A 72,089-nucleotide genomic window follows, 5' to 3' on the forward strand; every position below is an offset into this window, starting at 1 on the left:
CCACTGGGGATAAACTGGCCGGCAGCTCCTTTGTAGGGGACATGAAAGACGATGGTGTCATCAGCAATAGATTCCCATCAACTTCCCCGTCGTCGTCTTCACTAAACTGGTATTCCAGCAAGTCTCTCTCCAACGCTCCTAAGTCCTCTCCACACGACTTCTCTCCCTTTCCCTCCATGTGATCATCGTCCTGGTCCATCAGCTTGTCGTCGTTAGCATCAGGTTTTGGCTTAGGTCCCGAAGGGCCCTGTCGCATATCCATGACCGAATCCGGCCGCGCCGGTACGGTCAGGTCCCCTGCGTTATAGAACAAGTCCTCGTCCACTAGAAATTCTACCGACGCCTCGCCATATGGCGCCAGATCATCCACCGTTATGTACGTGCCTCCTCTGCACTCTTTTGCCACTTCCAGGATTACTACCTTCACCTCTCCTGAGCACTTCAACCTTGACAGATCATCTGCAGGTGCATACACATCATTCCACACCTCAGCCGAGACCTCTGGTCTCCTGGAAGGTGGTGCCTTGATTTTCTTTCGGCTCCAGTCATCGGAGAATGTGAAGTCGAACGTGTGCATGGCCACAGCGTTCCAGCTGATGAAGCGCGGCTCCATCCCTCCACTCCATTTCAGCATTCTTTCTTCTGCATCACGAGCCGCACCGATGCGAGGGGCAATGGCAGGAGATGTGACTCCCAACAACATCCTCCTTATCGGTGGGTATCGAGGGCATTGGTCCGGCAGCGGCCTGGACCCGGAAAGCCACGCTTGCTGGTTCTCTTTCACGTGTGCGTAGGCCTCTGGCCAAAATGGGACCCTCATAGCCTCCCTTGAATCCTTCACCACTGGTCGCAGATTCCAAAGCTTCGGATTGAACTGGACATGGGAAAGGTCCTCGCGGCCCATTCGGCACTTAAAGTTGTTGTTGAAGTCCATCAACACTCAACCCGGCTCTGCTATTCTTCCAAATAGCCTATCGTCGCTGGCTAACCCTCTCAGCTCCTTCTGTTGCACCCAAATCAGCACGGAGCATTCCACTACCGAAACTAGGTTGACATACATCACCGAGTTCCTGTATGCCTTTTCTTGTACGTCGGGAAACGCAAATGACACCACGGGTCGATACACTACCGTGACGATCTCCCGTAGTCCATGAATCAGAGCCAGCGGATCGATCCGCATCATGTCAGCCAGATCTGTCAGCAAGGGCATGCCACAGTACTGTTTACATTCACCCGCATCCGTCGCCCCCTTATCCTCTCCTGTGATACTCCTGTTCTGTTGCACGAGATATTGGAGCAAGAGGATCCTTCAGTCCTTCATCTTCTTGAGCGAGGCGGTTTCCAACTGCGCGTTGAATTCACGACTCGTTCCTTGAAGTTGTTCTGGGTAGCGCAATAGCACGAGCAGATCGCCCAACTGATCATACGTCATTGCGATCAGTGTGAGGAGTCCGTCCAATCTCAGGTCTGCCAAAGCTTGGGTGAAGAGATTCGCAGGTCCCTTCACGAAATTCTCGGGACCAAATGTCGCATACAAGGCTAACATTAGGCCGATCAACAGTTTTCGAATATCCTTGACAAAGCTCGCGATCCGGTTTGGGATGCCCTCGGGTAGCATGTTGACAAGAAAGATGGCGTCAATCCCATTCCCATTCCAAACAAGATAGCGTCTGATTGCTCGTATTGTGCCCTCGTGGCCAAAATATCGGCTTGGAATTTGTCCAATGACATCGTGTTCACGTTCTGCATCAATTGCAACATCATGCCCCCGGCTAACTCCCTCTCGTTAAATAAGTTTTTCAGATACGCGTGTATGTCCTTGATTACCGCCGGTGCATGCTCGAACGCGTCTGCTCCCAATGTACACAATCTCTGTGACAAGTACAACCATGCGTTGGTGTGTGGCTTCGTACGCAAAGCCAACGCCATGAGATCCTCTTCTGCCGATGTCATATTTTTTCTAACCGTTCTCCCCTGATCATTCTCCGCGTAATCTATTTGTCTGAACCCGAGATCATCGGCCACCTGTTGTACCATCAAGTGATCTTCATCTACTCCTGGCCTCAATTTCAATAATCTGGCGAAGTTGGACAGCTCCAACCCCAGGACTACCAACCGAGTTCTGCTACAATCCTTGAATCCCTGTAAGGCATTAGAAACGTCAGCCCAAATGGCAGGAAGCTCGGATCGGGATTGGTAGTAGTTGTTGGGTCCACCGTTCTGTTTGGCGCGGGTATTATCACGCTGAATTGTCCCTCTGCTATCGTTGCGACCATCGTGTACACAAACTCAAGGGGTTCTGGCAATATGGCGTACCCCGGTGATAATACAAAGATGACCTTCACTACATTGTGAGTGAAGCGTCGTTGTACTGATGATTCTACATCAGTCATGGCTGAGAGCAATGTCCTTATCGCCTCTCCTATGACCTCATTGCTCGGGATCGACCCATCCGTCAGACAGGACAACAACCCTCTGCTCTGCAGGTGATCATTCGAGCCTGCAACCACTATCACCTGCGGCTGCATGCTGACTACCTTTCGCACAGTTGTCATCATGCCTGCTGAATGTCCCCAGTCCAACTTAGGCGCGGTCAAGAAAATCACATCGGGCCAAAAAGAGAGAACGGGGCGTGTAGAGGTAATTCGAACTGGCCACTTTCAGGTATTTGGCAGCCTTCAGATCCAAGGGATCATAGGCGGCAAATAGGCTGTCACCGATTGGTGCCTTCAGCCCCGCATATCTCTTGTCGTCTCCTTCCACCGAGGTAACTCGGGGATAGTCTCTCGAATATTCACCAGGCGCCTGACCAGGTGGTTTAGCGAACTGCCTGTACATCTTGTGATGCCTGTTGTTAGGCTTATTCTCTACCAGAAACTTGCCCTTCCGAGCAGGTGATGTCAGTTCTCTGGCTCTCCGACGGACGTCCGTAAGAGATCGGGTATTCATGGGTCCAAAGGTATTGTCATGAGGTAATCCATTAAGGTCCACGTACCTGAGCGTAGTCGCGGAGCTAAACTGTTCCTGTTCCGCTAACAGCCAATCCACGATATAATCGCGACACTGTGGGACCCTCTCCGCTGATCATCTTCCTTGCATCCTCCCGACACGTCAATTTATTCATGCTCAATCTCGCTGACTTGTCCGTCCTATATTGTCCCCAACCGCTGGATCTGGACGGCTCCAAAGCAGCACGCTGCCTGGTTTAACTCCATCCGCCGGCACGGCGCTCATCAATTGTCCTGTTGTCGAAGCAGGGTTTGCTGTAGCGGGCGGGTCATTCCTCCTAGACACGGTCTGGGAGCTAGTCCGGTTCTGATCAACCGATCTGCCAAGTCGGCTCTCCAACGGTTGAGCTCTGGGAGGAGGGACAGTCCCCAACCTCTCTCTCACATCTGAGCTTGGAGCGACAGGAGCAGCTGCACCCGTTTCCATTGCCAGGGGACCGAGGAGATTGGCGAGTGATTCTGACACGTTACCCCTCACTCTACCTCCTCCAGTCGAACTGGTCCGAGCCAGTGAGCTGGTTGTCCTCAATTCTTGCTCCATTTCCCTCAACTGCGTCTGGAACACGTCGTTTACCCAGTGCCTCCCTTGCTGGGTGTTGAAGTGTATTCCATCCCTGAAGGTTTTCCAGATTCATGAGTCGCAGCTTCCACCATCAGCATTCCAGTTTCTTTAATCCATTCAACCCAGAAATTGAGTACTATGACTTGCTCATAGTCGAAGTACGCTTCCCTGGCTTCTTCATTCACGAAGGGATTATACGCCATCCCCAGTATGCCCGACACATATTGGAACGACTTCAGTCTCCCTAGTGTTGCAAAGTCTTTTTGTCCCTTGACTGCTTCAATCAACTCCCGGCTCACTTTCAATTCTTTGTTGGAATATCTTCTCACTTCTTCCAACTTGCGATAGCTCTCCATGTCATTCGACTCCTTATTTGGTACAGTCAACGGCATATCCTGATATAGTTCCAGGAGTGCCCTAAGGAAGCTCCTTTCGCAATGAACTCCCTTTTGCCGAATGATCTTTATACATTCTCCCAAAACAGGAGTGGGGATACGATCCACCACGAACCTGACAAAGCAAAGGGCATCCTTACGCTTAGCCCATGCTATCGCAGAATCGTCTTTTGAAATCAACGCTCGCAGAGCTTCCATCAACTCCAGCTCCTGTTCCCGTGATTGCGAATCATTACTGGCTTCATGTTCCGCCTTCTTGTAATCAAGCAATGTTCCGAGTTGCACATTTGTCCGTCCATTCCACTATTGTGAGCTAGACAGGTGCCCTGTCTCAGCCAGTCACTCGATGGACTTCCTTCGGAAGGTGCCGTTGATGGGTTGTTCTTCTGCTTCGTTACTCTTATGGCCAGCAGATGGTGTATCATGGCCAGATCGTGCAAACTCGCGTCATCATCCAGGTCCAACGTAATATCTGCCGTCATATCCTAGATTAAACCGGCGTTTGGATGTGGACACTAAGAAGGTTTCATGAGTTCCCACATAGTAACTAAGCTGGTTTTCAAGGGACCGTCCCAAGAACCACAATCAGAACTCACTTGCCCCTTCAGCTCGGGAACCGAGGGTTGGACCACTCGTTCTTCCAAAACAATTCCCAGCTTGGGTTGTTCCACCATCAACATGCCAGTTTCCCTGACTCGCTCTACCCAGAAATAAAGTAATATGACTTGCTCATAGTCGAATTACGCTTCCCTGGCCTCCTCATTCATGTAAGGATTATATGCCATCCCCGGTATTTGAACGACTTCAACTTCCCTAATGTTGCATAGTCTTTTTGTCCCCTGACTGCTTCAATTAATTCCCGGCTCACTTTCAACTTTTTGTTGGAATACCTTCTCACTTCTTCCAACCTGCGGTGGCTCTCCATATCGTTCGACTCCTTGTCATCAATTGCAACATCATGCCCCCGGCTAACTCCCTCTCGTTAAATAAGTTTTTCAGATACGCGTGTATGTCCTTGATTACCGCCGGTGCATGCTCGAACGCGTCTGCTCCCAATGTACACAATCTCTGTGACAAGTACAACCATGCGTTGGTGTGTGGCTTCGTACGCAAAGCCAACGCCATGAGATCCTCTTCTGCCGATGTCATATTTTTTCTAACCGTTCTCCCCTGATCATTCTCCGCGTAATCTATTTGTCTGAACCCGAGATCATCGGCCACCTGTTGTACCATCAAGTGATCTTCATCTACTCCTGGCCTCAATTTCAATAATCTGGCGAAGTTGGACAGCTCCAACCCCAGGACTACCAACCGAGTTCTGCTACAATCCTTGAATCCCTGTAAGGCATTAGAAACGTCAGCCCAAATGGCAGGAAGCTCGGATCGGGATTGGTAGTAGTTGTTGGGTCCACCGTTCTGTTTGGCGCGGGTATTATCACGCTGAATTGTCCCTCTGCTATCGTTGCGACCATCGTGTACACAAACTCAAGGGGTTCTGGCAATATGGCGTACCCCGGTGATAATACAAAGATGACCTTCACTACATTGTGAGTGAAGCGTCGTTGTACTGATGATTCTACATCAGTCATGGCTGAGAGCAATGTCCTTATCGCCTCTCCTATGACCTCATTGCTCGGGATCGACCCATCCGTCAGACAGGACAACAACCCTCTGCTCTGCAGGTGATCATTCGAGCCTGCAACCACTATCACCTGCGGCTGCATGCTGACTACCTTTCGCACAGTTGTCATCATGCCTGCTGAATGTCCCCAGTCCAACTTAGGCGCGGTCAAGAAAATCACATCGGGCCAAAAAGAGAGAACGGGGCGTGTAGAGGTAATTCGAACTGGCCACTATCAGGTATTTGGCAGCCTTCAGATCCAAGGGATCATAGGCGGCAAATAGGCTGTCACCGATTGGTGCCTTCAGCCCCGCATATCTCTTGTCGTCTCCTTCCACCGAGGTAACTCGGGGATAGTCTCTCGAATATTCACCAGGCGCCTGACCAGGTGGTTTAGCGAACTGCCTGTACATCTTGTGATGCCTGTTGTTAGGCTTATTCTCTACCAGAAACTTGCCCTTCCGAGCAGGTGATGTCAGTTCTCTGGCTCTCCGACGGACGTCCGTAAGAGATCGGGTATTCATGGGTCCAAAGGTATTGTCATGAGGTAATCCATTAAGGTCCACGTACCTGAGCGTAGTCGCGGAGCTAAACTGTTCCTGTTCCGCTAACAGCCAATCCACGATATAATCGCGACACTGTGGGACCCTCTCCGCTGATCATCTTCCTTGCATCCTCCCGACACGTCAATTTATTCATGCTCAATCTCGCTGACTTGTCCGTCCTATATTGTCCCCGACCGCTGGATCTGGACGGCTCCAAAGCAGCACGCTGCCTGGTTTAACTCCATCCGCCGGCACGGCGCTCATCAATTGTCCTGTTGTCGAAGCAGGGTTTGCTGTAGCGGGCGGGTCATTCCTCCTAGACACGGTCTGGGAGCTAGTCCGGTTCTGATCAACCGATCTGCCAAGTCGGCTCTCCAACGGTTGAGCTCTGGGAGGAGGGACAGTCCCCAACCTCTCTCTCACATCTGAGCTTGGAGCGACAGGAGCAGCTGCACCCGTTTCCATTGCCAGGGGACCGAGGAGATTGGCGAGTGATTCTGACACGTTACCCCTCACTCTACCTCCTCCAGTCGAACTGGTCCGAGCCAGTGAGCTGGTTGTCCTCAATTCTTGCTCCATTTCCCTCAACTGCGTCTGGAACACGTCGTTTACCCAGTGCCTCCCTTGCTGGGTGTTGAAGTGTATTCCATCCCTGAAGGTTTTCCAGATTCATGAGTCGCAGCTTGCTGGGGTTGCTCCTTACCAGACTGCGAGTCATCTCGTTCCACCGGGTCACGTTACCATTCATAAAATCCGCAACCGGCCTGCCCACCTCCGGGTTCTGTGGTATCGTGCATAGAACCACGAGTCTGGGTCTGTACTTGTCCTTCAGCTAATTCAGAAGGCAGACCAGTAGGGGTTCGCACTTGCCCTCTGGGGTTACAGGGGCCCTCGAAACGTCATTGATCCCGAGCATTATCACCAGGGTGTCTAGGTGATCCTCTCCCTGGAACTCCATCATTTTGATGTTTTGAGCCACGGAAGCGCCTCCAAAAGACAGGACAGTAGTCTGCCCATTGACAAAGATCTCGTTTAGATCCCTCACTAAACTGTCCTCTATAATCAAATGACGACTCCCTGAGGGAATTGACTGGTTGCTTATGGCGTGGTTCCAGCCCATACCATTCAAACAAGCACGAGGATGCTCCGCGGCCACTTGCACGAACTGGTTGCGCACCGTTAGGTTCTTTCTAATATCAACCACGCGAGATTTCTGAATCGTCCCGCCATGCGTGGTCCCTGCTGGTACTACAGTTCGGGGTGTTATTTCCGAGCTGCTCGAAGAACAATCAAAGCGTTGGGAAGGGACGACCCTACCCAGCGTCCGGCTAGTGGTCCTATTGATCTCGTTCATAGCTGCTCTGGCTACCTGATTGAACGACTCCTGGAACTGAGGAGCGAGATAGGTGTCCGAGGAGTCCGGTATCGTAATTCTCGGGCTGGGAGAAGACTGTGATGTCTGCTGAGGAGCCTCGGATTCTCCCGGTGCGCACAGATCCTGTGCCCTCATCCTGGGACGTGTGTCCCTGGATGCCTCCGAGGATTTCATCGTTGCCAGAACCTCCGGTGACACTTGGCTCATCCTCGCCATATATAGTTCCTTCAGATATTTTATCTCCTCTTCCTGGTAAATTATTTGCAGGTCTTCAATTTTCTTCTTCCATTCGTCCCTTTCTCGAGATATTGCCCTGTACTCCTGCAGCTTGGCACACAGCTGGTTCTGATCACTTTCTTCCTTCTCCAAGGTCTCGATCGTCTCCGAGGTCTGAATCTCGATCTCGCTCACCTTCACTCTCTTCAGAGGAGGAGCAGCTGTTGAAGAGTCTACTGAGTGTGACGGGCCCGGCCCATCACGTAGTGTTTTAGCTCCGATAAGCGGCTGCGCAGGCTGAACAGGTAGGGGCATCTCACCTAGCCGGTGATCCCTCTGCTCGCCTAGTCCCGGCTCACGAGCCAAGTCGTTTCCGGACATTTCTCATCGGCGCCATCTCATCAATCGATTTCGACCTCTCTCGGCGGTCCCGGACTCACCGAAGGCCAGCATCAACACCACTTCCGTGGGGCGATTCCCTCGACCCTCTCGTCCCAACGCGTTGAGGAGCGCGACCACAAACATCGCCAATCCCGGGTCTTCTCGTGTAAAGTCACAATCAATCAGCCGCTGATAGATCTCGTCTAGAGTCGCTCCTAGACTCGCTGAGAGGAATTCCATTAATTCATTCGTGTCGCCCATTTCTATCGTGTTGATTTTCTTCGTCGATTTCCCTTCCGGTTTGTTGGGTTCAATAAACAAGAAATGATCAATCAAGGTCTGAAAAGCAAGTCATGACTTAAGACCATCATTTCATGCCGTCCCATTTTCAGGATAAGACATCATTCACATCTTTTTTTTCTTTAAAACGATCCATTGCAAATTTTCTTCGTTGCTGATTTAAAATTTAGCACCAAGGTGGATCATCCACCTTCAACCTTATCGAGGTAACACGAATGAGCGCTGTCACCTTCACTACCTGGAGTGTTCCAGGTCTTTCAGGACCCAAACATCACATACATAAAACATACCCTAACAATAAGATAACACATACACATCATATATCTGCATTATTACATAAAAAAAACATAATCCCTAGTAGCTAACCTAACTCAATCCTAATCTCTATAAAGTGAATTTAATAATGAGCGCTGTCACCTTGATGACCTGGAGTACTCTAGGTCTTTTATGACACGAAACATAAAACATATCATAACAATAACAAAACACATAAACACATAAACATCTATATTATCACATAAAAACATAATCCCTAATATTGTACCTAAAACTAACCTAATCTAAAACTTGACACTAATTCTTATCAAGTAACCTAATAAAAACCACTTATCACCGAATGCAAGTCCTAGCATATGCTCAGATAGTACTTTTTATGTAAGTAAACCTCTATTTCAGTTTCTGAAAATATCACGTGTACAAGGACGTACAACCCTCTCGGATATAGCTTTCCCATATTGGGATCATAGACTGGTATTGAGAGAGAGGTCACTCCTCTCTCAAGCAGAAAATCCCTAAGTCGAGTAAGATCAAAACCAAGCTCTCTGGGCAACAGGGGCAGCGCTATCATCCCTCCCACACCAGGCCTCTGTTTCCATAAAAACTCGATCTTCTTATACTCTCTTTTGAAGTCAGCCGCTAGCGCTGTTTTGGAGCTTACGTCCGCGGTGATCGCGTGAGTATAAAATCGCTGTCCGTCATGACGATATTGTTTGAATTATGGTTCGGTAGGTCAAAATAAGATTCAAAAAATTGTCCAAAAGGTGGTTTTTTAGCGTTCTCGCCCTCCGTCTCCAGTTCTCCGGTTTCTCTTGCCGATTTAAATTTTTTAATGATCAGGTTTTCGGTAGGGTGAGTCCTACCCCCACTCCTCGGACAAAAATATCCATTGACGTCCCCGTCGATCGCCCAAAGTCGAGCAGATCGAGGTTGAATTGCGGAACGCGTAGAGGGCAATCTGGAGCGACCCAGCTGGACTCGGTATTGTCATGGCTGACGTATTTGATGCCGTCTTTATCGACATCCTGAATCGTCAAGATTGTCTCTTTAGGATCCGCCGGCAGATCGTGGAGCCATTCGAGCACTCGCAATTTCGTTAATTCTTGCTCATGAGTCTGCTCCACTTCTGGCTCGGAGCGATCGTCGATCCAATCCTGACCCATGTCATTCACCAAGTCGATCTCTCTTGGCACCGCTACTTCATCCAGTCCCACCAGCGACTCGATCATATCACTTAAAACTATCCTGTCTATGACGAAATCCTCGCCATACGGGTTGTACTTCTTCTTGTTCCTTCCCTTCTTGCTCTGGCGTGTCCCCATGGTGAGAGGAAAGTCAGGTTGTATTCCTTTGTCAATTTCAGTCTGTTCTGGGCACTGCCAGTCCTCTTCGGCATAAGGTAGAGTTTCGTCGTTCACCTCCACCCGCTCGGTCAACTCTAGGTCCAGTGGTAGATCGCAATCATCCACCACCTCATTTCCGTCGTTTTTGTGGCGAGGACCTCTTTCATTCACCTCACAAGCAGGATCCACTATCAAATAGTCTCCCTCTTGCATGTCCGCTGGGATGCACCAATCCTCTGATGAGGCATTGTGCGGTTTGATGTTTTCGTAATGAGCTGCTCTTCCTGTGCTCAGTCGATAAAACCGACCTCCTTGGTGCACTTCTGTTATTTGAAATGGGCCACGCCATTTTTTAAATAATTTTTTGGTTCCTTTTGGTAGAACTACTTCCTGGAATACCCAGACGTAATCGCCCACTGAGTAGGCTCTTGCATCAGCAGTCCTCTTATCAAACCTCCTCTTTTGTCCAATTTGCGCCTGTTGCGTGTTCCTTCTGCATAAGTCATTGAGATCCTGCTGTCTTCTAATGACATCACGCACGTACGTTTGCGGTGCTGTTCTCTTCCCTTCATATTCAGGGTAGAAAAAAGTCAACGGAAGCGCTTATTCGTGACCCGTTAGCATCATATGCGGACTTATTCTCGTGGTGGAAGGCTCTGTGCTGTTGTAAGCACCCATCACTTGCGGCAAGTGTCCATCCCAGTAGCGTGAGCAATAAACTCTCAACATGGATACCAGCGTGCGATTTTGCCTCTCAACTAGGCCAGTCGCTTGCGGGTGATAAGTGGTCGAGTGGGCCTGTGCTACCTGCGACCTTTTCATTAACTCCTTCGTGAGATCACACACGAATGATTTGCCATTGTCCGATTGGAATGTGATGGGGCAGCCGTGCCTCGCTATCCACACATTTATCAAGTTATCGCATGTTTCTTCCGCTGATGCTGTCATGCAGGGTGCTGCCTCTGCCTATTTCGTAAAATGATCAATTGTAGCCCGTGGCTGTCATGCATATCTTCTGGTGATCAATTTGCACTACTTCGTTGAATCCCGATGATTCTATTGACTGCAGAGGGAATCTTAGTTTCCAGGGGTCTTTCGCCTGCTGACACGACAAGCATGCAGAGATCCACTTTTCACAAGCCTTCTTCAAACCAGGCCATTCGAATCGTTTCTGTATCCTGTTTTACACTTTGTCCACACCTTGCTGGCCCATCTGATCGTGTGAACGAAAGAGCAACTCGGTCTGGTACAAATGTGGTAACACTATCGAATTGTACTTGTAAAGGACCTTGTCCTCCTCTTTACGTTTACAGGCTATAATTCCGTTTTTATTCAGGTTCAACAAATCTTTTCTTTTCAGGTAGAACTGCTTCAAGATCTTATATCTGTCTTCTTCTAGACCTCCTTTGTCAGTTGCTCCATTCTCGATCCACCTTTTCAGATTGCTCGTCATTCTGTCATTTTGATGAGCCCTTAGGAGGTCCGACAGCCGGTATCTGGCTTTCAGATACGTCTTTATCACGTTTAATTGCCCGCTCATTACCTCCGGAGCATGAGCATCGTCCATCAACTTGACGCACCATATCTTCTTCAAAGGCGTTGCTTCCTGCACAGATGGCTCGAGATTGGTATGGACGACCGTACCATGTGGCAGTAATCTGGTTGGGCGTTTCGAAACTGCTATCAGCTCGAGCTCATCAGCGGCATTATCCACCACAGTGCTCTCCTCATCGGAGGTGTACCTGTCTCCGTCCGGATCCTGATGCATTTCTCTGTCCAGCCCGCGCTGTTTCCAGTCCACCAACAAGGATGAATCGCAATCTCCGATACATCAGACTTGGAAGTAGTCTCAGATGTGTTGTCCCAGGACTGAGGCCTCGAGTCATCACTTGAGCTGAATGATTCCACACCATCATGTTCCACTCTGTCTATGATGTTTCTCGACTCCCCGGACAAAACTCTGTCCCTTGGTCGCTTTGAATCCGACTCCCCGGACAACAATCTATCCCTAGGTGGTCTCATCAACCTCTCCCCGGACAAGTCCTCCTGCACGGGCCCGAAGATGTCCGACTCCCCGGACATTGTTTGGTCCCCGGAAGAGCAATTTGAGCTCGGCTCGTATTCTTCTTTTGCATCCGTGAAATGTACTTTTCTCGTGAAGCTGCATTTCGACTTGACCCTGACTTCTTCAGTGACTTGGACCGGGGTCGATTTCCCACGTTCTGTGAACGAAGTCCTCAACAAGACATCCTTCGGCATTGAGGTCACCAGCTGGTTCACTATCGAACGGCAATCCCGTTCCACATCGCGACCGCGAATGATCACTGGCCTCTTCTCCGTTTTCTCAGTGACGGTCAATCGCTGCATGGTTTCCATCCATTCACCGTCATGCCTATCAACCTCCCTATCTAGCAAGTCACGGAGCTTCCCCATGAAGTCCGGCGCCACGTTCACCGTCCTATTTAACAGAGCTATGCTGTTTATACACAACCTGGTAAGCTCCTGCTGTACCAGATTGGATCGGACTAGCAGATCCAGCGGAACGAGCTCACCCCTGGCTAAAAATATTATCTCAGCGGCCGTTTCCACTGGAAGTTCAGGGTGTCCTGGTATCGGATGCCCTGATTTATCCAGCCACCTAGTGAGTGATAGCTTGTCGTAGGTCTCCTTGTCTAGGAATGAAAACCCGTCTTTGATCTCCGCTTGGTTAGCCTGCTTCTCTTCGAGGCGCTCATAGTATACTGTCTTCTTACTGAGGCTATCAGCATTCTGATGCTTCTCACGGGTACGGTGCTCTATGATCATGTGGTATCCATCCAGGCACACAATCCAGCGACCAACATAACTTTGGTCCATCGAATAGCTTTAAGCCAGGCAAGGGCACGATTGTCCACAAGCAACTTGAAAGGAGCACTCCCCAAGTAGGCCCTGTATTTTTCCACCGAAAGTGATCACCGCGAATCCTTCCGCTTTTGGTGCGCCAAACTTCATCTCGGTATCGCTTAAGACCTTGCTTCCGTAGGCTATTGGACGGAGAACCGTTCTCCCGTTCCACTCTTGCTCCTGGTGAAGCATGCCTGATATCGCAACTACTGATGCATCCGTGTCTAACACAAACATCCCCATCTCTGTTGCCATGCCGAGGACTGTTGCCTCGCAAAGTTCTTGTTTAATGTTTTTAAATGAAACTTGTGCCTCATCGGTCCAAGTGAGCTTTTTCCTTTATTTCTCATCAACTGTTGCATTGGGTGTATCTTGTCGGTGTATCGCTTGACGAACTCCCGATAATAGTTAGCAAACCCCAAAAAGCTCATCAGTTGTGTATCTGTCTTGGGTGCCTTCCTGGTCAAAACCGCTTCGACCGCTTCGGGGTCTGGTCTCAATCCATGCTTATCCACCAGGCGTACTAGATACTTTATGGAGTCTCTGAGGATTTCACACTTCGAGGGTTCACATTTCAGTCCCGCATGCTTCATTCAAGTAAACACCTGATCCAACCTCTCTATGTGATCCTCTAGGGTTAGCATTGCGATCACGACATCATCGACGTAACACATGATGAGATTCCCGTATTTCTTTGTCACACTCGTGAGTGCCTGGGACATCAGCCGCTGGAATGTGGCCGTCGCGTTGCGCAGTCAGAACGGCATCCTCTTCCACTGGAACAATCCCAGCTCGCACGCAAAGCGCGTTTTTTCACGAACTTGCTTTCGGAGTGGCACATGCCAGAACGCCGAGCCCAAATCTAACGTCGTGAAGAACCTCGCGTCCCCCAGCTTGGATAGGTTCTCATCGATGCGGGGAATCGGGTATGCATCCTTTATAGTCACTGCGTTCAGATAACGGAAAGAACAACAAAACCTGAGTTGCCCCCTTTCTTTTTAGCCATGACCACGCCACAAGCTCACGGGGATTTCGACGGCTCGATCATGTCGTACTCCATTAACATCTCGATTTCCTTCCTGCACGCTTCCGAATTATGACGGGTCATTCTTCTCGCCCCTTCCCTATGAGGTACCGAGCCCTCTTCTATCTCAATTTCGTGTTCTACAAAATTACAACAACCTATGTCGGCCTTATGTTTCGAAAAAACGTCTGCGTTCCGACTTAGCACCGCCCTGAGCGAATCTAGTTCCTTGTCTGATATTTTACCCTACAAATGTTCTATCTCATGTAGTACCGGTTTATCCGCTGCTAACTCTGTTTCTGTCGGTCTCTCGGGAAAATTCGAATAACTAGACAACCCATAATCTGTTTCCGACTTCATTGAAAACAATTTCCTGGAAGAGTTCAATTCATTTACTCTCTTCAATATACATTCTTGATTCGCATGCAAGGGACATTTAGTTATATCGAACTTTTTCAAGTTCTCCACACTCTGAAAGTCTGTGTTCAGAGGCAGTGCGTAGTCAAGTTTTTTTACCTTCTGTATTGTCACTGTTGTTGCTTCTGTGTTCAACAACACACTCACACACAGTCCGCTCTGAGTGAGTGAGAAGCTTCTTCCTAAAATAGCCGAGCTCTTACTGTTTGGATTTGGAACCAGGCACACCTGTCTGTCATTACTGAGTTCATTTAGATTTCTCATCCTAAACGTCGCTACCACGCCATGGTTTGGTTTCAATCTCACTTTTCGATCCAGAAAAATCGGCACCTTAGCCTGGTTAATTAAGATCTTATTAGGAGGTTTCTTTTCATACTTCCTCTCGGGATCCTTGGTCTGATCAACCCGTCATTTAGGTCGATCGTGACATCAAAATAACGTACGAAGTCCCTTTCCAGGATGAATTGATCGGATTCGTCCAAATTTTCCACCACCAGGAAGCTCATCCAAAGATGTCTTTCTCCAAGCTGCAGTGATATGATCGGGGTCCGTCCTGTCACATAGATTGCTCCCTGATTGGCAACTGCCAGTCTGATGTTTGTCGGTATCAGATCCGACATGTCAAAGCCCATATCAGTCCAGGGGCTGACTGGCATGACGCTGACCGCTGCACCCGTGTCTAACAATCCTTTCACTGAAAGTTGTCTGCCCTGCACATCTAGCACATGTGCTGCCAGATCGGCTTCGCAACCTATGTGGACCGCATCCTGTTCAAGCACGGCATTGTGTCCGATTCGTCGCACATTCAGCTCTTCTTGGCCAATGTATATCCGGCTTACCTGATCACTCGCATCAGTTACGTGAGCCTTTGTGTAGATATTGATGCCGTCCACATTCATCAGAATCGGATATGGGCCATGGACCTCGATGTAATGTCCATCCACTCTCATCAGCCTCGGACCTCCTGTTGTGAGCAGCGCTCGCACTGCCCTGGAGGCCAGCTTGGGATCCTTCTCCCTCAGGTAGTCTGCATAGATATCCAGGTGGACCAGCGTAATCTCGGACGGTTCACTCAAGTTCTTGACCACTTGGTGTCCTGCGACTGAGATAATGGACATTATCTTCGTCCCCTCTTTCGTCATGCCAAAATTTCTACCCGATATGACGTTTAGTTTTAGTCCCTGCTTTCTGGGTTCCTGTGTGTCCTCTTACGTTGTTTTACTCAAAATGTCAACTTTTTCCCAAAGATATATGCTCTCCAGTTCCGACCTTACCCATTGCTCAACTTTTTTCGTGGCTAGCTCCTGTTGGACATTCTGCAACGCTGTCCTTGCTGCCAAACCATAATCCACCTTGAGCGGGCCGGCCGACTCTGCCTCCAAGCTCGAGGCTACCACCTCGTCAGGCATGGTCTTCACCTTCTTAGTCGTAAAAGTGCTCAGTGTTGTCTCCTTTCTTCGAGGTTCAGCCTCGTTCATCAGACGTGCTCGACTGGCTTTGACGCCCGAAAGCGCCTCTTCATGGCGGGGATGTTTCGCGTCCGCCACTGCATCCCAAAATTGAGTGCAGACCGATTTGAAGTGTCCCTCCAAATTACAGAAGAAGCACCTCGGTCCATACTACATAATGAGCCCTCTAACGTACTCTTCGTGATCCTCATCGGTCGCATCAGCGTCTTCGAGAAAGTGGCCTATTGCCTTCATGTTCTGTTTGTAAGCAGAACATGCGGAAACATGGTGGTCCATCGAGCCACAGTTCGCACAGGACCTCCTCTTATCCATGTCGTCGCGAGGTTTGTCCGCTGTAGTTGCCATAATTGCTGTAACGGTTTTGCGCCCTCGGTTTTATGAGCAAGTACTCACGCGACTTCATACGCAAATCATCGGGCGTGGTACCTTGTCATGCGACAGGGTGAAGTGTGTGGCTAGCATTGTTTTTAACTCTTCACTCTCCACTCCATTCATGAACTTCGAGGCAAAATCTAAATTCCGTTCGGAAATTCTCTCATCGGGGTTGCTTCTCCTCCTAAGTAATTAAAGGTCGTCCAAAAACTTGTCTAGAGATTCGTCATCTCTTCGACGCCTCTTCTCGAACTTCACCATAGCCTGATGCCCTTTTACTCCAGAGCCGAAACCATTCAGCAGGATGTCAAATATCTTGCGAGCACTGTCTTGTTCATTTGCCCTTTTCGCCATTACACAATTCAGGGCGGTACCCTCCAGGTTGCTTGTCAGTGCGCTGCATTCCTGTTTCTTTGAGAGATTTTCCTCTTCAAAACGCAACTTCATATTCTCTATCCAAGTATCAATGCAGCCGTCTGACTCATCTTTGTATGATTTAGGCTTTTTCAGTGTCCTTCTTGACCTCTCTCCTCTCTCGGTTGACTTCGAGAGCTTGGTGATGAATGTCTCGAGAGATCTGTTCAGAGGCTCAAATATCGAAGCATAAATCGTAGTGTCCTGTGAGACCGTAGTCAGATCTGGGACCGATCTGACTTGTGGCACAGTGGGCAATCTTGTCTCAGGGGTGGCATCCGTCTCCGGCGGGACCAGTTTCGTCCAACCTGCTCTCGATGGGGCTGTCCTGGACCGCTACCTATTCCTAGATTCGTAATTCGCTCTCGAGTTTTGCTGGACCCCGGCATAGTTGACTGCTCCATCTCCATCATTCGCCTAGCGTGAGCGCTCCCTTGGGTTGGAACGCTCCTCCCGACTGCTTCCGTTTAAGATCTCGTCTAAGATTCCGCATCTAACTTTTTTCCAGGCTAGTCATCGCATGGGCATAGGTATTGTCATGATCTTTCAACAGTCGCTCGATCTCTCTTGTCATCCTAGCCTCTCTTTCCTCTGACTCCTTGTTTGCCTGTGCCAAGCTCTCCGCCAGGCATTGATCGGTGTTGCGAATCAACTGAGCCTGATCGACTCTCGCCTGCGAATAGATCAAGCTCTCTCGTCAACTTGATCTATCTTGATCTATTCTTTTTGCCATGTCCCGTCTCAGTTCATCCAGACCAGTCATTACGCCAGCAAACATGTCACTTATATCGCCAGCTGCCCCCAATTTCGGGGTTAGCCCCAGAGAAGATGAGGTCAACTGCGGCTGCAGCCTGGTACTTGGTGACGCGCCGCCCTTTTGCTTGCCCATCGACATCATCAACTTGTCGAACGTTGAGGACGCTCCCATCGTTATCCCATCAGACATGGGCCTGGTCGGCGAGGCGGACAACGCCTTCCTGCTCATGTCGTTCCTTGGGCACGGCGTGAAGTTCACATCCGGGTGGGATGTCTCCGGATGGTCATAACTGGAAGATAGACCTTCAGTTTGTAGTGACGCCATGTGCTCATCGTATAAAGACTTCCAGCTTTCTGGGCCTTTGAACACGTTTGTTCTTCACTTGGGCTTATACTCGACATCATCGCGTTCTTGCTCTGCTTGGCCAGAGATGAGTGGGTATTGGCCGGATGTGAATATTCTCTCCTCCACCTATGACTCTTGGTCTCCGATTTGGACATTCCCTTGAATAACACTTCCTCTCGCGGCTCGACCTCGGAACGCTCCGAGGTCTCGTCCGTCCTCTCGACTTCCTCCCGCTCGAGCTCCTCGCTTGGCTCAAAATCGGGTCGAATAAGCGTTCGTTCCCCTTCATCAAAGGGGTCCACAAGCGCTTCGCTCGCCGGTCCGGCCTCGGCACTTCGCCCTTGAACGCCATCGAGGTTCTTCTCGCTTCTTAGTTTCATTTCGCTCACTGAAAGATCAGCTTGACCTTTAGACGATTCGTTGTCAGCAAAAACGTCTGATACGCTGCTAAACGAAGATTGGCTAAGCCTAGTTTTAAACTTTCGCGTGCTTCCCTTGCTCAGCCTGGCAATCTTAGTAGTCAATCCTAGCAAGTCTCTACGCTGCATACTTTGCAATAAATAACAATATTCGTGCAATTCAATGGCAATGCACACGTGCCGCAAACAAGTTCAAGTTAATTTACTTAACGCTGCCTACTCGATCTCCTCAGTAATAAAAATTTCCCTTAGATTTCTCGATGATAATATTAGTGAACCAGCTAAAATTACACACAGGGCCTGCTCAGTATTGATATAAAGCTAACTCAACCCCGTTGTATAGTATAACAGAATCACAAAATTTTCACAAGATGTAATCAATACACAAAACACAATTGATAATCAGATAAGAATTTTCGTCGGTAACAGCGACCTTTCGTCAGTATCAATTTACCGCCACACTCTTATCAAATCACTGCTTCGTTAAAATCAAACAAATTTTTGTAAAAAGGCAGTGATGATTCAAAACAGATCAATAAAACTTAGTCTTAAAGAAAAAGACTTCCCTCAATCGGAACGCTCCGAAGGAACGAAGCCCAGGACACAATCTTCTCAAGTGAGTGCGTATTTGCCTAATACACCCGCCGAGGTCTTCTTTTATGTGTCCTGCGGTTGCCCGAGCTGTCCTACTAAGTAGCTCAAGGCCACCTCTGATCGAAAAATTTCTAAAGTCTATGAAAAAGCTCCCCCACACCCGGAACGCTCCAATTGCACGAGAGCAGGGAACAACTTTTCTTCTCAAGTGAGTGTGTATCTGCCTAATACACTCACCGAGGTCTTCTTTTATGAGTTCCCGGATTGCCCGAGCTTTCCTATTAAGTAGCTTAAGGCAACCACACAACCAAAATCACAACCAAAAAAAGTTTCGTTCGGGTACCTCTAACAGACCCGATCTAGAATCCAAAGTTGATCACGAATCTCCGGATCAAATGGGCTCCTGTGATCTTAATATGCACGCCCGGAGGGTACCTTAACCACCCAAGTTACTTCGGAGGGTCCCCTTAAACTCACTAAGGAGGGTCAATAAGGGGCTTAATACGCTCCGGAGGGTTACTTCGGATGGTTCCTTCAAAATTTCAAATTCTTTGAATATCACTTGTAAGGATCTCCTACTAGTCTCAGAAGGTGTCAACACAAGCTAAATTCTCTGTGGGGGTTGTCTTATTTTCTTCGGAGGGTCTCGTGGAAAATTTCCACTAAGGAGGGTTGCTAAGGAGCTTAGCTGACTCCGGAGGGTTACTTCGGAGGGTTCCCCAAAAATCAAGAAAAAGGGTTTTTTACCGCGATAAAGCCTCCGAATGCGGAGTAACTGACTTAAAACCAGGTTGGCTGACACGGTCAACCTTCCCTGTAGGAAAAAAAGGTGATCATATAAAACTTTCTGCCGCTCGGAGGGTTCCCTAAAATTTGGACCCTCCGAACCAACAAATTCTAAAAATTTTTTTTCAGAGATTATCAACCCAAAAACGGTTGCGGTCCGGAAAATTGATCAAAAACGTCGACTTATGGTACCAAAATTATCCCAATTGGTTGGCTAGTCTTTGAGAAATCGCCAAAAACGCGTTTGTCAAAATGGCCTTTTTTCACCACCTATATAGGTTCTGAAAGACTTTTTCCGCAATTCCTATTGAAAGTGCCTAGAAATAATTGAAACGAGCGTAGTAGCCCCGTACGGCACTGGAACAATGCAAAAAACCGGACGAAAATTGGTTTGGAGACAAAAATTTGGCCAATGACTGTCAAATTTGGACCCTCCGATTCCTTCCTTTTCCAATCTTTAAGTCGTTTGCTCTATCCACAGAGCTAATCGGAGGGTTACTCAAAATTTTTTCTCTAGTAACTGAGCACGCTATGCTAACACAATCCTAACGCAAAAAAAATTTTTTGCTCTAACTCTAAAAACTCAAAAACTCGATCCACAAATTGACAAAATTCGGAAAATTATCCGTGTCTTTTTCCGTGGAGTTTCTTTAGTTAGAGGGACCAAACTACGTAGTAACTCCCTGTATAAAAAGCTTTTTGCTGTTCGCAAATGCTCGGATATCGAAAATTTTGGGGTTCTACATTTTGGGGTTCTACAGTTTGGGGTTCTAAAATTGGGGTATTTCTCGGGTCTAAATAGGAGATAAGTAATATATAGTAAAGACAATAATCTATTAGTATTCGTTATGAATATTACTATACCCTCCTCTGCACCAAAATACCCGATTTAAGACCGTTAACTCGGAAATTCGTGATCAATGGAGGGTACAATTGGACCGCGCCAATCGTGCCCCACCTCTTAAGTTTTGATGAAATAGTACCCGAACGATACTAAATTTGTTTCAACGATACCCAACAGTCGTTGTGGATGTTCTCCCTGATGCACCTGTTGAATCTGGAACACGTCGGTCACCTTGCCACTCTACCCTCCGGCCGCCGGCAAAATCACCATTAACGTGCTTAAATACTCAAATTACACTCAAGAGAGGGTGCCCAACCCGTCACCAAAACACACAATCTTACTATCAGAAATGATATAAATCAATCTGAAACATCAACCAATCGGAAGGTCAGATCACATCTCGTCCGGAAATAACATATAAATTGTCACTTTATGTTTTTTATTGTTTTTGGTCTTTTTTGGATTTTTTACAGTTTTTTGTACTTTTTTGTTTTCAAATAAATTTGTTTTTGACGTTTTCTTGGTTATACACTATTTTTGTTAGGTTTTACGCTTTCTCTTTAATTGTTTTTGGTCCCGAGACCTTGGGACAACCGGGCTCATGACTTCCCACCTAACCCTCCGGCCCCCGGAATTTTCGGTGTTAACTAAGTTAAAAAGCTAAATAGTACTAGGCGGAGGGTACACACCTTCCCCTTAGTACAATAAAGGTCATTAAGGCCTCTAACTCGGGCATACGACCGGAGCGGAGGGTTCATCGCTGAAACGTTTGCTGATCATGATGGTCTCATGCCTTTAACGGCCCAACCAGGAGCGCCATAAAAACGTCTATGTAACATTCGCCCAAATACTACACAGTGACGGAGCGTAGAAAAAGTACCTATTAACGACTGGCAGGCGTCAGTTACCTGAATTCTACTCGTTTTTCACCGTCTCGACCTTGCCAGTTGATTTTCTGGTCTGTTTATGGCTAAGTAAAAAGTTACTATTTTTAGGCCATCAGTCAAACGACTTCTGATCAGCTTTCGTTTACATGCGAACACAACCAAATAGCTGAGTCTCGGATCCTCAGACTACGTGATTGCTATTAAAAACTCGGCTCGAATACCCTATTTTAAAATGTTTTTGGTGAAAGTTCTATATTAAATCCATTGGAGATGGTTTGACCCTTTCCTCTTCCTAGCTACTCATATTCTAAACTATCAAATAATACCGGTGTCAATTCAAAGTTCTATGGCATCAGAGTAGCTAAAAAGTTAGTTTACTACAGTCTTTCACCATATATCAGTCTCTGGGGGACCAAGCCTCCGTTTCCGTGTGTTCCTCGAGATAACGTCGTTATCTCTCCCAATTCGTGGCACGGGAGGGTACTGCTCTCCACCACTTCCCCACCGAAGCCTCCTTTCTCACTATCTTCTTCTGCTAAGGGTCTTATCGTGCGTGATCGTCACGATAAGAGGCTTCATTTTTCTGTGTTAACGTTCGACTGTTTTCCGCTAGATTTGCTGTTGTTCTGTATTTTTCACCTTTTTCAGTCAAAATGGCCATTTTTTGTTTTTCTGAGAAATATCCACTTGAAAATCGAAATTTTGAAAATAGAAACTTCTAGAATATTTCTACTCTCCTTCGCAGCACTTTTTTGTCCTCAAGGCCTTTTCTCGCTGATTCGTGTTTCGCCGGAAGGTTGCGCTGTGCCAATCTGGCAGAATTGCACAAGAGACAGCATCCACCGACGGGCTCATACTTTTGCTTGGGAACGTCGTCACTATCATCACCGATTCGACCTCTTAGTCCCGGTCCAACTTTCCCAACTCTTGCCTCCCCCTTCTCGAGCCTTAAGGATATTAATATCTTTAATCATATTACTAGTCTTAAGTCTATCCTTCCCTATCATTTTATCATTTTATCACTTTAATCATTTTATCATCAATTTTTTGTTTCTGAGTAGAGCTGTCTTTACATTCATAATTCCCGGTCTTCTGTCGCGTCTCTCTCAATTTGACCATCTTGTTCAGTAACTCCTTTCTTGCTTTCTCATCCGGCGCGGTGCCCATCAAGACAGGTTCCTCGAACTTCACCACTGTGCTCCACAGCTCTTCTTTGAAGTCATCTAGTGTGATCTCACTTTCCATCTCCTGATTAAATTCACTCAAGAATTCCCTTCATGTCTTCTCACTCAGAGTCCCCAAGAACATGCTCTTATTCCCTTCTAAAGTGTTCTTCCTACTCTCTTCTGTACTCAAGAGTATCAACCCCATGTTAGAAGTTTCGCTGGTCAAGGGTAATTCCAGGTTTTTCAGAGGGGATGAGGTCAGAGGTGGCGTGGCAGTGTCCGCCCAATCATCTCCGCTCAGGTCCTGCAACAGTTCCTGAGCTGTGAAATCCTCCTCAGCTGGTTTCGGCTCTGGCGTATCCCCCACTTCCGTTTCCTCTCCTGCTTCACTGAGAGTCTCATCCATGCTTTCCGCCTCTGATTCGGCTCGCCTTTTCTCAAGTATGTCCCTAAATCTGTTTTTTACGGGACCGCTCCTCTTATCTCCAGGGGTGCCCACTGATAGCGGTGAGGGTGTTGCTGGATTCGGCTTCTTGTGTTCCGTAAGAGCTACATATAAGAAACCTGCCACGTCAAACTCTTTCTCCTCATGTTTCATCTCCACCCGCTCTAACCCGTAGGGCGCCCGGTACTTTCGTGTGGCGAATTTCATTTCATCTTTCAACGCGATGTGTCCTTCTCTCACGATCATTCTCCCGTCGTCCCATACCGGCAACATATTATCTAGATTCGCTTGACCGAGCGTTCTCAAGATGTCCCGAACCTCGAATTTTGGAGGCATTGAGCCTCTCATTTTCTTCGCTTGAGCCGTCCACGAATTTATTTTAGTGTCGCACGTGTGGAAATAGACTGCGGCTGTGTACCCTATGAACAAGGGGTCCCAACCGTCTGTGAACTCCTGCTGTTGCTTCTCCACCATGGCTCTCGCGTACAGTGAAGGGACCATCAACGGGCTATTGGTCCCCAGTGTCATTCTCCTGACTATCGGGAACTCTGGGACCACGGTTGGCAGAATCTCTCGCTCAAGTATCGTCTCTAGCTCTCTCTTCACCAGATCAAAACTCCCCTTCCATGCCGGGATTCTCAAGAACTCTTGCCTCCCCCTTCTCGAGCCTTAAGGATATTGATATCTTTAATCATATTACTAGTCTTAAGTCTATCCTTCCCTTTAACTTTAATCATTTTATCATCATTTTTTTTGTTTCTGAGTAGAGCTGTCTTTACATTCATCATTCCCGGTCTTCTGTCGCGTCTCTCTCAATTTGACCATCTTGTTCAGTAACTCCTTTCTTGCTTTCTCGTCCAGCCCGGTGCCCATCAAGACAAGTTGCTCGAACTTCACCACTGTGCTCCACAGGTCTTCTTTGAAGTCATCTAGTGTGATCTCACTTTCCATCTCCTGATTAAATTCACTCAAGAATTCCCTTCATGCCTTCTCACTCAGAGTACCCAAGATCATGCTCGTATTCCCTTCTAAAGTGTTCTTCCTACTCTCTTCTGTACTCAAGAGTATCAACCCCATGTTAGAAGTTTCGCTGGTCAAGGGTAATTCCAGGTTTTTCAGAGGAGATGAGGTCAGAGGTGGCGTGGCAGTGCCCGCCCAATCATCTCCGCTCAGGTCCTGCAAAAGTTCCTGAGCGGTGAAATCCTCCTCAGCTGGTTTCGGCTCTGGCGTATCCCCCACTTCCATTTCCTCTCCTGCTTCACTGAGAGTCTCATCCATGCTTTCCGCCTCTGATTCGGCTCGCCTTTTCTCAAGTATGTCCCTAAATCTGTTTTCTACGGGACCGCTCCTCTTATCTCCAGGGGTGCCCACTGATAGCGGTGAGGGTGTTGCTGGATTCGGCTTCTTGTGTTCCGTAAGAGCTACCTATAAGAAACCTGCCACGTCAAACTCTTTCTCCTCATGTTTCATCTCCACCCGCTCTAACCCGTAGGGCGCCCGGTACTTTCGTGTGGCGAATTTCATTTCGTCTTTCAACGCGATGTGTCCTTCTCTCACGATCATTCTCCCGTCGTCCCATACCGGCAACATATTATCTAGATTCGCTTGACCGAGCGTTCTCAAGATGTCTCGAACCTCGAATTTTGGAGGCATTGAGCCTCTCATTTTCTTCGCTTGAGCCGTCCACGAGTTTATTTTAGTGTCGCACGTGTGGAAATAGACTGCGGTTGTGTACCCTATGAACAAGGGGTCCCAATCGTCTGTGAACTCCTGCTGTTGCTTCTCCACCATGGCTCTCGCGTATAGGGAAGGGACCATCAACGGGCTATTCGTCCCCAGTGTCATTCTCCTGACTATCGGGAACTCTGGGACCACGGTTGGCAGAATCTCTCGCTCAAGTATCGTCTCTAGCTCTCTCTTCACCAGATCAAAACTCCCCTTCCATGCCGGGATTCTCAAGAACTCTTGCCTCCCCCCTCCTCGAGCCTTAAGGATATTAATATCTTTAATCATATTACTAGTCTTAAGTCTATCCTTCCCTTTAACTTTAATCATTTTATCATCATTTTTTTGTTTCTGAGTAGAGCTGTCTTTACATTCATCATTCCCGGTCTTCTGTCGCGTCTCTCTCAATTTGACCATCTTGTTCAGTAAGTCCTTTCTTGCTTTCTCATCCAGCCCGGTGCCCATCAAGGCAAGTTCCTCGAACTTCACCACTGGGCTCCACAGCTCTTCTTTGAAGTCATCTAGTGTGATCTCACTTTCCATCTCCTGATTAAATTCAGTCAAGAATTCCCTTCATGCCTTCTCACTCACAGTCCCCAAGAACATGCTCTTATTCCCTTCTAAAGTGTTCTTCTTACTCTCTTCTGCACTCAAGAGTATCATTCCCATGTTAGAAGTTTCGCTGGTCAAGGGTAATTCCAGGTTTTTCCGAGGGGATGAGGTCAGAGGTGGCGTGGCAGTGTCCGCCCAATCATCTCCGCTCAGATCCTGCAACAGTTCCTGAGCGGTGAAATCCTGCTCAGCTGGTTTCGGCTCTGGCGTATCCCCCACTTCCATTTCCTCTCCTGCTTCACTGAGAGTCTCATCCATGCTTTCCGCCTCTGATTCGGCTCGCCCATATCAAGTATGTCCCTAAATCTGTTTTCTACGGGACCGCTCCTCTTATCTCCAGGGGTGCACACTGATAGCGGTGAAGGTGTTGCTGGATTCGGCTTCTTGTGTTCCGTAAGAGCTACATATAAGAAACCTGCCAAGTCAAACTCTTTCTCCTCATGTTTCATCTCCAACCGCTCTAACCCGTAGGGCGCCCGGTACTTTCGTGTGGCGAATTTCATTTCGTCTTTCAACGCGATGTGTCCTTCTCTCACGATCATTCTCCCGTCGTCCCATACCGGCAACATATTCTCTAGATTCACTTGACCGAGCGTTCTCAAGATGTCCCGAACCTCGAATTTTGGAGCATTGAGCCTCTCATTTTCTTCGCTTGAGCCGTCCACGAGTTTATTTTAGTGTCGCACGTATGGAAATAGACTGCGGCTGTGTACCCTATGAACAAGGGGTCCCAACCGTCTGTGAACTCCTGCTGTTGCTTCTCCACCATGGCTCTCGCTTATAGGGAAGGGACCATCAACGGGCTATTCGTCCCCAGTGTCATTCTCCTGACTATCGGGAACTCTGGGACCACGGTTGGTAGAATCTCTCGCTCAAGTATTGTCTCTAGCTCTCTCTTCACCAGATCAAAACTCCCCTTCCATGCCGGGATTCTCAAGACCTCATGCTTATCCGCAGCCAGGGGGTTCAAATTCCAGAACTTGGGGTAGGCCTCAATGGGTCCCTCACGTTTTCCCCCCATTCTGCACTGCCGCTGCCCCCGGAAATTGAATACCATTAGTTCGGGATCTTTCACCTTCCCGAAGAGCACTGTGTTGCTCATCCGTCCTCAGCTTTTCTTGCCCGCGCCAATTCAGCGCGGTTCCGTCTAGCACGCTTATTAAGCTCACGTGCGCCACTGAGTGTCGATACGCCATCACAAGCGGGTCGGGTAGGCATATGTCACTGCCGGTCCGTAGATGCAGTTCACCACCTCCTCAAGCCCTCTGATCATCCCTAGTGGATCAGATCTCATGGCTAGACATAGATCTGTCAAGAGAGGCATGCCTCCATTCGCCTCCTTCCATTCCTCTTTCGTTTTGGGATTCTTATCTTCTCCCGTCAGGTATCGATTCTGCATCAAGAGGTGTTCCACCAACAGCGTCTTCAATCCGGCCGTGCATTTGTATGAGTAGGTCTCCGTGCCTGGATGGGCTTTCCCCATCGACAGAGGCTCTCCATACTTCATCAATCTATGAAATGCGGTCAGCTCTCCGTGGGTCAAGAGCACTAGTGTTAAAAACCCGTCGACTCGCAGTGTTTTCACACCTCTACTGAACATGTAAGCCGGACCCATGTTAAACAGATACCTGGGGTAGACTAAGTATAGGGCCAGCAAGATATTTATGGGCATGTGCAGCAATTCCAGCACGAACGCGTCGAAGATGGTATCTCTCGCGTAGAACACTCTAGCCATGTACCTCTTCTCCCAACAAGGACTCAAGAATTTCAAGATCTCGTGATCCTTCCTCGTCTTCAGATCACCCCTCGCGTGTTCCCTCCAGAACCCCCCAATGGTAACTTCATTTGCTGCCGTGACAAATCGTCCTACTGTCATTTCCCTGTCCTCTGCCACTTCCAACTGTCTCTCGAGAAACTCCCATACCTGCTTGATGAGAAGTGGTGCGCTCTCCCGCGTCTTGTCCGTGGCATTCTCTAGCCTTGGTGTCAGGAACGGCCACATGCCTCTCTCCTACGTCAGACGGTATGCCATTGCTTCCAACTGTTTCTCGGCCGCAGCCACATTCTTTCTCTCGTTGCTCGGTTCCCTCGCCTTACTGGTGGAGCTATTAATAGTCAAATCCATGCTTCGAAACCATAGACTCGCTGTCAAGTGGTTAATTGCCGGGTGGTCATCCCCAATTTCCGGACTAGACTTCAACTGGCGAGCCAGGTTCGAGATCTCAAGCAAGAAGACCTCGTCCAGTACCATAAGGATGTCCGCCAATTCATAAAAACCACTCAAGGTATGAGACACATCAGCCTATGCCTCTGCCAGTTCTGACTTCAGGAGCCTCAAGTTTGTCGGCTCTAGCTCGCGATTGGGGGCAGCCATCAATACCCGCCACGCGTTCCCTTCCGCTAATAGGATCAACATGGCTTACTTGAACTGCAAAGCAGGTGGCATACTCGCGTAGCCCGGGGACGTCGTAAACGCCACTCTCGTCCTGTGTCCGAATCTAGAAGCCATCGACTCTTGTACGTCGTTCATAGCAGCGAACAACGTTTGAATTGCCTTCCACATCTTCTTGGGCGTTGGCGACTCTCCCTTCAGGTGCTCTAGTAATCCTGCCGAATGCAAGTGATCGTTCATTCCTGCAAACAGCAGCAACTCCGGCTCACAAGGCATTTCGGACTTGATCGCTACCACCAGGGTTAGCATCTGACTTCCTACCAAGGTTTCCTGTCAAAACAATTTTGGAGACGTCCCTTCAAAATCCGAGCCCGCTACAATAATCACTCTTGCCGCTGCCGGGTCTGATCGATCATATACTGCCAGCGTTTTCGCCAACTGTGAGTTCCCACAGGGTCTGCCATATCTAGGATCATCAAATAACCTAGCACCCTCGTACGCGGCATCAGGGAGTCCCATGTCCTCAAGCAGCTTCTCTACCACTCTTAATTGTGCGGGAGTTGCCACCCTGAATCGGGCTATACTTGTTGGGTGCTTGGGAGGTTCCACTATAAGTCCAGGACTTCCCAACTGCTTAAGTGGTCTGTAGTTTGTTGGTCCCATCACCGACTTCAACGGGATCCCGGTCAAGTCGCCTCCCTACATTGTCTTTGCTCTCGAGAAGTGCGCTTAATGGGCTTTTAACCAATCCACACAATGGTGTCGACTCAAGTCCTCGTGTGACACATCCTTGAGTCCCAAGACCTCCGCTGACTCCTCTCTGCACTCCAAATCCCCCAGATTCAACTCTTTTATCCTTTCCGAATATCGCGTTTTGTTTGACTCTGCTGTTCTCTCCATCCTCTTGTCGTCCACCACCACTACCGATGAGACCAGCGAACTCTGGGGCGTAAAAGACTCCGCCTCCTCAGCCTCCATCGGTGTGGACCCTGGTTGCCTGGTCCGACTACTTCTCGAACTATCTCTCGAAGCAGCTCTCGCTCCCACACGGCTGGATAGGGATCTAGGGACAAAGAAAGGAGGGATCATGGTGAACTGGGCCATTTCTTTCAGGTCAGACTCTAACTGGTTTATGAGTCTCTGGAAGACACCATTTAGCCATTCCGTTCCCTTGGGGGTGTGGAAGTGAATGCCATTCGAGGATGCATCACGCGGAAAGGATTGTTCCATCAGGTCGGCCACGTCCAGCAACCTCACGGGTAGCACGCTTCTCTGCTGAATCTGCCTGATTTCCCCATTAATACTTCGCACTTTCTCATTCATTTCCATCGCATGCTGATCAAACATCATGTTGTATGGGACCGTAGAGATGGTGAGTATTGCGGGATCAAACCAAATTCTCAGCTCTTGAAGGATACAACTCATCTTCTCGTGTAACTTCATTACCTTCCTAGATTCCCCTCTAGACACATCATTGGTCCCCATCATCAAAGTGACCGTATAAATGTTGACCATATCCAACATCTCCAGGGACGCCAACATCTGCGGTGTCGCCGCTCCAGAAAAGCTCAAGACCCCAACCTGCCAGAGTGACTGGACCCGCGTCAGCACCCGTATCAAGCTGTCCCCTATGATCAGGTGAACTGCACCATCCGGTATCCTGGGTTGAGTGAAATATTCAGCCCAGGACGCATCATGAAAGCAGTCGCTCCTGGCCCGCTGCGCTGCCGTCCAATCCATCCGGTTGTGCCTGTGGTATGCGCCATCTTTATACTTCTTATAACTCGCGATTGTCACGTTCCTAACTGGATGGTCTCTCCAAGTAGGAGGTCGCCCTTCTTTCACTGAATCGTCACGGGCTCTCGACTGCACCCTCTCTTGTAGTGCCTTGAGACGTGATGAACCCAACCCAGCTTGGCTACTGCTTGTGGTTGAACTACGAATATAACATGGGAGCTTGACCTCCATCAAGGGTCGCACCGATTGCGCATCCAGGCTATGCACAGAGGGTAACGGCTCGTTTGGTATCCACACCTCCAGGCCCTCATTCATGTGCTCCTGGACCGCCCAGTCTAAGTTAAAACGGCCGCTGGGCCTAGGAGCCTCATCCACCTCCATTCGCGATTCAGGTCTCGATGCTGTGGTGGCTGGCTCTCTTGCTCGTGTCCTTTTTTCTTTCTGTCTTGCAAGCTCTCGTTGTTTTCTCTGGAGCTTCTCCATTTCCGACATCAGCTGCTCGCAGTTCGCCTCGTTCTATCGGACCCTCTGTTCTTGCAGGTACTCCGCCCTGAGCATGCTGAGATCACTCCACGCCTGATTTCTCTCGAGGACCGCCTGTTCTCTTCCCAGGTTTGCCTGGTACCTCCCAAGCTTCGCGCTAATCTGTCGAGGTTTGCCTTGTCCCTCTCCCTCTGTGCCCTCTCTAGTTCCCTCTTCAGTCTGCTGAGGTCCGGGTATGCCTCCTCTGTCTGTTGAGACCGTATCATGGACGACGGCCTGCTCGTATGTTGAGCCGCGAGCCCTGCTGGCGGTCTGGCGGGAAGTGGAAATTCTCCGGCACCATATTCTGTGTTGTTATTCAGGCCGGGATTCCTCGTCAAGTCGAACCCTCTCACGCCTCAGTCCACATTCCAGGACAGCCATCTAGTCTGTTCTTGATTGGATATCCCTTCCCTCGTGTAGCCAACCATCAAAACAGCTTCTGTCGCTGATTTTCTGCATTCCCCCTGCGCCTCTAACTGCAGGATGGCATTCAACATCACCGCCATCCTCTCATCGATCTGGGTGTAGTCCAGATCCCTCAAGCGTTTGTACAGCTCATCGAGCGTGGGTCTCTTGAGTGCCGCAGGCATAGATTTCCAAAAACGATCTGCCATTGTCACAATCTTTAGATTATCTCACGTGTTAACCAACTCGAGAATTACCTTGTGAACCAACTTGAGAATTGCCTTACCAACTTGAAAATTGCCTTACCAACTTGAGAATTGCCTTACCAACTTGAGAATTTGAGAAATGCTCCCTTCGAGTGTTGCTTGATCGTGAACTTATTCAAGACCTTTCTTTCTCTTTTCAAGTGAGTGAGGCCAGGTCGTCAACTCAATTTTTTACAAAATAATCTGAAAATAAAATTAGTTTTTAGACTAAGGTGTTATGTTCCTTACCTAAACCCCCCCCCCCCCAGATTGTGGTTAAAACATTATCCCTCCATTTGTTTTACTAAAATAGTTCAATTGGATGTTTTTTAAGAGCATGCAGATTCATTTAATGTTTTAGCACCGTCAACTCTTTAAAATATAATTGTCATGCCAATTACGTTAAAACCCATCTACCTGCTCCGAGATCCCCGTATGATCCTACTCGAGATCCCCGTGTACCCCTAACTCAAGACCTCCCTTGTCCACCCGTAGCTCAGGCGATGCTCAAGTAGTATTTCCTGTGTAGGAGTACCATTATTTCTGTTTCTGCGAAGACCACGTGTAGGATAGCGTACAGTTCCCTTGGGCTCAACTTGCCCCTGTTCGGGTCGTAGACCGGCATCGAGACCTCTATTATTCCTCTTTCGATCATGAAGTCTCGCAGCCTTGTTAGTGCTAACATCACGTGCTCAGGATCTATCGTATTGCTTTCATTGACCCTCGTTGCCAGAAAGCACAGGTATTTGCCCGGGACTTGTGCAACTGATGGGGAAAGCGCAGCCATTCCTCCCAGCCCCGGTCTCTGTCTGAATAGAAACTCCACGTTCTAATATTCTCTCTTGAAGTCGGCCTCTAGCCTCGATTTGAAGCTCATGTCCGCCGTTATACAGATCGCGCTAGTCCTGTCTGACAAAATGAAGTCGCTGTCCGTTATCAGGATGTTCTCCGAGTATTCGTTGGGTATTTCAAATTTTGTTTTGATGTTTCGTCCTATGGTAGGCTCGGCCTCTTCCTCGTCCAGTTCTAGCCCACTGGTCTCTCTCACTTCTCTGAGTTTCTTTATCATCAAATTTTTGGTGTGGGTAAGTCCTACCCCCACTCCCCGGACAAAAATATTTATCGACGTCCCCGTCGATGATGCTGGTTCTAAATGATCTGGCGGTATCTCGAGCGGCCTGTCGGTTGCTGTCCAACCGAAGAGGGGATCTCCCATTTTCATGTGTTTTTCTGCTGACACTTCGACCTGCTGGATGCTTTGCTCTTCATCTCGTTTGCTCTTGACATCACGCATCCACTCTAGTATTCTCAAGTTTGTGTTCTCCCTCCTCTCTATCTCGCTCTGCTCCAGATCTGTTTCTTGTTCTGGTGTGGTGTAGTCTTCCTTTGGGTAATGTTCGCTGTCGTTGATGATTTGCCATTCATCGTCTGCCACCAATTCGCCTACACTCAGTAACTCGTCGCTCAATTCATCAGGCTGTATCTTGTCAATCAAGAAGTCATCCCCTTACCTATTGTACCTCATGATTGTCCGTTTGCGATTACCACTCCTGGTTCCTGCTGTTATCGGCAAGTCTGATTCCGTCCATTTTGGCACCTCGTCCTGCTCCGAATCGTTCCAGTCTTCTTCCACAAAGGATTCCGCCTCTGAGTCCGCTTCTATCTTTTCATTATCATCCAAATTCAAGTCCTCGTTGCCATCATTTTTCTTTCTGGTGCCCTTTTCATTCACCTCGCAAGCTGGCTCCACCAATAGGTACTCGAGTCCCTCCATATTCGGTGGGATGCACCAGTCTTCTGGGGATGTGACATGTGGTTTCAAGATTTCATAATGCGCTGCACGCCCCGTACTCAAGCGGTAGAACCGTCCTTGCTGGTGCACTTCCGTTATCATGAACGGTCCTCTCCGTTTCTTAGGTAGTTTCTTTGTCCCTTTGGGAGGTATAATATTCTGGAAGACCCAGACGTATTGGCCCATTGCATATGGTTTCGCTTGCAGTATTTTCTCATCGTATTTCTTCCGCTGTCTCCTTTGTGCTTGCGCTTTGTTCCTCCTGCAGAACTCAATTAGTTCCTGCTGTCTCTTAACCGCTTCTTTCACATAAGCTTGAGGCGATGTCTTTTTCCCTTCGTATTCTGGGTAACAGAATGTTAGAGGCATCGTTCTTTCCCTGCCCGTCAACATCATGAAGGTACTGATTCCTGTTGTTGAGTGTTGTAGGCCCCTACCGATTGCGGCAGATATTTATCCCAGTCTGTCATATATCTTGAGCAGTATACCCTCAGCATGTTCACCAACGTTCTGTTCTGTCTCTCCACTAACCCGTTGGCCTAGGAATGATAGGTCGTTGAATGCACTTGAGCAATGTGTGACCTCTTCGTCAATTCTTTCGTCAGGTCCCCAACGAAGGCTTTGCCATTGTCCGACTGAAATGTCATGGAACAACCATACCGTGATATCCAATGTGTTATCAGGTGGTCACAAGTCTCCTCTGCCGAGGCTGTCTGACACGGCACCGCTTCTGCCAACTTTGTGAAATGATCTATTATGACCAGTATCTGGTTATATCCCGATTCTGTCATACAGATCTTTTGATGGTCTATCTGCATAACCTCGTTAAATTCCGAGCTTTCAACGGACTTGAGTGGGAACTTCATCTTCCTTGGATCTTTCACTTGCAGGCATGCCAGGCATGCATTCACCCATCTCTCGCATGCTTTCCTTAATCCTAGCCAGTCAAACCTGTGAAGTATTCTTTGTTGCACCTTGTCTATCCCCTGGAGCCCCATTTGATCATGCGATCTAAATAACACTTCCGTCTGATACAACTGTGGCAGTATGATGAGGTTATGCTTGTGCAATATCTTCTCCTCATCTTTTCTCTTGCATGCTACCGCTCCATCAGCTGTGTGATAGAGTAAAACTTTTCTGTTTTTGTAGAACTGGCTCAAGATCTTGTAGCTGTCTTCTTCCAGGTCCCCCTTCCCTTTGGACCCCGTCCGGATCCATTTGGAGAGGTTACTTGTCATCTTGTCATTCTTTTGGGCCCGTATTAGATCCGACAGCCTATATCTCACCTTGACGTGTTCTTTTAGTGCCATTATCTGACCATTCATTTCTCCAGGGTTGCGGATGTCATCCTTCAGCTTTTAGCATACTATCCTCCTCATAACCTTCCTGTCATCTTCTGGCACCAGATTTGTTCTGACAATTGAGTTGCACGATAGTTCCCTAAATGGTTTCCTCGACACTGCAATTTTTCTCAAGTTCTTCACCTCCTTGCACTTCCTGCTGATCCAAGTTGCCTTGAGCGTCTCCCTGTTGCGGTGTCTCATCTTCTCTTCCGCCAGTATCATGCATAGACTATCTTGGTCATCGCTGCTCTTCTCCGAATCTTCCTCCCACGCTTCACACTCCCCGGACAATTTTTCTTCTCCAGCACCTTCTTCCACTGTGGGCCACTCCCCGTTCTCTTGTCCTAGTCCAAGGTGTTCAGCCTCCTCCTTACATGCCACTTTCTTCTTCATAACCCGAGTCCGCTCAAGTATATCATCGGGGATTTTATCAACCAATGACTGCACGACTTCTTTCCCGTCAGATTTTTCTTTTAAGGAGTCCTCACCATCACCCGCTTCATTCGTTCTCAATATCGTAGCTTCCGGTTCCTCCTTACCCTTTTCTTTGATCACGGGTTTATCGTCTGCCAGTTTCCCGAGTAATCTCATCAAGTCTTCATCTATCTGTGCATCTCCTGTTTCTACCTGGTTGAGATCATAGCTTTTTGCCTTGAGCGTCTCCTTCACAATTTTTGACTTGAGCATTATCCCTATCGGCATCCCTTGGGTCTTCTTCAATTTTGTTTTCTTTGGACGCCCTTTTGGAAATTCGGGGTGATCTTCTATCGATTTGCCTGACTTGTCGAGCCATCTCGTGAGTGGAAGACTATCATACATTTCCTTATCCATGAAGGAGAAGCCATCTTGGATTTCTGGCCTATCCGCCTCCCTCTGTTCCTGTCTCTCGTAGAACTCCGTCTTCTTACTCAAGCTATCAGCATTTTGATGTTTGTCTCGCGTCCTATGCTCAATTATCATGTTGTATCCGTCCAGGCGAACTATCCACCTTCCAATGTAGCATTGGTCCATTGAGTACGTTTTTAGCCAGCTGAGTGCCCTGTTGTCGACTCGCAGCTTGAATGGCTCGCTGCCTAGGTATGCCCTATATTTTTCGACAAAGGTAACCACCGCAAACATCTCTGCTTTCGGCGCCCCGTACTTCATTTCCGTATCACTCAAGACTTTATTCCCATGCGCTTTTGGTCTTAAGACTGTCTTCCCATTCCATTCCGGTTCTTGATGCATCCGTGTCCAGCACGTACATTCCTTTTTCCGCTGGCATCCCTAGCACCGGTACCTCGCACAACTCTTTCTTTATTCTCTGGAATGACTCTTCCGCCGCGTTGCTCCACGTGAACTTCTTGCCTTTGTGCCTCATTAGTTGTTGCATCGGGTATATATTGTCCGCGTAGCCCTCGATGAACTCCCTGTAATAGTTCGCAAAACCCAGGAAGCTCATCAACTGATGTTTCGTTCTTGGCCATTTCCAGGTCAGAACCGCTTCTACTGCATCTGGGTCTGGTCTGATGCCGTGTCTGTCCACCATCCTTCCAAATATTTTATCGAGTCCTTGAGTATCTCGCACTTTGATGGTTTGCACTTTAATCCCGACCTCTTCATGCATGCAAACACCTTGTCTAGTCGCTCGATGTGGTCTTCCAGTGTAGGCGTCGCTATTACCACGTCATCCACGTTGCACATTACCAGATTGCCATATTTCTTTGTCGCGCCTATCAATGCGTGTGCCATCAACCGTTGAAATGTGGCCGTAGCATTGCAAAGACCAAATGGCATCCGTTTCCATTGAAAAATCCCTAGCTCGCAGGCGAACCCCGTTTTTTCCCTGTCCTGCTTGCTCAGTGGGACCAGCCATAAAGCTGATCCTAAATCAAGAGTCGTAAAAAATTTGCATCACCTAACTTCGAGAGGCTCTCATCAGTTCTATGTATGGGATAGGCATCCCTCACCGTGACGGAGTTCAGATACCGAAAGTCACAACAAAACCTCAATTGGTCGCTTTTCTTTTTGGCCATCACTACTCCACACGCCCACGGTGATTTGGATGGTTCTATCATATCATACTCTAGTAAGGTCTATATTTCTTTTCTACATGCATCCGATTTGCGTGGGGTCATGCGCCTCGCCCCCTCCCTGTGCGGTACCGCAGACTCCTCAAGCTCTATTTTATGTTCAACGAAGTTACAACATCCAATATCTGCCTTATGTTTCGAAAAAACATCCTCATTCCGCTTTTGTACATCCTTGAGCTTCGAGCTGTTCGTCCGTTATCTTGCCCCTTAAATGTTACGGTAGAACCGGTTTATCCCTCTGCATTTCATCTAGTGTGGGTCTTTCCGGAAAACTCGAACAGCTCGAAATTCCATAGTCTGTCTCTGACTTAAGTGATTTTACAAGACCTGATGAACCTTTTATTTTCTACAATCGTCTCAAGATACTAAAATTGTCTTTATGATTTCGACAATCAACAACTTCATTCTGTTTTGGATTTTCAGTCATTTCGAATCGAGGTTTCAGGGGTAAAGCATATCCCAGCTTTCTACCCCTCTGTATCGTGATGGGTATATCAAGAGTATTCAACAAGACACTGACGCAGAGACTGCTCTTGGTTATCGAGAAGGATCTTCCTAAAACAGCAGCACTTTGACTATTAGGATTTGGTACTATGCATACTTGCTTAAAGTCACGTAGTTCATTATAGTTTTTCATTCGCAAGCTTACAATTGCCGCTTCGTTCGCTTTCAGCCTCAACCTCCTACTCAAGAATACCGGTGCTTTATTTTCATTCACCATTATTAAATTTACCAGTTTAATTGCGTACCTCCTATCCGGGTTCCGTATCCTGAACATAGCATTGTTTAAATCAATAGTTACGTCGAAGTTCCTGATGAAGTCTCTGCCCAAAATGAATTGGTCAGACTCATCTAGGTTTTCTACCACGAGAAAGCTCATCCACAGGTTGCGTTCCCACAGGTTTAGGGATATTATTGGTGTTCTGCCTAGCACACGCAGATCCTCCTCGCTGCACTTAAGTTTTTTGTCGATCTGATCTAACTTCGCCATTAAATCGCCCAGCTCAAGAGGAGTTGTTGTTTCATGGTCAACTGTTGCCCCATGACTAGCTGTTGCCCTATGTTTGACCTGATCGTCGTCTTGGTTGGCCTCTGTTGTTATCGTGGAAACTGTTCCAAACGTTTTGTCTTTCTCGGCTTTCGGTTCTTCCTCCACTATGTCTCTTGATTTTATTCCGACCATCATTGCGAACCTCTCTGTGAATGACGTTCTTTTCGTTTGAGACTCGTCTTTATGGTTTCTGGCGTGTTACCCGTCGTGTCCTCCACAGCGTCTGTCGGCGAGAATTCCATCGTCTTTTGCTTTTGTTCTTCTGCATTCGGCATCGGTGTCGACTCCGTTGTCTTCTTCTCCACCTCATCAACACTCTGATCTGTTGTCTCAAGATCAACTTCTATAGCAGGTTCCGTTCATCCCTCCTCAGTGCTCATTTTCATCTTCTTCTCTTTTGCGCTTCGTGTGTTGACCATGCTCACTGAAAAGTTTTTTCTAGTTAATCTTGGGTCAAACGGTGTTACCTTTCGTTGCGACGAGTTATGATTTGTCTTTGACTCTTTTATTCTTCTTTCTGCTATCGGTACCCTACTCCGCCTCATGATTTTTATTTACAATTGCTTCTATTTACAATATTATTATTTACAAAATTCTATTAAATGGATCAAAATTTTAAAAATAAAAAAACGTTCCTACTTCCTTTACAGAATAAGAAAAGTTATCAATTCAAGATCCTAATAAAATGGATCTTTCGCAATTTAATCGTTCGGCCAGGTCTTTTTGCTTTTATTTGATCGTTGAGCTATTTCGCACTGTCCCAAAACCTTTTAGTATCGTCACACAATTTTTTTGTACCGTCGCAAGACTTCCTGGTACTGTCCCAAGAATTATATGTACTGTCCCAAGTTTCTCTGGTGCTGTCCCAAGACTCTTAAGTACTGTCCCAGGACTTCTTGGTATTGTCCCAGGACCTTTTCGGTACTGTCCCAAGACTACTGTCCCAAGACTGTACTATCCCAAGACTGCTGTCCCAAGACCACTGTCCCAAGGTTGCCTGTCCCAAGACCACTGTCCCAAGACTGCGTGTCTCAAGACTGCACTGTCCCAAGACTGCTGTCCAAGACCACTGTCTCAAGACCACTGTCCCAAGACTGCCTGTCCCAAGACTGCCTGTCCCAAGACCACTGTCCCAAGACTGCACTGTCTCAAGACCACCGTCCCAAGACTGCACTGTCACAAGACTACTGTCCCAAGACTGTACTGTCCCAAGACCACCGTCCCAAGACTACTGTCCCAAGGATGTACTGTCCCAAGACTACTGTCCCAAGACCACTGTCCCAAGACTGCTGTCCCAAGACCACCGTCCCAAGACTGTGCTGTCCCAAGACTACTGTCCCAAGACTACTGTCCCAAGACTGTACTGTCCCAAGGCCGCACTGTCCCAAGACCGCTGTCCCAAGACTCTTCGTAACTGTCCCGAGACTTCTCTGCCAAGTGTTGGGATAGTGGGAACTCTTCTCTTTCGTTGTCGGGACTCTTGAACCACTGTACCTGGTACCACCACTTGAGCTCTAGTAAAAATTTTCCCCAAAAAACCCAATCTTACTGGCCAAAAATTAGAATTACCCCTCTATATTTATCTCCCTTCTAATATTTTGCCAATCTCCCTTTTAATATTTTATTATCTCCCTTTTAATATTTAATCTCCATTTTATTATTTTGCATACAACTTTTTACCAAAAAAGTGAAAAAATAATAAAGACAGAGAAATAAACCCACCTAAAATTCCAAAGTGACTTGTGTCAACCTTCTATTTGAAAAAAAACGTCTGGTACCTGATTGCCACGCGTTTTCTTCCCCCTGCTAGCAATCTTAAGGGGGTATCATAAAAACTGTCTACTTCCGTTCCCCCGACCCGATCCGACCTGGGTTACCTTAATTCGATCTTCAATCTGGACATCCGCTTCTTATAAACAACGCGTGTAAGATTCTAATGTAACTAAATTGACAATATCGATCAATTAGTTACTCTAATGTGTCCCCCAAATTACAACCGCCAACCTCTAACATAATCAGCCCCCCTTCTAACCTCCCCCTCTTTTAGCCCCCCTCTTAATCCGAAAATTAATTTAAGCGCCGGTTGCTAAACCTCTTAAGAGAAAACCGTAGAACCTGTTTCCAGGCTCTGCTTGAGTAAAAACGTTCCTCAAAACAGTGGGGTTCCGCTCATCCAATTTTACATTTATCTCCTATAATGTAATGTGGATTTTAACGATACCCGTTTGACCAACTTGAGAACACCCTCGTCCTCTCTTGTTGTTCTGATTCCGTGCTGGTTGTCTCCTTGACTTGTCCTACACCTGATCACCAGCACCACTTTCCAACTTGAATGGTCACCTGTTCCAGTCAAGTCTCCTAATGGCCCAGCTAAGTCACTGTGAACCACTTTCCTACTCGACTGGTCACCTGTTCCAGTGAAGTCTCCTTATGGTCCAGCTAAGTCCCTGTGAACCACTTTCCTTCTCGACTGGTCACCTCTTCCAATTAAGTCTCCTAGTGGTCCAGCTAAGTTGCAAGCTATCTGAAAACCCTTAACAACGCCCCACACTCGGGCAACTTTTTAATTTGCTGAATTGATCGAAACGATCGGTCTTATAAAAAAAGTATCGGTACACTATTTAATTAATATAAAGGTTTGATCCAACTAATCTGGTGTCAAAGTCACTGTCATTTTTTTTATGGTTTTTGTTCCTTTTTCTATTCTTTTTCGGTTTTTGTTTCGCTTTTTGTCTTTCGCTCGTTTTTTTTGTCCCCCTAGTTACCCCCCCCCCCCTTACTCAGTTAGCTAAGAATCGTTCGGAGAGCGTACCAGGAAATTTTCTCGAGTTTTCTCAAAAAGCTATCACGGTACAACCGGAAGTTTTACACGTTCCCGCTGAACCGTATCACCGGTACTCTAGAATGGGCATGTAGCCCGGAGCTGTGTCAAGTGGGTTCGACTCCGTAGTCATGATGTCGTAAAAACACCCAGGAGCGCCATAAAAACACTAGGTAACAGTCGCCTACTTACGTCACATATGAGGTTGAAGAAAAATAGGCCATATAACCATTGGCTCAAGAGTCAGGGACACTATCTTTTGTGTTTTTCTACCTCGAACGGTCGGAGCCAATCCGGTTCACTTGGGACATGAGACTAAAAACCCGTTACAGCCTTAAGGCCACTACCAAAATACCCCCCCACTCTAGAAAATAAGAACGTCCCCATACTTAGGTCTCAAAATACCCAAAATACGCGAACCCCGTTAAAAACAGGGTCGGAAAAGTCCGTACAGTTACTTTTTATTAGACAGTGAAATTTTGATCCATTTCAGATGGATCAACCTAAAACTGTCCTTACCTCAACATAACAATCATAAAACACACTCAAGAAACTAAATTGAGTACTCACATATCGGCACACTCTAGAATTCGAGGTAACTAAATTAATAAGCAACTTGAGAATAAATGGGGAATTAAGTTTGATTCAATAAGTTCTAATCGAACAAATTCTAGCTTGAGAAATGAGTTTTTGGTCTGGACCATTGGGAGACTTCGATTGTCTACGTTTCCACTGAAGGCTCACTCTAGTCCACTTGAATATCGATGTTCTTTAGCTCGCGATTACTTTCTGTCTCCTGTCACGAATAAGACAGCTCTACTCTCTTCAAATTAAGTATCCGAAATTGCGAATAGGAATTTCCCGCTGCTAAATTTGACCACATTCCCGCGATTATAATTCGGTCGTTCTGATCTTATTTTTCTGATATTATCAGTTGTCGCGAGAAACTTCAGCATGACCTGTCCAATTCGAATTTTTGAAAAATTCAATTTGATCCCAAAATCATGTTATTCGCATCGCTCAAGGTCAAACTTCCAAATATGACCGACTGGCACAGTATAAAGATCTTGTGAATGATGGAAATCTTTTTCAACCGCTAGCTTTTGAAATTCAGGACGCGGCCGGCCCCAGCACAGAAATTTTTTTGAGCAAGCTTTGTAAGAACCTAAGCATATGCACTGAGGAACACAGAGCAGGCAGCGTTTTAAAACAGAGAAACTCCCTGGCAATACAGATTGCGAACGCCGCTTGCGTACTCGGAACAATAAATGGCAAAATAACCTTCGACGAAGTTTTTTATTCGTAACACTTGTATATTATAATTTCTCGTGTCGAATTGCGTGATCTTTTTGAAGAAACGTAACCCGAATCGATTTTAATTGAAAATGACCTAAACACTTGTCATCTTCTTTTATATTTATCACTTCCATATCTAGAAATTTCCAAGAATTTTGACTGGAATACGTGATGAAGGGACTCCTGACTGTAACCTCGGTTACTATGATACTGTAACTTTCGCCCGGAAGATACATATCGACGGAAAATCAAGCTAGGTCCTAAGACGACTGGCTAACGTCTAAACAGAGATTTACATGCTTTTCACCGTCTCTACCAAGCCAGTTCTTTTGGTGGTCTTTTCAACATCGGGTCGACAAAAACGTTACCGTTATCCGGCTTTGACCAGAACGCTCAATTTAATTTAATTACATGCAGAAATAAGGAGCTCATGGCTGGGTCTCAGTATCCCCAGACCACGAGGTCACTCATAAAAACAGGGCTACTACTATTTATTCAATTATTATTGTTTTTGCTCAGTAGATAAAAATCATCATCTCCATCGAAGATGGATCAACCCTTTCCCCCAACTACTAGCTTCTCATCCTAGCAAAATGAATTCAGATGTTAAATAAATTCAATTCAGGACATAATAGGGAAGCTAAAAGTTTATATAAAAAGCTGAAAGTTTCAGTCCCGAGACACCTCCGGATTCTTGAATCCGGGGAAATAAGACCTCTATTTTCCTTCCGGAAGGCTGCCTTCTACCCTTCACCGTTGTTCGCAACGGCCTTGCAACTATTGTAGCGACACAATACTTGCAACTCGGAACGGTCTCTGCTACTTCTGCTCGTCTCTAATTCCGATTCTAAGTTTTTTCGTTGTTATCGTCGCAACTACTGTTGTTGTTTTGTTTTATTTCGGCTTTTCTGCCAAAATGGCCGTTTCTGAGGTTTCTCAGAAATATGACGTCATACTTCGAAATTTTAAAAATTTGAAACACCAGAATTTTCTAGCCTTCACAAATTGGCTAATCGTTCCAATAACACTGATAATCCTTCAAAACTGCTAATTCGGAAGGCTATTGCTAAAGTTTCGAATCTGCATTTTTGTCCATTCCGGTCGAATGTCACATACTCCCCGGACAGTCCGGTCAATGTCCCCATTGAATCTCGCAATGTTCGTAAAATTGGTACAGTGTATTCAAACAGAATTTACAAAATGCACTAAATTACTTTTATCTGCGTCACATCAACTCACTGCAGAATATAAATGGCATCATACTACATCACTATAGCCTTCCAATATCTTCACTAATCGGCACACTGAGGATATGACCTAAGATAAAAACATCTTTTCTGACTTCCAATGTCAATGTCCTGATTTAAAACTTTTTCTCCAAGATTTTAAAAGATGTTGGTTTGCAGGACAGTCCTGCCAACCAACAAGCTAAAATTATCCTACTATGATTCTTCCTTTCGGAAATCTTGCTTGTTATTGTCCTGAATATTAAAACTAAGGAACTCTGTGGTTAGAAAGAACATTGAAACAATCTCCCTCTTCAAGAGATTACCCAAGCCTTTCATGTCACCACAAAGTGATCAGTTCTCCTAGTTGATTAAAAACAGTCATGCAGGCTGGAATATTTAAATATACTCATTACTCAAGCCTTTCTAAATAAACAGTAAGTGTCTCTAAAGCCACTAACTAAAATCAAAATGCAAATCTATAAATGCAACAAATTCTTTAATGTTCAAAACTCAACTAAATGTTTCAGTTTTCAATTACAACTTGGTTGCTTGGTTTCTCAATTGAGTTTTTTCACACACATAAAACAATTCTGAATTTCAACTTCTTCCTCTTCGTCACTCCTTTGTTTCTCTTCTTTTCGTCGCTTAGAAGTTCTAATTTTCTTACTTTTTGCATCTTGTTCTTTCGACCATTTGTCAATGTTCCATCTCTTCCTCCTGTGACACTGACTCTGCACTTTCAGTTTCTGTGTCTTGCAACACATCGTTAGCTATTCTGACGCTGTTGGAAGCAGTCCTCCAACACTTATGCTCTTCTACCCTCTGTTTGCAACAAGGTAGGTGATCCACGTTAGATTCTCTGTTCCTGCAGAAGCTGTTGTGGAGACACAACGTCACGTTTCTCTCCAATCTTCCTTCAACATCTCTTCCTTTTCCTTTCCACTACGTTCACTTGTCCTGGAAATTTTTTTTACAGCGGTGGTCACCGCATTCCGATGAGTCATGAAAGCTCGCTTGAAAGCTCCTGCTCCAATGTCCAGTTGATATCCACTGTATACTCTGCCGTGCTTCGACATATGCTTTTTGGCATATTTGTACAACCATGCAGTCATGTTGGCTCTAAGCCATGGCATCAGTCGTCTTCTGGCCCATATCTTTTTCTCTCCAAGGCTTAAAAAGTGTTGGGACGCAGGACAGTCCTGCCACTCCCCCAGACTAGAAATATCCTACTATACTTCCTCCCTTCGGAAATTTAGTTGTTACTGGTCCTGAAAATTAAAATTAAGGAACTCGGTGGTTAGTAGGAACAATGAAATAATCTCCCCTTTTAATACACTCTCCACTCAAGCTTCTCTAAATAAATAGTAGGTGTCTCTGAAGCCACTAACTAAAATCATAATGCAAATTTAGAAAAGCAACAAATTCTTTAATATTCAAAACTCAACTAAATGTTTTCTTTTCAGTTTCAATTGCAAACTTAGTTGCTTTGATCTCATCTAAGTTTTTCTCACACACAAAATAATTCTGAGTTTTAACATCTTCTCTTTCGTTGCTTCTTTGTTTCCTTCTTTGTTTGTCGTTTAGAAGTTTTCTTTCTTTTTGCATCTTGTTTTTCGGCCATTTGTCAATGTTCCATCTCCTCCTCCTGTGACATTGACTCCGCACTTTCAGTCTCTGTGTCTTGCAACACGTCAGTAGCTATTCTGACGCTGTTGGAAGCAGTCCTCCAACACTTCTGCTTTTCTAATCTTTGTTTACAAGAAGGTAGAGGATCAACGTTAGTTTCTCTGTTTCGGCAGAAGCTGTTGTGGAGCTGTTTCTCGTCACGTTTCTCTCCAAGTTTTCCTTCAACATCTCTTCTTTTTCCCTTTTGTCACATTCACTTGTCCTAGAAGTTCTCTTCACTGCGGTGGTTACTGCTTTCCGGTGAGTTACAAAAGCTCGCTTGAAAGCTCCTGCTCCAATGTCCAGCTGATACGCACTGTACACTCTGCTGTGTTTCGACATATGATTCTTGGCATATTTGTACAACCATGCAGTCATGTTGGCTCTAAGCCATGGCATCAGTCGTCTTCTGGCCCATATCTTTTTCACTTCCATCGGAATTTTCAGGATTTTGCACGTTGTCTCAAAAAGATCTAAATCTTTTAGACAATCCAATTCCTGTAATTGTTCTTTCGTCGGCTTTTTCTGTCTATTGTTCTCTCTTACATGAGCTTCCAGCCATCGTAACGCCATCAAAACTCCTACTATAACTATTGCTATGGGCTGTGATGAATCTGGTAAACCCATGGAGATCAGCTCTCCACAGTCCCAGATCAACACCAGAATACTACGCCCGGGGTACCACCAAGTTTGTAGCAAGCAGTGGCAGGGAAACTCGTCATGTGTCAACATGATGCTCCTCCAATTACGTTTTCCCGAAGCTTCCAGTAATGGTTCCACTTCCATCAACACTCGGTGGACTTCATCATTCTCGTCTACTGTATTGTAATCTGTAACGGTTGATCCTCTCTGTTTCTGTCTTTCAAAGTCACTAAAGTTCCCACTCACGTATCCCATGAACTTCTTTCCCAGTATCGATTCCAACTCTTCCTTTGTTCTCTCTGGAACTGCTGAGAACATCTTATACAGCAACTCGTAAGATTTTTCGGACATTCTCGTTAGTCTCACACACTTTGGCACTGAGAAGGCTTGATCCACGATCATTCTCGTACTTTTCACATCCACAGCTACGAAATGCACCGGGTATCTGCCCTTGCATATTGGAGGCAATGTCGATCCCACCAAATATCGTGCTCCTGATGGTCTACAATAAGTCTAACTATGTCTGATGTTCATTTCCGCCTCGATCGCTTCCCTCCATTTTCCTATGTGCTTCTGCTCAGTTTGCATACTCCTGGGAACACTTCTACACTGATGGCTGTGACCATCTCATGTCTCTGTTCTAGATTCAATAGTGACTCTAAAGAACCAAACATACTGTAAAATCCTAGTGCAGTCACTAGATTCACCTCGGTTCCTCCATGGCAATCTGCGATCAGTTTCGTTTCCGTCCTTGCTTTCATCACGACATTCCCAAACAATATCGTCAATTGCTTGTGTTGTCTCTCTAGGGTTTTCACACAACCCAGACCTCCACAAACGTGACCTTCCAGTCCACAGACTTCCGCCAGACAGCTACCAGGTTTGACCCAGTCTTCTGGTCCCCAGCCAGGCAATTCCACTTTGCCTTTTGGATTTGTAACCTGTTGACTTTATCCCTGCCATGAGAATGGGTGGCACCATCGCTACATCGGTTAACATTCTGTCCGTGCCAGGCAATTGATAATCACCTTGTCCCAAATCCAGGGCCTCTTCGACTCGTTTTCGTTTCGCTGAATTGACAGCTTTCATTGATATCTCTGAATCCACCTTCGTCTTTCCTACTCTCCTCGGCATCACTTTGCTGCCTAACTTCATCTTCATCTCGTTGATCTTATCAATCACCAATTTCGATCGCATCGTTACCCTCCTGGTTCTTGACAGATATACCACCTCTCCTTTATCATCCTGCGGTGTCATCTTGATGGGAGAGTTCGCCTCACTTTCATCAGTGGCTGAGTCAATCAACAACTCACTCAATCTCCCTTCACACTCATCAAGTTTGTCAAGGACTTCCCACATCAATGGTCGGTTGAGACCTATTTTCAAAATGGACTGGGTCCCATAGCTCTGAACCTTTGTCCAGACTTCTTCCATGAACGCCACTCTGTCCAATCTACATCCCGTCCTACTTTCATGGTCTCGGTGATGCACTTCCCACTCTTCTTCGGGCAACGTTCCCAAGAAAGGTACTCTGGCAGAGCCCTCTATTCTTCTTCTCCTAGGTGATTCCATGAGGATTCTTTGTTCGTTATTTCTCGAGTTGCCAGGAGAGCTGCTCTCCGGCAAATTCCGTTTCATTTCGGTAAAGGCTGACGGAGGTTCCAGTGTCGAAGTGCCTTCATCTGCTGGCTCAGTCGCCTCCAAAGTATCCGCGTTGTTCTCAAGATCACTGAGGAAATTGAAATCCAGGCTGGATACTCCTCCTGTCGATGCCCTGTCGTCTTCCCCACCAGCTTGATTTGCATCTTGTTGCATGGGTTCTTCCGTTTGACGGCTTCCTCCCTGCCCATCATCTCCTTCTGACGTATCCTTCTTCGAGCTTGAGGGTCCTTGCTTTTCAGTGTCGGCCCCTCCCGGAAGTTTCGGTATGATCAGTGTACCGGCCGATCCATCTTCCTCTTCTCCATCGACCACTTTGATTTCCTCACAGCCGAAGGGTGCTAGGAAGGTTCTCGTCTGCAACGTTCCTCCTACTTTCAACTCCGGTTTCACACTAGTCAGGATCAAGGAGGTTGCCTCTCATCTTCATAGGCGCTAAGCCTAATCCCGCCCATTTCTTGTCAAATCCTCCCGGCTTGGGAGTCGCGGCGTTGCTTATTTGCCTTCTCGTCGCTTGATCCGTGTAAGCAAATCGTGTGTACTGTAACCCGGCAGCATTCCTCCCCACAAAGTATGGATCCATCGTTCCCACGAATTTCCTTATTCTCCTTTCATTGGTTTCAAATGCTCTCGACCTAGGAGTTTGCACCACGGAGACTGCTCCGAGCAACATCCTTCTTATCAGGGGGAGTTCAGGGATTTCTTCCGGCAGCTTCTCGTAATCACCCCAATCTTTCTTCTCTTCTCTCACCTTGTGATATGCTGTAGTGAGACGAGGAACCCTGGTTATCTCACCATTCAACTTATCATAGGTCTCAGTTTCCAAAGCTTCAGAAACACCTCGATGTGCCCACTCTCTACTTCTCCCATGCGATCACGGAAGTGATCGTCAAAAGTGATGACTGTCATTTCTGGCTCTGATATCTTCGCAAACAACAAATCTTCGCTCATGAGCTCCCGCAACACGTGCTGCTCACACCAGTTCAGCGCACTACCGTCCACTGCTGATATGAGGTTCAGGTGCAGCACCAACCTCCTATACGCCTCCACCTTAACATCAGGGAACGCAAATATGATTGCTGGTCCATAGATTACTGTCACAAACTCCGTGGCTCCCCTGATCAACGCTAAGGGATCGATCCTCATAGCCAAGCTCAGATCGGTTAGTAGGGGCATGCCCCCAACATGTCGTCTCACATCTTCTTCTCTTTCAATAGTCTCATCTTCTCCCGTTCCAAAGCGATTTTGTTGTAAGAGATATTGGATAAGAGTGTGTCTCAGGTCTCTTATCTTATTCCACGAGTCCGTGGCTTTCTTCATGTCTAATTTTCTCACCTTCTCTCTCATCTGCTCTGGACAACGTGTCAGCTTCATTAATCCTCCCAAGTTTCCGTGGGTAATCGCATTCAACGTTAGAAGCCCATCTAACCGCAGGTTCTGAACTCCTTCGGTGAGCAGTACCGCCGGTCCTTTCACGAAACTCTCTGTTCCAAACGTCACGAACAAGGCTAGTAGCTCCACAATCGATACTTCCACTACTGCTTGGAGGAATTCCTTTATCAAGTAATGAGAGACTTTCGGGTAAACTTTCGACAAGCGTGCTATCTGTCCGTTCAAAACCTTCTTCCCCCTTCACTTCCTGGGTCCAGAAGGTTTCCAGGGTAATCTGGCACGTTCTGTTCACAAACTCAGCTGTCTTTTCTTCAGCATTTTCCGCTAGGTTCACCTCCTTTAACAAGTAGGCATGGATCTTCTTAATCATTATGGGGCCTTGCTCAAAAGCATCTGGACCCAATGCCGCTACTCGAGGACTTAGATGTAACCACTGGATGGCCTCCGGTTTGGTCCTCAAAACCATCGCCTCCAGATGAGCTCTAGTCGCCTTGGAATTTTTCCTTCTCGCTTTTTCCCCTGTCACTTCCATTGCTCGGAACCATAAGTCGTTCGACATTGCTAAGATCAATCGATGGTCGTCGTCTATTCCCGGTTGAAGTTTGAGCTGTCGACTGAAGTTGGACAGTTCCAACCCCAGCACCTCATCCAACACTAACATGTGCAGCGCATGGTCCTTGAATCCTCTCATCGCGTTCGAGATATCTGACCACACCGCAGGTAGTTCAGCCCTGAGTGGTCTCAGGTTCTCCATCTCTATCATGCGATTTGGGGCCGATATGATCACATCATGTTTCCCTTCCGAAAGCAAGGTCACGATCTCATACACGAACTTCAATCCATCCGGGAGACATGCATACCCCGGAGACAGCGCGAACACTACTCTCGGTGTCACCTTGGTGAACGACCCCTCCTTCGTCGCATCCACCACTTCACCCATTGACTCCAGGATATCCTTTATTGCTGGCCACACAGCATTTTCTGCCATTGAAGGATCTCTGAATCTGCTCAGGAAACCTCTAATGTGCAAATGGTCATTGATGCCAGCAAACACGACCGTGACTGGGTTCATGTCCGTCTGTCTTTGTACCCCTATTGCCAGAGATACGGCTTGCAGTAGGTCCAGATCGACCGCTGCCAACATTATGACATCCGCCCAAACAGAGACTTGGAAGTGTACCCGAACTCTGAATTCGCTAATATCATAATCTTGGCCTTCCTCATTTCTGCTTTGTCGTACGCGGCAAAGATGGTCTCATCTTTCTTTATCGCTTTCAATCAACCGTACCTTTGGACGTCACCATCTTGACTCACTTTTTCGGGTATGTTCTATCTTTCACATGACTCGGGGGTGTCGCCATCTGCCTGAACATCTTCACATGTTGTCCAATCGGCGCCCTCGTTGTCAGAAATCTTCCCGGTCTCTCTTCTCAATTCCCCTCATCATGATTCAACCTCACGTCCTGCAATGGTCTTGCGTTCACTGGTCCCATTGTGTTATTAGAGGGCAGTCCATCTAGGTCAGCAAATCTCAAGGCCGTATTGGAGCTGAAGTTTATGCCAGCGGCTATCAACCAGTCTATGCCTGTTTTCGAGTACAGTCTACTGAAGGATAGCCTCGCACCATTCAGCATCCTCCTGGCAACCTTGATGAAGCTCACCCTGTGGAGATCCAGCTTCATTAATTCGTCCTTGTACACATGCCAGGGAGATGGTATGGGCCTTGACCACATCAACGAGCCTCTATCCGGGCATCTCTCTTCTCGACTGGTACTTGTCGTCTCCGATCTCGTGTCTGATCTAGACGTGCTAGTTGTCTCTTCCATCGGGTTGACAGGCCCTAGTCTTCTCCTAGGATGAATGGTCCTCCTCACCGGCGCTTCTCCCAATCGATCTTGAACGTCTGTTCTTTGACCTGGTTTGCTGGAGCTCTGCAGTCTATAGTTCGTGACGGCCGGGACCGTCCCCAAGCGGGTTTCCAGGCTAGGAGGCACAAAGGTGGTAATCACCGTTTCATTCGATGCTCCTTCCTCCTTTAGCACTCCTGTGTCAAAGAGTTCTACTTCCAATTCATCCAACCGCTCTTGGAAGACTCGATTCAACCAAGCCTGTCCTTCTATACTATCGAAGTGATGGCGTCCGCGGTCAGCCTGGCCTGATCCATAGCTCTCAACTCATGTTCGATGTCCATGAGGATCATTCTTCCGGCATTCCGACTTGCGAGATTCCTCAAGATATTATTCCACCTGACCACTCCTTCATTGTCCCTTCTCCCTGTTGCTGTCAAGCTCCTTGTATTCATTGGCACAGTGCAAACGGTCAGTACCGCGCAGTTGAATTTCTGCCAGAGAGTAGTAAACAAGCACACCATCATTGATTCCCATAGTGCTTCCTGCTCATCCGAACCTCTAGAGATGTTATTCGTTCCAACCAGGATCATCAAATGGGCGATCCTCCCTGGATTGATTAGTGCCACCATCCGATATAACTGGGCTATCGTCGCGCCTCCGAAGGCCATCACCGTGGTGACCCAAGAAGTCCTCAAAATCGAGAGTACTCTGACTAAGCTGTCTCCCAGTATTAGATTTGATGTCCCCAGTGGCGGTTGCTGCAGATTTACTGCCGGGTTCCAAGTCGTTCGATTGAAGCAAGCTCTCGGATCTGTCTCCGGGACTCCCGTGAAGTTATATCTCAACTGATTATTCTTTTGTACGTATATTACTCGACACACTTTCTTCGCTGGCATCCTCCGTATTTTTCTCTCTGGGGCCTTAGAGCTCCCCATTGGTGGCATCGTGTCGCTAACTCCCTGTCTGATTACGGTTTGGGAGAGTTGTACTCTGCCCGTGTCGTCGATCGTTCCATAGGGTGCAGTCACCATGGAACCTTGTGCATTCTTGTTGGCGATTAGTCGTCCAGCTGTCTCTATCAGCCTCTTCACCGTTTGTTCCACGACTGGGTCACCCAAGGTGTCACTAGGGTCCGGGATTGTCACTCGATTTGATTTGATTCGATTCGATTCCAAGGTTTTGACTCAAGTGAGTAATTAAATGATCAATCAGGATCTAGAAAAGAAGTCACAAATATCACACTTGTCAGTCTCACCTTAACATATATCGTTAAATCTTGCTTAAAAACAGTCCAGATAAAAAGATATTTATCCTAAAATTTATTAAAATCAATCGGTCTCTAAAATTTTGGAATTCGACCTAAGATTGGACAGTCCAAACTTTGGATCTATTCCTAAGATCGTCGTTCAGTTGTTCATGGTCACTAACCCCTTCTTACCCACGATCTTAGCAACATAACACATAGCATAACATAACACACATATCACACATTACATACAACTTAGTCTTTAGCCTAACACCCTCTCGCACGTCACTCAGCCTATACTTAAGTAATATTTCTTATGTAAATATACTTGTTTATTAGTATCAGAGAATATCACGTGTACAAGCGCGTACATTTCCCGAGGATGCAGTCGTCCTCTGTTTGGATCGTACACTGGAAGCGAGAGCTCCTTAACGTCCATTTCCACGAGGAAGTCCCTCAACCTCGTCATGGACAAGACTTGGTTCTCTGGGTCCACGTGCTGCTTCTCCGTCGCCCTCGTCACCAACAAGTATAGGTATTTGCCCGGTATCTGTGACGCCGCCGGAGGTAAGGCTGCTACGCCCCCTACTCCTGGTCTTTGCTTCCAAAAAATTCTATGTTTTTATATTCTCTCTTAAAATCTGCCGCTAACGCTGTCCTAAAACTCATGTCTGCTGTGATTGCTATCGCACATGTTCTATTTGTGAGTATGAAATCACTGTCTGTTAGTATTATGCTACTTGAATATTCATTTGGTAGGTTAAAATATGACTCAACTACCCTCCCTATGTCAGGTTTCTTAGGTTCTTCGCCTGTTTCTGCTTCTAAGTCTCCTGTCTCTCTTGCTATTCTCAATTTTTTTATTATCAAGTTTTCAGTGTAGGTAAGTCCTACCCCCACTCCCCGGACAAAAATATCCATCGACACCCCCGTCGATCGCATACCGGGTATCAAATCGAGATTGGAAGCCGGAATGATTAGTCGCCCTTCCTGGGCAGCCCAGGAAGGATCATCTCGTTCGATTTTCATGTATTTTATGCTTTCACGATCTACTTCTTGAATCGTGACACTGGTCTCCTTTGGGTCCGACGTCATTTCGTTCAGCCATTCTAAGACATGCAGATTCGTCAAGTCTTGTTCATATGACTGCTGTTGCTCGTCGTCGAATTCTACCTCGGGTTTCAACCGGTCGTCGACCCACTAATCGTCGTGATCATCGACTATGTCAATGTCCTGTGACACAGTTTTTTCTTTTAGACCCACTACTTCTTCCACTATCTTTTTCAGATCTATCCTATCCACTACGAAGTCGTCACCGTAAGGTTATATTTCTTTCTTGGTCTTGTCCCGGCGTTCTGTCGAGTCTGTACCGTAAGCGGAAGATCTGGTTCCAAATTCTTGGGAACCTCCATCTGTTCGGGATCCTGCCAATCCTCCTCTGCGTAGGGTAAGGTTTCATCGTCCGCTTCGATCACCTCGTTTGGATCCAGGTCCAGCGGTTTTTCGTTCCTTCCTCCACGACTTCGTTTCCATCGTTCTTCTCCCTCGTGCCCTTCTCGTTGACCTCACAAGCAGGATCCATCATTAGATAATCCCCTTCTTCCATGTCTGCCGGTATACACCAGTCTTCTTTCGATGGATTGTGTGACTTAATGTTCTCGTAGTGGGCGGCTCGGCCAGTACTCAGTCTATAAAAGCGTCCCTTCTGGTGCACTTGCGTAATCATGAAGGGTCCCCTCCAATTTTTAGGAGCTTTTTCGTTCCTTTCGGTGGTTTGACGTTCTGAAATACCCATACGTAGTCTCCCATCGAGTAAGCTTTTGCACCAGCTGCTTTCTTGTCGAATTTTTTCCTCTGCCTTGCTTTTGCTTGCTGAGTATTTCCTCTACACAAGTCGTTCAACTCCTGTTGACGTCTGATCACATCCCTCACGTAGATCTGTGGAGACGTTTTCTTTCCCTCATACTCTGGGTAGAAAAAGGTTAATGGTAAAGACTTCCCGTGTCCAGTTAGCATCATGTGTGGACTAACTCCAGTGGTGGAGTGTTGCGTGCTATAATAGGCTCCCATCACCTGTAGAAGGTATCTGTCCCAATCGGTCATGTACCTGGAACAATATACTCTCAGCATCGACACTAACGTCCTATTCTGTCTTTCCACTAAGCCATTCGTCTGGGGGTGGTATGTCGTGGAGTGAGCCTGAGCAACCTGTGAGCGTCTCATAAGCTCTTTCGTAAGCTCTCCTACGAAAGCTGTTCCATTGTCCGACTGAAACTTCATCGGACAACCATGTCTTGATCAGGTGGTCGCATATCTCTTCCGACGAGGCAGTGAAATGATCTATCATGATCAATACCTGATTAGAACCACTGTCTGTCATGCATATCTTTTCGTGATCTACCTGCACCACCTCGTTGAATTCAGACGACCCGATCGATTGTAAAGGAAATCGCAATTTCCTTGGATCCTTGAACTGCTGGCATGACAAACATGCTGTTACCCACTTCTCGCATGCTTTTTTCATTCCAGGCCACTCAAAGTGCTTCAGGATCCTCTGATTTACTTTGTCAATCCCCTGATGGCCCATCTGATCATGCGACCTAAACAAGAGTTCTGTTTGATAGAGTTGCGGCTACACTATCGAGTTATACTTGTAACTGACTTTGTCTTCTTCTCTTCTCTTGCAAGCCACAATCCCGTCCTTGATCAAATATAACCTCCCCTCCATCTGCATGAAGTACTGTCTCAGCATACGGTAACTGTCTTCCTCGAGGTCTCCTTTATCAGGAGAACCATTCTCGATCCATCTTTTCAGGTTGCTTGTCATGCGATCGTTTCTCTGCGCCCTTAGAAGATCCGAGAGACTGTATCTCGCCTTCAAGTACGTCTTCTTGACCCTCATCTGACTATTCAGCTCATTGGGCTGGTGTATGTCTTCTTCCATCTTAACGGACCAAATCTTCGCCAACGGCTGTGTTTCTTGCTTGAACGGCTGAAGATCAGTCCTGACTACCTCTTTTTGTGGCAACAGACTTATCGAACGTTTCGATACCGCTATTGTTTCCAAGTCATCAGCTGCGTTATGAAAGACTTTCTCACTTGGTATGAGGTAGCGATCACTATCAGGGTCCTGGTACATCTCTCTATCCAGATCCCTTGCACGAGTTTCCACTAGTAGTGTGTGGATCGCTAGTTCGGACAGTTCTGATCCCGAGCTCGAGTTCCTGTCTGAGTAGGTGTCAATTCCTGAGTTTTGGGAGTTGTCATCTGTTGAAGAGGTCGTGATGGAGTCTGCACCCTCCTCCAGATTATGTCTGTGCCTTCTTCGCATCCATCTGAACTCCCCGGACAAAACTTTGTTCCCCAGGTCCTGTTTTTCATCAGGAATTTCTTCATCTATCTCAGACTCCCCGGACAAACTTCCTTGTCCCGAGTGTTGTTCTTGTACTCGCTGGCTCTTCTCCTTGTTCATCTCTCCGGACAAACAATCTTGCACCAGGTTTTGTTCTACTTTTACTCCTTCTTTCTCCTGGTCCACAAAGGTAACGGTTTTTCTTCGCGTATTGCTCCCCTCTTCTTTCCGTCCGTACGAAGTACTAGTTAAAACCTCATGTGGTATTGAGGATACTAATTGCTGAACTATTGTCCTACAATCCCTCTCGTTCTCTTCGTGTTGTCGTCCGGACGGCATGATCTTCACCTTCTCCTTGACTATTAGTGATGCCACTGCTGCTGTCCACTCAGGGTCATCTCTGGTCACTTCTTTTTCTAACAATCCAAACAGCATCCACATCACTTGCGGTGTGACCTGCACCGTTTTGACCAGTAATGAGAGGCTGTTTATGTTCATGCGAGAGAGTTCCTGTTGGACCAGGTTTGAGCGCAGCAACAGATCCAAGGGCACCGGGTCCCTTTTGGATAGGATTTTTATCTCGGCTGCTTTCTCGACAGGTAACTCAGGATGCCCTGGAATTGGATGTCCAGACTTATCCAACCATCTCGTTACGGGAGGCGCTTCATAAGTTTCTTTGTCCAGAAACGATAACCCCTCTTTTATTTCTGCTTGGTTGGCTTGCTTCTGTTCCAATCTTTCATAGAACTCAGTTTTCTTACTGGGGCTGTCAGCATTTTGGTGTCTATCACGCATCCTGTGCTCGATTATCATGTGGTAGCCATCCAATCTTACTATCCATGTACCAATATAACTCTGATCCATCGAGTAGGTCTTCAACCAGGATAATGCTCTGTTATCTATGCGTAACTTAAAGGGAGCGCTCCCCATGTATGCGCGGTATTTTTCCACAAATGTGACTACTGCAAACATTTCTGCTTTTGGTGCACCATATTTCATTTCAGTGTCACTCAAGACCTTGCTGCCGTATGCAATGGGACGGAGAACCGTTCTTCCATTCCATTCTTGCTCCTGATGCAATATTCCTGAGATGGCTACTACCGATGAGTCTGTGTCAAGAACATACATGCCCTTTTCTGTAGGCATGCCTAGCACTGTTCTTCGCTCAGTTTCCGCTTTATGTTCTCAAAGGCAACTTGTGCTTCATCGTTCCATTCGAACTTTTTCACTTTGTTGCGCATCATCTTCTGCATCGAATACACCTTGCCCGCATATCTTTTCATGAACTCCCGAAAGTAGTTGACCAACCCCAGGAAGCTCAGGAGCTGTGTGTCTGTTCTGGGAGCCTTCCATGTCAACACTGCTTCTACTGCTTCCGGGTCCGGCCTCACCCCATGCCTGTCCACCATTCTTCCCAGGTACTTGACTGAATTCCTAAGGATTTCACATTTCGTAGGTTTGCACTTCAAGCCTGCTCTTTTCAAGCATCCAAAGACCTCATTGAGCCGATCAATGTGGTCTTCCAGGGTTGTGGTTGCTATTTCCACGTCCCCACGTAACACATTACGAGATTCCCGTACTTCTTGGCCACTCTGGTCAAAGCCTGAGCCATCAGTCTTTGAAAAGTGGCCGTTGCGTTGCACAAGCCGAAGGGCATCCTCTTCCACTGGTACAACCCCAACTCACGCGCGAATCCGGTCTTTTCTCTATCCTCCTTCCGCAGCGGGACCTGCCAGAAGGCAGAACCTAAGTCCAATGTGGTGAAGAACTTGGCATCACCAAGTTTAGAGAGGCTCTCGTCTATTCGCGGTATCGGGTACGCATCTTTTATCGTTACCGCGTTCAAGTAACGAAAGTCGCAACAAAACCTAAGCTGCCCCCCTTTCTTTTTCGCCATTACTACCCCGCAAGCCCATGGCGATTTTGAGGGTTCTATCATGTCGTATTCGAGCAACATTTCTATTTCCGCTCTGCACGCTTCCGACTTGTGTGGCGTCATCCGTCTCGCGCCTTCTCTGTGCGGAACGGCACCTTCTTCCAGTTCAATTTCGTGTTCGACGAAGTTACAGCAACCGATATCCGCCTTATGTTTTGAAAATACATCTGCGTTTCGATTTAAAACGTCCCGCAATTTTTTGAAATCTCCCTCACCTATTTTCCCTTTTAAATTTTTTTCTCTGGCAAAACCGCTTTGTCAGATTCTAGTTCATATGACGAGGGGCGTTTCGGAAAATTCCAGCAGCTCGATAAGCCGTCGTCCGTTTCGGATTTCCTTGAAAACAATTTATGAATAGATTTTAATTCATAAATCCTCTTTAAAATTTTATCTTCATTGGCATGATAAGGACAGTCTTACACACTATGTTTCTTCAAGTTTTGTGTCTCCTCATAGTCGGTCCTCATCGGCAAAGCGTAACCAAGCTTCTTTCCACGCTGGATTGAAACCGTGGTGTCCAGTGTGTTCAATAACACACTGACACACAGTCCGTTTCGCGTTACCGAGAAGCTCCGGCCTAAAATCACCGAACTCTGACTATTTGGATTCGGTACTAAACAAACCTGTTTACTATCGCTTAACGAATTTAAATTTCTCATTCTAAAAGTTGCCACCACAGCCTGTCCTGGCTGTAGTTTCACTTTTCTATCTAAAAACATTGGTACCTTGTTTTCGTCTGTTATTATCCTAATAATTGGTTTCTTAACATACTTCCGGTCCGGGTTTCTAATCCGTATCAGACCGTTGTTCAAGTCAATCATCACGTCAAAATTCCTGACGAAATCTCTGCCCAAGATGAATCGGTCGGCGTCGTCCAAATTCTCTACCACCAGGAAGCTCATCCAAAGATCCCGTCCTCCCTGTGGAGAACTGTTATTGGTGTTCTTCCCGCTACGTAAATCGCTCCTCGATTGGCGGCGGCCAGTCGGAGATTCGCTGGAGTTTGATCTTCCCTCGTGAAGCCCATTCTTTCCCAAGTTTTTATCGGCATCACACTCACTACCGCTCCTGTGTCCAGAAGCCCTGTGACTCCGATTTTCTTTCCGTTGGTGTCGAACAGATGTGCAGTCACATCTGCTTCATACCCAATGTGTACTGTATCTTGTTCCATCATGGCGTCATGGCCTATCCTGCGGACTTTGAGTTCCTCCTCACCCAAATAGATCTGCCCTATTTGGTCACTATCTGTTGTTACATAAGTCCTAATGTAGATACTGATTCCATCCACGTTCAGCATCACTTGATACGGCCCATAGACTTCCACGTAGCGACCATGGAGTTTCTTTATGCGAGGGCCACCCGTTGTTAGTAGTGCTCGCACAGCTCTCGACTCAGTGCGTGGCTCCACCTGCCTCAGATAATCTGCATATGTGTCCAAATGCATCAAAGTGAACTCGGATGGTTCATTCAGATTTCTGATTACCTGGTGCCCAGCCACCGAGATTATCGACTGTATCTTGCTTCCTTGCGGCACCATGCCGAACCTCTGACCGGAGATCACATTAAGTTTCATGCTCAAACTGCTTCGTGCTTTAGTCTCTTCGACCTCCGTTGCTTCGAAGGTATTCAGTTGCTCCTGTAGTTTCTCATTTTCCAGTTCGAGTTTCACTTTCTGTTCGATCTCTTTTTTCACCACTATTTAGAGCATCCCTCGCGGCTGCCCAATAATCAATCTTGAAGTCATCGGCCGCTGTCACTGATTCCGGTTCACATGTCTCTTCAGTTACCGCTTGCATTTTCTTCGTCGCCAGCTCTTGCGGTTTGTCTTTTCTGCGCGCCTCCGCTTCACTCAACAGGCAAGCCTTGCTGGGTTTCACTCCTGATAAAGCTTCCTCATGCCTTGGATGCTTGATGTCTGCCACTGCATCCCAAAATTGCGGACAATCCGATTTAAAATGACCTTCCAAGTTGCAAAAGAAACACCTCGGGCCGAATATCGCAATTACTCCTCTCATGAAATCCTCATGGTCAACATCTGACGCATCTTCGTCCTCGAGGCTAAAGCCTATTGCTTTCATGCCTTGTTTGTAAGTTGGGCATGCTGACACATGATGGTCCGTTGAACTGCAATTGGCACAAGAGCGTCTGTTGTCCATATCATCCCTCGTTTTGTACCAGTTGTTCCCTTGGTTTGCTGGTCCGTTGTTAAAATTGCCATAATTGTTCTTATAATATGCAGATCTCAAAGGAGGTTTCAACAAAAGATATTCTTTTGACTTGAGCCTCAACTCCTCTGGTGTTGGCGCATTTTGTTGATAGTGGTGTGTAATGCGTCGCTAGCATTGTTCGAAGTTCGTCATTCTTCACACCATCGATGAATTTAGAGGCTACTGCCAGGTTCATCCTTCTGTTTGACTCGTCCGGTTTGGCTGCGTCTTCTAAGCATCTCCAAATCGTCTAGAAACTTGTCTATCGTCTCATCTTTTCGTGGTCTCCGTTTCTCGAAGCGCATCATTGCCTGGTGCCCCTGCACCCCTGATCCGAAACGATTTAACAAGATCTCGAAGCTTTTCTCAGCTGTATCTCGCTGTTATTGCTTCTTGGCCATAACACAGTTCAGGGCTGTCCTTTCCAAGTTACTGGTAAGCGCACTGCATTCTTGTCTTTCCGATAAATCCTCTTCCTCGAAATGCAGTTTCATTACCTCTATCCAGTTATCAATACAGCCATCAGATTCGTCTTTGTAGCATCTTGTTTTCTTAAAGACTCTTCTGGATTTCTCAATGCGTTCATTGGCTCTGGATAACCTCGTCAGGAATGTCTCCAAAGACCTGTTCAGGGGTTCAAAGGATGTGGCCATTGCCGTAGCATCTCCCAAGTGCCCCGCCTGAGTGTCATCACACCTTGTTAATGGCTCTGCATTCAGTGCATCCCTGCAATCCGAATCGCCGTGAATGTTTCCCCCTTGGCCCACATGACTCCTCCCTGGGCTCGCATGTCTCCTGTTACCGGAATCACCTTTCCCAGTCGCATGTGTGCCTTGCGTCGGTCGTTAGTTAGAGGTCTGTCTGTTCCCCGTTGAACTTGCTCTACTGTTTGGCCCCATGTTCTATTATTCCTTGTGGCATAGCCTGATGAACTGCCCCTACCTCTAGTGGATCCATATGTCCTCCTCCTTTGACGGTCATTGAAGTTCACCTTCGGCTCCCTGCTGGGACCTCCCGAGTTCGGTTCCCCTTCTTTTGGTCCACTCTTGCTGCCTACTAGCCCGTCCAACCTATCCATGATAGCCTGAGTTCGCCTCTCCATCATCGCATCTATCTTTGTGTCAAGAGTCCCAAGAGACTGCTCTTGCTGAATTCTTAACTTCTCCATGTCGTCTCTTAAGCGTAACTCTCTCTGTTCCGCTTCTCTTGCCATTCGCGACAAGTTCTTCGCTAGGTGCTCGTCCGTTCTTTCTTTCAAGCGTTTTTCGCTCCTACCAACTTCTTGTCTATTGCGGTTTATTTCTTCCCGTAGACTTTCTCTTTCAATGTGAACTGCTCTTTCTAGTTCACTCATTCTTAAGGACATCTGTTCGTTCTGTTCTCCTATACTGCCCACTATGTTGTTCAACGCTTCTTCTAATGCTGCCCCGTTATCCACTAGTGGCGCCACTAGTGGCGGTGTCACCCTGTCGGTCCCAGGTAGCTTCGTGCTGGTCGAGATTCGGGCTTTGATTCTCTGCCTCGACGTCTTTTCATTATCCACTTCAGGATCCGCCAATGCGTTGCCTAGCCATTTGTTTCTAGTCTCCCCATTTCGCGTCTCTGAATCTGTCATAGTCGCAAAGCCTCTCGACTGGCCTGGTGTGTTTGCGTCTTTGCTTATCGTTCTCACCACATCAAAATTGTCCACGGTTCCAGTCTCTCTTTCGACGTATGTCTCATTCTCCTGGGTCGAACTATTGAGGCTGACTTGAGATCCAAAATCCACTTGCTCGTGTTTGTCCTCTTCTTCCTCCTGGGATTCACCTTCATTTCCTGTGCCCACTCCCATGGTGAATGGAAAGATGTTTCCGAAGGCGTTCTTCATTCTCTCTGAGAACGATGAGTACGTTGTTTGTTTCTCAGTCCCGCCTGCCATCATGGTTTTGTCTGTTGGAGATCTTCTAGTTGCCACTATCTCAGTAGAGATGTCGGACAGTTCTGACATCTCCTCTCAGTCCAATGACCCGGTGGAAGTGGCAAAATCATGGCCTTGTTCTACTGGAGTAGATTCACTCGCCAGCCTTCTGTCTCTCCCCTCAGGTCCATGTGATTCCTGGTTCTCATTCATGACCTGGTCCGTATGGACCTCCACTTCTAACATAGCTTTTCGCTCTTCTGAGGACTTCTGACTCCTAGTTTCAACCATTCTGCCTGAAACCGTCTCTCCTTTGTCGGTCCGGGCTCGTGTGATCCGATCCACAAAAGAGTCGGTCATTGCTTTTCTTTGCTTTTTAGGTATGAATTTCCTAGAGCTATTACCTCGTTCAGGTATTCTTGACTTGTCTAGACTCATTTACAATCTATCCCTTCTTAATGCCTGTACACTCAATTCAATTTCTATTGGCCTTCTAGTTTGACTATTGACAATAATAACACAACACAATAAATTTCACAATATTCTATTAAATAGTGACCACGAATCCCTGTATGTTATCAGAGTACAGCTTGTATATAATTTATTCACACAACCGATTATCGGTCGTAAGATTTGAGAACTGGCACAATATGATGATATCAGTCAATTTAAAAGATAGTGTACTCACTGCCCAATCAAGCACAAATTATGTTGATTTAAAATCAAAAAAAAAATAACAAAATAAGAATACCTCTATGAAAAACGTATGTGTAATCTACTTTTAGTCAGTCGCAGTACAATAGTCGAACTTGTCTTTTAAAGAAAAAGCTTTCCCTGCTTGGTGCTGCACCAAACAGACAAAACTTTGAAGGCAGTGATTTTCTCAAGTGGGCGTATATTGCACCCACCGAGTACTGTGTTACCTATCTGCCTTCGGACTGCCCGAGCTAGACCTACTAAAATCCTCAGTGCAGTCACTTTTCGCAAAAACGTTTTGGGTTTCAGTCCACACAAATGAGTTACACTCTTTTTTAATTTAGACTTAGTGTCGCGAATATCCGAGTTCGGACTTGTTTTGTTTTGGTCTGGTCTTTATTGAAAGGCAAGTTACCAGTGCAGTCACTGATTCCTAGCCTGTCTGTTGATAACCTAATACCTCTCACTTTAATTTTTTTGTTTACCTAAGTCCTTTAATAAAATAATACCCCTCCGGGTTGACAAAAAAACAGTACCCCTCCGGATTGGCAAAATTGAGACCACTCCGGATTGGGACCCCTATGAGTTAGCAAATATAAGACCCCTCCGGATTGGGACCCCTCCGGTTTTGTGAAAACAAGACCCCTCCGGATTGGGAGCCCTCTGGGTTTTAAAAATATTGAACCCCTCCGGATTGGGAGCCCTTTAGTTTTGTAAAAGTAGCTTTTCGGAGATTTCCCTGAATTTCAACCTATACCCCTCCGGATACGTTCTCCGATGCTATTATGCTGTTCGATTAAGGTTTTCTTGTACCTTTAGCCTTCCCTTTTCGTCTAGAATAGCCTAAAGTTACTTTATTCAACCGCTATTACCTTTTGGTAGGGGTGTAAGGGCTTTCCTAAAAAAAAATTTTAAAACGTGAGGGGTCTACCTTCGCGAATTGGTGAATTTGCTAGAAACAATCTCAAAAAGTTTCACGCTTTTTTTTCGAATAATTCTTGCTCCTACTAGTAAGCTCAGCTGAATTCTGATCTAATGGTATCAAGATCAACTGGGTCTGTTCAGTCGTTCAAAAGTTATTAACCAAAACGTCTTTCTTCCAAGCTCAAAAATTTTCTCTCTCATAGGTTCCGCCTAACTTTTTTCGCAATTCCGTTCTTTTCGACCTAAAAATTATTGATCCGAGCTCAAAAGGCCTATACTCTTCTAGTTCAACGCAAAAGACCAGATCTAAAACGCTTTAGTTGAAACAATTTGCGAACAACTATGCTACCTGGACCCCTCCGGATTAATGAATCCACCAAATCAAACACGTTAAGTTCGATTCCTCTGCAACCCGTAAGGCTTTTGGGAAGCGTGTTTTAGAATCTGTAGATTCACTAGTGGACGTTGTCCGAACAACTATTTTTACTGTCCTAACTCAAAAATTTCAAAAAATTTTCTGAATATATAGTGTTCCGTTTTCTCAAAAATCACGAAAATTTGGTTCTTGGTACCAAAATAGTTCCAATCACTTCCGAACTAAACTTGACCGGTTCTATCTATTGTACTAGTGCAATTACAATGTAACACACTAATTTAGCGCTTTTTTCCGTTTCAAAAAATGTCGATATCTCAAAAATCGCGATTTGTGGGGGGATCAAAATATCGCTGTTTTGACTCTAAAAGCCGGTCTGCTTTCTGTGTTTTTCACTGAAAAACGATATAGGAGTATGAATATAGGCTATATAAGTAATAATATCAGTAATACTATACCCCTCCGGGTTTGTTCAATACCCGAAATAAGGTGCTTAACTCGGAAGTTCGCAGTTCGGTGAAGGGTCACTATAGTGCAGTCACTGTCGAGCCCCCCACAGATTAATATCTTACCTTTTGTAGCAAAAGGGAAAAAAAACTGGTTAACGATACCCAACAGTCGATTGTTGTTGTCTTTGAGCCCCTTCTTGTCGCTCCTCGCACTGCTTGCCGGATCAGTCTTCTTTTCTAATCCCGAGGCCTTTCCGGATTGAGTGCAAATTAGCATTAACGTGCGTAAATAGTCAAATAACCCTACAGTACAAGCACCACAAACGGGCCACAAATTTGATCGTAAGGATTCTGATTGATATAATTGCCTGTAAAAACAATATATCTAACAACAACAAACTGGGGAGGGGGTGATCGGATCACATCTCGTCTTGGGGGATGACTTCTACTGATTTTATACTTTTTTACTGTTTTTGGTTTTTTCGGTTATTTTTTTTTCTTAGGTATGTAACATTCGCCCAAATACTACACAGCGACGGAGCGTAGAAAAAGCACCTATTAACGACTGGCAGGCGTCAGTTACCTTAATCCTATTCGTTTTTCACCGTCTCGACCTTGCCAGTTAATTTTCTGGTCTGTTTAGGGCTAAGTAAAAAGTTACCATTTTTAGGCCATCAGTCAAACGACTTTTGATCAGCTTTCGTTTACATGCGAACACAACCACATAGCTGAGTCTCGGATCCTCAGACTACGTCATTGCCATTAAAAACACGGCTCGAACAACCTATTTTAATATGTTTTTGTGTGACAGTTCTATATTAAATCCATTGGAGATGGATTGACCCTTTCCTCTTTCTAGCTACTCATAATCTAAAATATCAAATTATACCGGTGTTAATTCAGTTTTCTACGACATCCAAGTAGCTACAAAGTTAGTCTTATTTAGTCCCTTCTCATAAAACAGTCTCTGGGGGACCAAGCCTCCGCTCCCGTAATCTTCCTGAGATAACGTTCTTATCTCTTCCAATTTGTGGCACGGGAGGGTTCCGTGGAATATTTCTTCCCCACTGAAGCTTCCTTCTCCACCAATCTCCACTGCTAAGAGTCTTATCGTGTGTTGTTGCCACGATAAGAGGCTTCGTATTTTTCGTCTCTTGTGCGACCGTTTTACACAATATTTGTCGTTGTTCTGTTTTTTTCGTCGTTTTTCGTCAAAATGGCCGTCTTTTTCTATTTCTAAGAAATATTCACTCTTCAATCGAAATTTTAAAAATAAAAATTCTAGAAAATTCCTACCCATTTCGCAATACTTTTTCGTTCCTAAGGCCTTTATTCGTTTTTTTTCGTGTCGCCGGAAGGTTGCGCTGTGTCAGTCTGGCAGAATGGCACATACTCCCCGGACAAGTCCCCATCAATGTCCCTATTGATCGCATAACACCGGGTTATTGTCATGTAGTGTTCCAGTTCTCTAAAATCAATCTTACAAATCGCATAAGAAAATGAAATTTATCTACTCCACCTAAACTCACTACGTGTTCACAAATTTTATCGTACTACATTTCACTGCCTTTCAACATTTTCACAAAATTTGCATCATGAGGAGTGTCCTAGATAAAATTTCTTTTCTGACTACTTACGTCGTCTTGCCATAAAACTTCTTTTCGCTCTTTGTGATTAAAAAGTGGGACGTGGCACGGCCACGCACCCCTTAAAATTAACTTAACGTCGCTCACCAAGTATAAACAGTTATTTATGCAGTCCTTTCAATATTAAAACTAAGAAACTCTGTGGCTAGGAAAGCTATCGAGTTACTCACCCTCTCGAGCGAGTTTAATCAAACTTACCGTGTCGCCACACAGTGAAAATGTGTCTTACACAGGTTAAAAACTTCAGTCATGTTTAAATAGGTAAATGTTCTGTATATATACATAAGTAGTATAACTAAAATTCTCTTTCAAGAATTTTAACAATTGTAACAATTTTCAAAGTTTGGTTTGACCAAACTAAATCAAAACAAAAAGTTTTACAAGCTCAATAATCAAAACTTGGTTGATTGGTTCAAGTTTTAACACACAAAGACAATCAAGTTTTATCTCCTTCTCTTTTCTTCTTTGCTCACGTGTTCACTTGTTCTCTTCGTTCATCATCTTCATTCCATCGCTTCTCCATCCTGATCTTCAGCTTCGCTGTCTTCTAGGACTTTCTCCAGCATGTCCATGGAGTTGCGGGCCGTGCCCCAACTCTCCTGTTCCAACAGCCTCGGTTTGCATTAAGGTAGCAAGTCCACATTCACCTTTCGCTCCCGGTTCCTGCAAAAGCTGTTGTGAAGACATAGGCTCACATTTCTTTCTAGGTCAGCTCTTAAGACCTCTTTCTTCTCATCTTCAGTTACACAAGGCGCTGCAGCTACTCGCTTCACCGCCGTGGTGACAGCGTTTCTGTGCGTCAGGAATACTCTCTTATAGGCTCCCGGTCCTATATCTAGCTGGAAAGATTGATAGGCTTCCGTGTTCCTCGACATGTGACGCTTCGCGCGTTCATACATCCATGATGTCATCACTGCACGGAACCAAGGCATCAATCTTTGCCTTGACCATATTCTTTGGGTATTCTCAGAACCTTGCAGGTGGTTCTGAAAAGATCCAATTCACGACTCATCTTCACGTTGCTCAGCTGCTCAGGAGTCGGCACGGCCGTCTCCTGTTCACTTGTGTCCGCGTTAGCCTCCAACCATCTCACTGCCAGCATGGCACTAACCACCACGATTGACACCTGTTGATTCTGATCGGGCAACCCCGTAGAGTACAACTCCTCCACGTCCCATACTAGCATCAGATTCCCGCGTTTGGGGTACCACAACGTCTGCGCCAAGCAGTGGCAAGGATACTCCCCATGGGTTCTCACTATGTTCGGGATACCCTGAGGCTCCCAGCAATGGTTCCAGCTCCATCAGAATTCTGTGTAAATCGTCTTTCTCTTCTATGATGGGGAATTCAGTGGGTAACGCTCCACTCGCTTTCTGCTTCTGGAACTCACTCACATTACCCACTACGTCTTGCAACTCGCCTTCAGATCTCTTCGGGACTGCCCGAAAGATCTTTGCCAACAAATCATATGACCTCTCCGACATTCTGGCCAACCTCACGCACTTTGGCACAGAGAAAAGTTGGTCAATCAACACCTGCTGTGTCCTCGCATCCATCACCACCATGGGTGTAGGATACCTACTACTGCAATATGGTGCGGAGCTTGAACCCACCAGATATTTTGAACCAGTAGGTTTATGATAGGCTTCACTATCTTTCAGATTCATTTCGTTCTCCAGAGCTTCTCGCCAGCCTCCGATCTTCTGCTCTGTCTGCAATGCTCCAGGGAAGACTTCCACGCTGAGGGACGTCACCAGCTCATGGGCACGCTCCAGGCGCTCAAGCGATTCTATCGAACTCGTCATGCTACAAAATCCCAAGGCTGTGGTCAAGTTTACATCCGTCACCCCATGACAGTCCGCGACCAACTCCATGCCACTCTTATCCGACATGCTCAATCTTCCGTACAATCGTGCCAGTTGTCGATGCTGCTCGCTCAGCGTAATCAGGCAGTGCCCCAAGTTACAAACAGGTCCTTCCATCCCACTATGTTGAGCCAAGCATGTGCCTTGCTTCAACCAATTGCTCGATGGACCTTCCTCGGACAGCTCCGTGGATGGGTTGCTCTTCCGCTTCGTCAACCTCATGGCCAGCAGATGGTGTATCATGGCCAGATCATGTAAACTCGCGTCATCATCTAGGTCTAACGTGATATCCGCCGTCATGTCCCAGATTAAACCGGCGTTCGAATGAGGACACCAAGAAGGCTTCATGAGTTCCCACATCGTTACTAGACTGGTTTTCAAGGGACCGTCCCAAGAACCACAATCAAAACTCACTTGCCCCTTTAGCTCGGGAACCGAGGGTTCGACCACTCGTTCTTCCAAGATAATTCCCAGCTTGGGTTGTTCCACCATCAGCATTCCAGTTTCTTTAATCCATTCAACCCAGAAATTGAGTACTATGACTTGCTCATAGTCGAAGTACGCTTCCCTGGCTTCTTCATTCACGAAGGGATTATACGCCATCCCCAGTATGCCCGACACATATTGGAACGACTTCAGTCTCCCTAGTGTTGCAAAGTCTTTTTGTCCCTTGACTGCTTCAATCAACTCCCGGCTCACTTTCAATTCTTTGTTGGAATATCTTCTCACTTCTTCCAACTTGCGATAGCTCTCCATGTCATTCGACTCCTTATTTGGTACAGTCAACGGCATATCCTGATATAGTTCCAGGAGTGCCCTAAGGAAGTTCCTTTCGCAATGAACTCCCTTTTGCCGAATGATCTTTATACATTCTCCCAAAACAGGAGTGGGGATACGATCCACCACGAACCTGACAAAGCAAAGGGCATCCTTACGCTTAGCCCATGCTATCGCAGAATCGTCTTTTGAAATCAACGCTCGCAGAGCTTCCATCAACTCCAGCTCCTGTTCCCGTGATTGCGAATCATTACTGGCTTCATGTTCCGCCTTCTTGATGCCCATCAAGCACCAAGCCAACCGTACTTGCAGGTCAGTTCTCGTGCACGGATGAGCCAGGTACGCTGCCACCGACGCAGGTGCATGCATCGTCTCGACGAAGTATCTCTGGAGGGCCGCCCTCCAAGAAATTTCTAGTAGTTTTTCCAATCCGATTTCGTTCGCTTCAGAGGACATTACCGTACCGTATTCTTTCCGATTTAATTTTGAAATCTCCGTAAGCTTTTTCAGATATTCCTGCATGGCTCGCTTCTCGCTCCAAGCCATCAGGTGCCCTCTCGCGGAATTTCTCGCTTTCAACATCTCCACATAACCCATTGCTGGATCTCCCATGTGGACCGATTCCGGCACGGTGAGTTGTCTTTCCAGTTTCAACTTGGCCATGTTGATCCGCGAGGGCCTGTAATCTTCAAGTCCTCCAGATCCGCATTGACTGATGATCTCCATCTCTAATTTAGTGTCTGCCAGGGTTCGTGCTGTTTTCTTTGATCTCACGGCTGTCGTGGTCAGACCTGCCAAGAGCATAGGGGGTATCAGATTCTCTTTTTCTCCCCCTGTCAGTGTTGCACCATCTCCTTGCCCGCTCTCGCCTGAACGACCTGCGCTCGTTAAAGAGGCCACCACTGCGCTGGCTTTCGACTTCACCACTCTCGGGTTCACGGCTCGACTTCCTGTCTTCCCTTTTAGTCGCTTCAGCCCCTTTCTGGCTCGTCTAACGGGTAATTTTTTTGTGACCTGCTGATCATCGGCACTGTCTTCTGTAACTGACTCGGTCAGAACATCCGACTCCATGGAGTTCACTATTTTCTGCAGGACCTCACGCATGATGGGTTGGTTCAATCCCACCTTCGTTATGGACTGCGTCCCATATCGTCGTATCACGTCCCATGACCTTTCCATGAAGTTCACTCTGCTCCAGGTTGCCCCTGTCTTGCCTTCTAATTCCCTTTGATATCTCTGCCATTCCTCTTCCGGTAGCGTACTCAGGAAGGATACCCTCATTGATTCTTCGATATTTCTCCTCCTCGGTGACTCATGGAGCAATCTTTGCGGATCCCTGCTTCGGCATTCTCTCGCCTGGCTTATTGGGTCCATCGGGGATAAGTCGGCCGACGTCTCCTTTGTAGGGGACATGAAAGACGATGGCGTCATTAGCAATAGACTCCCATCGACTTCCCCATCGTCGTCTTCACTGAACCGGTATTCTAGCAAGTCTTTCTCCAACGCTCCTAGATCCGTCTCACCCGGTTTTCCCATCTTTCCCTCGATGTCATTATCGTTATCGTCCTGATCCATCAATTCATCATCATCTGCATCAAGTTTCGGCTTGGGTCCTGAAGGGCCTTGTCGTGTGTCTATGCCCGAATCTGGACGAGCCGGTACGGTCATGTCTCCTGCGTGATAAAACAATTCATCGTTCACCAGGAATTCTACGGACTCCTCGCCATGTGGTGCCAGATCCTCTATCGTTATGTATGAGCCTCCTCTGCTCTCCTTTGCCACTTCCAGCATCACTACTTTCGCTTCTCCTGACCACTTCAGTCTTGATAAATCATCCGTGGGAGTATACACTTCGTTCCACATTTCAGCCGAGACCTCTGGTCTCCTGGAAGGTAGTGCCTTGATCTTTTTCCTACTCCAAGCATCAGGAAATGAGAAGTCAAACGTGTGCGCGGTTGCAACATTCCAGCTGATGAAGCGCGGCTCCATCCCTTCGCTCCACTTCAGCATTCTCTTCTCTGCATCACGAGCTGCTCCGATGCGAGGGGCAATGATGGGAGATGTGACTCCCAACAACATCCTCCTTATCGGTGGATATCGAGGGCATTGGTCCGGCAGCGGCCTGGACCCAGAAAGCCACGCTTGCTGGTTCTCTTTCGCGTGTGCATAGGCCTCTGGTAAGAGTGGGACTCCCATAGCCGCTCCTGTATCCTTCACTTCTGGTCTCAAATTCCAAAGCTTCGGGTTAAACTGGATGTGAGAAAGGTCCTCACGGCCCATTCGGCACTTGAAGTGGTTGTTGAAATCCATCAACACCCAACCTCGCTCAGCTATTCTTCCGAACAGCCTATCGTCGCTGGCCAGCCCTCTCAGCTCCTTCTGCTCTACCCAATTCAGCACGGAACAGTCCACGACTGAGACCAGGTTGACATACAACACAGAATTCCTGTATGCCTTGACTTGCAGGTCCGGGAACGCGAAAGACATAACAGGTCCATACACCACTGTGACGAATTCCCGCAGTCCGTGAATCAGAGCCAACGGATCGATCCGCATCATGACAGCCAAATCTGTCAGCAAGGGCATGCCACAATACTGCTTACATTCACCCGCATCCGTCGCCACCTTATCTTCTCCCGTGACGCTTCTGTTCTGTTGCAAGAGATATTGGAGCAGGAGAGTCCTCCAGTCTTTCATCTTCCTGAGCGAGGCGGTTTCCAACTGTGCATTGCACTCACGACTTGGTCCCTGAAGTTGTTCAGGGTAACGCAACAGCACAAGCAAATCACCCAGTCGACCGTAGGTCATGGCAATCAGAGTCAGGAGACCGTCCAATCTCAAATTTGCCAACGCTTGGGTGAAGAGATTTGCCGGTCCCTTCACGAAACTTTCATGACCAAATGTCACGTATAGGGCTAATATCAGGCCAATCTTTCTGATGTCTTTGACGAAACTCGCGATCAGGTTCCGGGATGCCCTAGGATAGCACGTCGACAGGAAGGATGGCGTCCATCCCACTCCCATTCCACCCAAGATGGCATCCGATCGTTCATACTGTGCCCTCGTGGCTAGCACGTCAGCTTGGAACTTGTCCAGTGACATCGTGTTTACGTCCTGCATCAATTTCAACATCATGCCCCCAGCTAACTCCCGGGCATCAAACAAGTTCTTCAGATACACGTGTATCTCTTTTATCACTGCCGGCGCATGCTCGAACGCGTCCTCACCCAAGGTGCACAGCCTTGGTGACAAGTACAACCATACGTTGTTATGTGGCTTCGTGCGCAAAGCCATTGCCATGAGATCTTCTTCCGCTGACGTCATGTTCTTCCTGACTGTCCTGCCCTGCTCATTCTAGGCATGATCCACCTGTCTGAACCAGAGATCATCAGCCACCTGTTGTACTAACAGATGATCGTCATCTACCCCTGGTCTTAACTTCAACAATCTGGCAAAGTTGGACAGCTCCAACCCCAGAACCTCATCTAGCACCAACCGAGTTGTGCTACAATCTTTGAGTCCCTGTATGGCATTGGAAATGTCAGCCCAAACGGCGGGAAGCTCAGATTGGGACGGATAGTAATTGTCTGGGTCTACCACTCTGTTCGGGGCAGGAATTATCACGTTGAACCGTCCCTCTGCTATCGTTGTGACCATCGTGTACACAAACTGAAGGGTTTCTGGCAATGCAGCGTACCCTGGTGACAACACAAAGACCACCTTCACTACATTTTGGGTGAAACGTTGTTTTGCTGATGTTTCTACCTCAGCCATCGCCGAGAGCAATGTCATTATCGCCTCCCCTATGACCTCGTTGCTCGGGATCGACCCATCCGTCAGACGTGTCAACAAGCCCCTGCTTTGCAGATGATCATTTGAGCCTGCAACCACTATCACCTGCGGCTCCATGCTGACCACCCTTCGTACACTTATCATCATGCATATTGCCTGTCCCCAGTCCAATTTAGGTGCCGTCAAGAAAATCACGTCGGGCCAAAAGAGAGAACGGGGCGTATAGAGATAATCGGAACTGGCCACAATCAGATACTTTGCAGCTTTCATCTCTAAGGGATCATAAGCTGCAAACAGGCCGTCGCCTATTGGGGCCTCCAGTTTCCCATATCTCTCGTCATCTCCATCCACCGTGGTCGTTCGGGGTAGTCCCTTGAATATTCGCCAGGCGTCTGACCGGGTGGTTTAGCAAACTGCCTGTACATCTTGTGATGCTTGTTATTGGGCTTGTTCTCTGCCTGAAACTTGCCCTTGCGAGCAGGTGGCGTCAGTTTCCGGGCTCTCTGTCGGACGTCCGTAAGAGACCGGGTATTCAAAGGTCCAAAGGTATTGTCCTGAGGCAACCCATTCAAGTATGCGTGCCGGAGCGTAGTCGTGGAACTGAACTGCTCCTGCTCTGCTAGCAGCCAATCCACGCCCGGTATCCGATATAGTCGCGACACTGTGGGACTTTCTCCGCCAATCATTTTCATTTCGTCCTCCCGACACGTCAGGGTATTCATGTTCAACTTTGCGGACATGTCCGTCTTGTACTGTCCCCAATGACTAGGGTCTGATTGGTTCCAAAGCAGCAGGCTGCCTGGTTCAACTCCCTCCGCTGGCACGGCGCTCGTAGACGGTCCTGCTGCTGAAGCAGGGTTTGCCGTGGCGGGCGGATCGTTCCTCCTAGACACGGTCTGGGAGTTATTCCTGTTCTGAACCACTGATCTCCCGAGTCGGCTTTCAAGCGGTTGTGTTCTGGGAGGAGGAGCAGTCCCTAGCCTCTCTCTTACGTTTGAGCTCGGAGTGATGGGTGTGGCTGCAGCCGTCTCCATTGCCAAGGGCCCTAGGCGGTTGACGAGGGATTCGGGCACGCTTGCCCTTATTCTACTTCCTCCGGTCGAGCTGGTCCGAGCCAGAGAACTGGTCGCCCTCGACTCCTGCTCCACTTCCCTCAACTGCGTCGGAAATACATCATTGACCCAGTGTCTCCCTCGTTGGGTGTTGAAATGTATTCCATCTCTGGTAAGCGCGATGTGATCAATCATGCGCAGCATGTTCTCGAGATCCAGAAGTCGCAGCTCGCCAGGGTTGTTTCCCATCAAATTGCGGATCATTTCATTCCACCGTGTCACGTTGCCATTCATGAAATCTGCCACTGTGGTGCCCACCAGCGGCTTTTGTGGTAACGTGCACAGCACCACAAACCTGGGCCTGTACTTCTCCTTCAATTCATTCAGGAGGCATACCAACAGAGGCTCCCACTTGCTCTCCGGAGTCACTGGGGCTCTCGAGACGTCGTTGGTTCCCAGCATTATCACCAGCGTATCCAGGTGATCCTCGCTCTGGAATTCCATCATCTTGATGACCTGAGCCACTGAGGCTCCTCCAAAGGACAGAGTGGTAGTCTGACCATAGACGAAGATCTCATTC

At 47.0% G+C, this 72,089-nt stretch overlaps 2 protein-coding genes across 2 annotated transcripts; both read right to left on the reverse strand.

Moving 5' to 3' along the window:
* Positions 1-13,129: 13,129 nt before the first annotated feature.
* Positions 13,130-13,498, reverse strand: LOC134841658 (uncharacterized). Its single transcript, XM_063857693.1, has one exon. It carries the CDS (start codon positions 13,496-13,498, stop codon positions 13,130-13,132), a length of 369 nt encoding a protein of 122 aa, XP_063713763.1.
* A 21,287-nt stretch (positions 13,499-34,785) lies between these two features.
* LOC134841659 (uncharacterized) lies at positions 34,786-35,148 on the reverse strand. The gene has a single exon (XM_063857694.1). The coding sequence runs from the start codon at positions 35,146-35,148 to the stop codon at positions 34,786-34,788; it is 363 nt and encodes a 120-aa protein (XP_063713764.1).
* Between the last annotated feature and the right edge of the window lie 36,941 nt (positions 35,149-72,089).

Source organism: Symsagittifera roscoffensis, chromosome 3 (assembly GCF_963678635.1).
Source record: "Symsagittifera roscoffensis chromosome 3, txSymRosc1.1, whole genome shotgun sequence".
In the NCBI taxonomy this organism is placed as follows: domain Eukaryota; kingdom Metazoa; phylum Xenacoelomorpha; order Acoela; family Convolutidae; genus Symsagittifera; species Symsagittifera roscoffensis.

Bases quoted from the DNA above. Each gene is read 5' to 3' on its own strand.
- LOC134841659 (XM_063857694.1), bottom strand. From the start codon at position 35,148: ATGGTGGACAGACACGGCATCAGACCAGACCCAGATGCAGTAGAAGCG.
- LOC134841658 (XM_063857693.1), bottom strand. From the start codon at position 13,498: ATGAAGCATGCGGGACTGAAATGTGAACCCTCGAAGTGTGAAATCCTC.